At 36.1% G+C, this 72,089-nt stretch overlaps 1 protein-coding gene and 1 long non-coding RNA gene across 3 annotated transcripts; both read right to left on the reverse strand.

Moving 5' to 3' along the window:
- Nucleotides 1-658: 658 nt before the first annotated feature.
- DYNC1I2 (dynein cytoplasmic 1 intermediate chain 2) lies at nt 659-52,979 on the reverse strand (the record flags this gene model as incomplete). Of its 2 annotated transcripts, none has more annotated exons than XM_081241782.1 (15): nt 659-911; nt 2,459-2,584; nt 4,442-4,582; nt 15,488-15,632; nt 16,521-16,654; nt 16,973-17,086; nt 17,456-17,602; nt 18,495-18,620; nt 19,110-19,209; nt 19,324-19,486; nt 19,717-19,812; nt 30,810-30,925; nt 37,847-37,937; nt 50,362-50,479; nt 52,833-52,979. In XM_081241782.1, the coding sequence occupies 15 exons, from the start codon at nt 52,977-52,979 to the stop codon at nt 801-803; spliced, it is 1,875 nt and encodes a 624-aa protein (XP_081097908.1). In that variant the 3' UTR covers nt 659-800. The 2 variants fall into 2 exon arrangements, with proteins under 2 accessions (XP_081097908.1, XP_081097907.1); XM_081241781.1 differs by having other exon boundaries at nt 659-914.
- Nucleotides 52,980-53,442: 463 nt separating this feature from the next.
- On the reverse strand, nt 53,443-54,449 carry LOC308621357. Its single transcript, XR_014016447.1, has 3 exons — nt 54,274-54,449; nt 53,893-54,001; nt 53,443-53,673 (listed from the first exon to the last, which is right to left on the reverse strand). It is a non-coding gene; the product is annotated as an uncharacterized lncRNA (long non-coding RNA).
- Between the last annotated feature and the right edge of the window lie 17,640 nt (nt 54,450-72,089).

The following is a 72,089-nucleotide window of genomic DNA, read 5'->3' on the forward strand; positions in this document are numbered from 1 at the left end:
AATTAAATATATCTTAGATGGAAAGAAAAAAGGGATTAAAACAAAAATTAACCTAGGAAAAATTCTGTCACTGACATAGATTATCTAGACATCAGCTCATAATGCACTGGGAGATCTACAGTATACTATGGTATATTTAAGGCACAAAGCTTTATGAGGTTTGAGGTGGCTGCTTACAACAGGAGCTTAAAGAAAGAGATGAAAAAAAGATACTTCATAAAAGCAGAATTTAATAAAATTTTAATTGCAAGGAGTAAATCAAAATGAAAATTTGAAAAGTTAAAGCATATTTGTGTTTATTTATAGATTGTTATCACATGAATTATAAAGAAAAAAAGAATATCAGAATGGAACTGGATAGATGTATTCATGCTATGGCTAAGAATAAACAATGTTCCTACATATCATGGTTAGTGAGAACATTATCAGTATAACAGGGAATTGTGATTATTTAAAAATATGTAGAACTTACTTAATCTGTGCTTTAGAAATAACTGTATATAGTGTTATAAGCTGAAAAGACTTCAAAAGAATACCAAATATACACCTGTGTATAAGAATTCAGAAAAGGCTGCATTCTGTAAAGTCAATCAGCTGCATTAAAAATGACACAAATCCAAAACAAGATGCATGTTATATAAAAAAGGACTTTGTAAGATTTGCTTGCTGCATTAAATCCACAGTTTAATCCACGAAATTTCCTTTTAATTATCATTTAGACAGAAGCATGCAAATAGTTCTAGAATCTACTTAAGAGTCTTCCCCATATCCACTACGGCTACATATTCCCTTTTCAGGAGCTAAGCAGGTATTCGGGCAGCTGCTTCCTCCTCTGCATCCGCTCGGTTTGCGTTAATTTCTGCAAGTGTTCGGCCGAACCGTGCCCATTCATCATTTCGGGGGACAGCAATCTGCTGTTAAAAGAAATACAATGTTCTATGTACACTGAAATAAAAGATCATCTTACCTACTATTATTCAGTGTTTTCAAATACTTTTCCCATTAAGAAGTAATAATTGACCTGAATGGCCTTTCCATAATTACAGAGACTATACCAATGATTTATAACATTTCAAAACAAAAGATAGTGTTTGGGAAGTGTGTTGTGACAGCCTCAGAAACGATTTTGCTATTATCATCATCCGTGCAAGAGAGAATGACAACGATGCTCTGTAAATATAACTCCTATGCACTATCTCATGGATTTTGTTGGTGGGCAGGAATTCCTCAAAAATTTTTACTTCTTGCACCATTCCCAGTATGAAATAATTTGTGAAGCATGGTTCGTAAGATCTGGTTTCTTGTGTTTATTTTTGTTTGGAACCTAAGATAACCTTTCCTGATATCTTAATCCATCTTCATCAAAAGGTATGCTACTTCTTACCACTTTAGTGATGTACCAATAGCAAAAGGGGAAAGGAGGCTTGTGATGCTTTTGCCTCACTAAAGCAGTCCAATGACCAAAAATTTTTGACAGCTGTCATTATAATATTTGAGGAATCTGGCATGCCACATTAGGGCACAAAACATTGTGTGGCAAATGGATGTGCCTGCTTCTAAATCTACTGTATGACTTTAGACTATATTGGACAGTGATACCCAATATGGTAGCTACCAGACAAATGTGACTATTTATATTTAAATTACTTAAAATTAAATAAAATTAAAAATTCAGTTCTTCAGTTGTTCTAGCCACATTTTAAGTGTTCAATAGCCAAATGTGGCCAGTGGCTACCACGTTGGATAGTGCAGATACAGAGTAGTTCCATCTGTGCAGACAGTTCAACTGGCTGTTCTAAATGAGTCACTCTACCTCCCTCCAGATCTAATTGCCAGAGGCTGTGGGGTTTCCAGAGAGAATGGGGAATCATAAGGCATAGCAAAAGAAAGAGTGAATAAGGCGCTAGCCAGGGCTAAAACATGAGGAAATCACTCCTGAGCATTGTGTACAGTCAACCCAAACAGTAAAGATGAGAGAGCTGCAAGTCATCCTGTTGGGTTCAATAATAATGGCTTTGCAACAAGGCTCAAGGAGTCAAGATTGACATTTCACATAGTCATCAGATAACTCTTAAAAGATATTACTTTGATTTCCACTACCTGGCCCAAAGAAATCTATGAATACAGAAAAATAAAATTTTATCTCAATAACAATTCTGTAAAGCCCCAAAGTCCAACTATAACTCTGAATTTCTTCTGCCTGAAGAATTTCTAATTTCCAGCAATGCATGCTTGAAGGTACTTCCAACATACGATACTACCCTCAAAATCTGCTGCATGGGGACACAGGACATTCAGTTTAGAAAGAAAATTAACCTCAAGAGTTGCTTCTATAGTGAAAAGTAAGTTTTATCAATTCATGAACTCCAAAGACTAGTTTTAGCCACAAAGATACTGCCACTGCAATGCTGTGAAAGCTAAATAGATGTGTCAAAATTATAGGCAGTGAGCCTCATACCTCTCCCACATCATATATAACAATCTGTCCTTCAGAATCACCCACGGCAATCTCTCTTCCAGAATGGGTCCATCTTACACGATTAAGAGCAGGATTACCTTCCACAGAAATGCTGGCAGTTGGCACCTAAAGTCATTTAAAATATAGTGTAGTGTTAAAAGTTTCATCAGGATTTCTATAAACATGTAAAACTAATTCTTCTTTCTTCCAATCTGGCTACATTTTTTAAAACAAAGATGAAAATAGATAAAGAATTTTCCTGACTTTCTTCCTGTTCAGTGATACATTCTGAAGGACATTATAGTCAATCCTTGAAAATGGCTTGGGAAAATAACTTAAGCCCTTATATAAGAAATTTTCACATAACTGGATACATCATTTTGAAAGATCTTCTCTTTAATAAAGGATTCTTTGTTGTTTTAACTTCTTTAAGAAGTCAAGCCATTTGAAAACAGATGGCCAAAACCTCACTTAAAGAAACATCTCAAAAGCCTTCATAAACAGATTTATGGTTCAATTTTAGAGGACAGGAATTACTTTTGTAGTTTGCATCTCTGTTAGCTAAAACCTGTGATTTGATCCACAGTTGCTAGAAACAGTTCATACTAAAGATGCAGTATGGGTCTTTCCAAAGCCCCTGTTCCCATGAACTGTCTGGAGCAGGGCAGGATGATGTCACCAACACAATGGCACCATCCCCTGGAATCTGACTGTACCCTCTGCTGTGCTAGGGAAAAAGAAATTATTTGCCACGCATGGGACAAACCTTCAATGTTTGACTCAGAACACTATCACAGTGATTTTTAAATTTTTGAAATCTGATTAAAAATAATCCTACTATTTGACACGAGTCATCCTCAAATAATTAATTTAACCTTCTAGAGTGCCAAAATTGTTCTAAGAGAAAAATTATAACCTAGATATTTTCTCTGAGTTAGCAAATTATAGAAAAGATCCAAATTTTACTGTCACCACAAATGTCTAACACCAAAATCCAAATTAAGAAAAAAAATTGGTCTCATTCTAGGTAACTAGAAATGTATAATCAAGTCCAGTCATCTAGCCAGTCAATACCTTTCCATAGCAGTATCTGAATGTTCCTCTTCAAACTACTAAAGCACGAGTTAGCACAGTGTTAAAATTCTTACATTTCCAGTATATAATTTCCTTGTCCTGTATAACCAACTAACTTACTTCAAGGGATTTTGGACACTTGCCACTAGAAATATGAAGAGATGTGGGAAAGAGTGGGCTGTGGGAGAAGGCATCAAGAGACTTTCTCCTCAAAAACTTTTATTGGCAGAACTGCTAACATTACTTCTTACCACCACACAGCAATACAGAACTCTAAGAACACTTCAAGCCTCTCCACATTGGTAAAAATAAACCTGGTTAAACATAAATAATAGCTGCAGTTAAATTTCATTCCTAATAACTCATTTTAGTATAGCAGTTAGGAAATTTGATGATTTCTATATTAATTTTATAGTAACAGTAACACTCTGTTTTCAGTGTTTCATGGAACAAGTCATCAAAATACGTTTTGCTTCATTCAAATAAGTCAGCCTAAGACTAATATTTATGGATAATATACAATTCTATCAAGGCTAAGAGATAATTTAGAAATTCAGAATTAAGGCTAACATATGTCAACAATCTGAAACTATCTGCTTTCTAGCCTATGAATCAAAAATATCCCAGTTGCCTTATAAATGAGACTTTGTCAGGACATTAGAGACAGGATAGTGTTTTTTAGAAGTAAAAGGAAATGCCCCAGTCCTCTTGGCAACAATATTTCTCCCTTCAGTTCTGCACAGCATGGTGTTTATTATTTAGGGTACAAAGCTTATTTGGTTTCTTTGTGATGAAGCTACAATCACAGAGTCCTTTTACATGTCTTGGGATAAAAGGAATTTCACAAATTACTCAATAAATCTCCAATTTTCTATTTTTCAGTGCAATTTTTGTTATTTTCCTGCTCACCTCTGTGTCATTATTGAGATTCCACAAATCCAGCCTACCCATGCCATCCACACAGGCAAACAGGGCTGGGTGGGTGGGTGACCACATAACATCATAAACATAGTCTGAGTTATCTTCAAATGAGTACAAAGGCTTGTTATTCTGAAAGGAAAAAGTTGATTTTTAGCACAGTCAAAATATGACATATATTCAACAGGTATGATAACATTTTATGATACTTAACTCAGCCTAGAAAAAGTTCCTATAATTTGTTTCACTAAAGAATTACCTGGAGTTATGAACTAAGAATCAATGACTGGGGCTTCCCTGGTGGCGCAGTGGTTAAAAATCTGCCTGCCAATGCAGGTGACATGGGTTCGATCACTGGCCCGGGAAGATCTCACATGCCGCGAAGCAGCTAAGCCCGTGTGCCACAACTACTAAGCCTGCACTCTAGAGCCTGCGAGCCACAACTACTGAAGCCCATGCGCCTAGAGCCCATGCTCCGTAACAAGAGAAGCCACCGCAATGAGAAGCCCGTGCACCGCAACGAAGTGGAGCCCCCATTCGCTGCAACTAGAGAAAGCCTGAGTGCAGTGACAAAGACCCAACATAGCCAAAAATAAATAAATAAAATTAATTAATTAATTAATTTAAACAAAATCAGTGACTGGATTGCATTTTCTGTTTAACCTGTAGACACCATACTGTTTAAAAAAAGGAATAGAATGTGCTTTAAAAACATTTCAATGAGAGGATTCTGGAAAGATGGGAGCAATGGCAGTATACTTTTTGAATCTCCTCTAAATCTCCCCATAAACCCAGACAAAGCAATGAGGATAGCAAAACCAAAGATTCACCGGCAACATCTACACTAAAATCAGGAGACAAAGCTCCAAATGTAAGCAGGTGGAAACAAACCTTGGACTACTATGAGATCTGCACAGTACATCTGTGTGGGAAGAAGTACGGGAAGGCACAAGGGCTTCTGACAGCTGGAGAATAGAACAGAAGAGCCTCACAGTCCACAGCGGGTGCTCACTGGACAGTGTGGGGGTCAGTCTGGGAGCAGGAGCAGAGACTGGGAGGGAGTTCAACAGAATTCAATTTATAAATAATTGTAGGCAGACTCCAGTGTGATATAAGTAAGGTCTAATGATGCAGTCTGAGCCCGATAAACTTGCAAAATTAACAAATCAAAGCTCCCTTTTCAAGACAGTCTCACCAAAAAGAAACTGCCAGGAATGGAATCCAAGTTATGGAATACAGCACAATAGGGACAAAGCAAAGAGAAGGTTCAGATAAAGGTGGTGGAGAGGAACAGAAAAAGGTACATTTCAGAAAGTACAAGATAGAGGGATAAATACCCACTTTGCAAAAAACCCAGAAGAGCTTTAACCTAGACTATGAAACCAGAAAAGCTAACCTTGCCATTCCCTTCCTCTTAAATGTAGAGAAAAACTCATTTCACTAATAGACAATAACCAACAAAAAAAGGATCTCACTCAAATCTTACACAAAGTTATTGTGGCAGATCTTTAATAAGTGTGTCATGACAACTAATGGGAAAAGAACAGCCTTTCAACAAATGATGCTGGGACAACTGGATATGCACATGCAAAAAAATGAAGTTGGACCCCTCCTTCCTCACATCATATACAGAAATTAACTCAAATATATCTTAGATCTAAATATAAGAGGTTGGGCTTCCCTGGTGGCACAGTGGTTGAGAGTCTGCCTGCTGATGCAGGGGACACGGGTTCGTGCCCCGGTCCGGGAGGATCCCACATGACGCGGAGCGGCTGGGCCCGTGAGCCATGGCCGCTGAGCCTGCGCGTCCAGACCCTGTGCTCCGCAACGGGAGAGGCCACAGCAGTGAGAGGTCCGCGTGCCGCAAAAACAAACAAACAAACAAACAAATAAATAATAAAACTATAAAACTTAGGAGAAAGCATAGGAGTAAATCATTGTGACTTTGGACTTGACAATGATTTCTTAGATAACAAAGGCACAAATAACAAAAAAAAACAAGGATAAATTTGGCTAAATCAAAATTAAATACCATTATGCTTCAAATAATACCCTCAAGAAAGTGAAAAGACAACCTATACAATAGGCAAAAATATTTGGAAATAATATACCTGATAAGTGCGACTTGTATCTAGAACTCTTACAACATTTTAATAAAAAGGCAAATAACCCAATTAAAACTTGGGCAAAGTTTTAACAGACATCCCTCCAAAGAAGATCTACAAATACAAATAAGCACTTGAAAAGATGCCCAACATCATTCTCCATCAGGGGAATGCAAATCAAAACCACAATGGTGGGCTTCCCTGGTGGTGCAGTGGTCGAGAGTCCGCCTGCTGATGCAGGGGACACGGGTTCGTGCCCCGGTCCGGGAAGATCCCACATGCCGTGGAGCGGCTAGGCCTGTGAGCCATGGCCGCTGGGCCTGCGCGTCCGGAGCCTGCGCTCCGTGACAGGAGAGGCCACAACAGTGAGAGGCCCGCGTAACGCAAAAAAAAAACCAAAAAAAACCCCACAATGGGATATCATTTCATAGCACCAGGATGGCTCTAATAAAACCCAAAAACCACTGAATTGCACACTATAAAATGGTGAATCTTATGGTATATGAACTGTATCTCAATAACAGTTATTTTAAAAAAGAAAGAAGAGATAAAGTGAATTTTTAAAAAAACTGATAGACAAAGATTAACAAAGATATACCTATAATGGCAGGCCCTAAAAAAACCCAAAGCAATACTATAGAATACAAAAGTCTTAATTTAAGAGAACTCTCCTAAAAGAAAAGACAGCTTGAAACTTCATATTAAAGAAAATCCTGTGTATGTAGGACATTCAACCCTTTAAAAAAAAAAAAAAGATTTGATCATCCAGATTTTTTTTTTTTTTTTTTTTTTTTTTTTTTGCGGTATGTGGGCCTCTCACTGTTGTGGCCTCTCCCGTTGCGGAGCACAGGCTCCGGACGCGCAGGCTCAGCGGCCACGGCTCATGGGCCCAGCCGCTCCGCGTCATGTGGGATCTTCCCAGACAGGGGCACGAACTCGTGTCCCCTGCATCGGCAGGCGGACTCTCCACCACTGCGCCACAAGGGAAGCCCAATCATCCAGATTTTTAAAGACTAAGTCTTGAGTAAAGAAAAAAAAAAAATCAGATTGTCATCAGACTTTTTTTGTGTGTGTGGTACATCGGCCTCTCACTGTTGTGGCCTCTCCCGTTGTGGAGCACAGGCTCCGGATATGCAGGCTCAGCGGCCATGGCTCACGGGCCCAGCCGCTCCACGGCACGTGGGATCTTCCCGGACCAGGGCACGACCCCGTGTCCCCTGCATCGGCAGGCGTACTCTCAACCACTGCGCTACCAGGGAAGCCCCATCATACTTTTTGACAATGCTTTTTGCCAGAAAACAATAGAGTAACATATTTAAGGTAATCAAAAAGAAATGTAAACTGTGGATTTTACATACAGCCAAACTGACCTTCATAAACAGATAGACTCTTCAGAATATGGGAATAATGCACCCACGAGCACCTCCTGAGGAATCTACTGCAGAATAAGCTTCAAATGACCAAAAAGAATGAAGAGATGTCAACATAAGGACTGGGGGACACCAAGTGATTCACGAGGGTAAGCTTCTCTTTACAGAATTATAAACATCTACAACTATACACGACAATATGAACAGTACCACAAGAATGCAAAACCCAGATTGTGAGAAACTAATAGGACAACCAACTTGGTTTCTTCAACAACAGCAGTAGCAAGAAAACAAGACAGGGAAGGAAACCCTATTTTAAGAGAGTGGCTCAAAAGATATGTCAATCGCAAATAAATGAACCTCATTTGGATCCTGCTTCAAACAAGTAAATAGTAAAAAAAAATTTTTAATGGAACGCTGGCTATTTGATGAAATTAAGGAATCACTATTCATTTTTGGGGGGTGTGACAATGATATGGTAGTATTACAGTTTTTTTTAATGACTATTTTTTAGAGATACATACTATATATTTATAGATTAAATGATATGTCTGCATTTAAAATAATCCAGGACTGGGGAGGGAATATAAACGGGAATAGATCAAACAAGATTGGTCACGTGTTGATAATTTTAGAAGCTAGGTAATGAGTACAATGGTTTCATTATACTCCTCTTTCTGCTTTTGAATCTACTGGGAATTTTCCATAATAAAAAGTTTAAAATTATAAATTTAAAATTTTCAGATATCATAGTAAATGTCAACTGCATGATTATCTTAATAGCCAAAAATGTCTGTTTGTAATTAAGAAAACAAAAATTTTAACAAAACTTATAAGTAAGCTAAAAACAGAAACTAAGAGGGTTTTTTTCCTTCTTAAGGTCATTATTTTCCTATAACTCTCCTTGGCAACAATGCCAAGTGAAGTCTCCCTCTGAGGTAGTTTTCAACTTGGGATGAGTATCACAGTCATCTGCAGAGTTTTTAAAAAATCCAGATGCAGGGCCCCACCCTCAATGTACTTCATCAGTCTTTTTGGTGTTGCTCCACTAGAGATTCTGATGCACAACAACGATTAAGAAACACCGTGCTAAGACCCGTAAATCCTGAGGCAATTGTATACTTCTTCAAGAAAATCCCAATTTTAGGCAATTTTATGGTCTCTCATCAAAGACTTAAAAGAGAAGTTGTTCACAGTCATGTGCACATGCTCGACTCTATAAGAATCTGTACTGGTCTACAAGATTTTTTTAATTAATGTTTAATTTTTATTTTTAAAGAAGGGGTTATCAGAAAAATGGGCAGACTTAAACAGGCACTTCACGAAATGGCCAATAAACACATGGAAAGGAGCTTAAGATAACCTCTTTAGTCTCAAGGTAATACAATGAAAACCAAACTGCAATACAACTATACCCATCAGAGTAATTAAAATGAAAAAAAAGGCAGAAAATACCAAGTGTCAGCAAGGTTGTAGAGCAAGGAAAACTTTCATATGCCACTGGTGAATTATAAACTGGTAAAACTATTTTAGAAATTTGCTTGGCAGTATCAACTAAAGCAGAATGCATGCGTACCTTATGGCCAAGTATTTCCCTCCTAAGTATATGCCCAACAGAAATGAGCACTTGTGTCCATCAAAAGACACCTACAACTATGCTCATAGTAGCATTATCCATAACAACCCCAAACTACAATCAACCCAAATACCATCAGCAGCAGAATGGATAAATTATGGTATATTTACATAAGGGAATAGTATATATCTGAGAGAATAAACAACCTACGACTACCTTCAACAATATGGAATAACTCTCACAAACATAATGTTGAACAAAAGAAGTCAGATACAAGTAAGTACATATCATATGATTCCATTTTTTATAAAATATGAAAAATGTTATATAAAAATTAGATTAAAACTTACATAAAAATTACATCTCAAGTGAAAAAGAAGATTGCTGAATATCTCAGGAAATTATTAAATAAAATATTTCATCTATTCAGTGGACTATGATACAGCCAGAGGCAAAAAGTAGGATGTATTATAACTGGGTAAAAGATTATATTAAAAATAAAAATACACTAAATGGAAACATGTTCCCAAATTTTAAATGTAATTAGAAACCTTTGTAATTTTTTCAAGTTTAAAAAACACAGTCATCCAAGGATTAACAATTCTTCCCCCTCAAAGAGAAAGAAAGCATACATACAACACCAAAATTGTTTCAAAATATATTAATTTTATATATGATACTGCAAATTAAAATCCCAAATGGATCATTTGAAGTACTTTTTAATAGTAATACTTTTTCTTAACTTGAAGAGAACTTCTGCCTAAGTGGAAGAGGGGCAGCAGGAGAGAGCTGAAGAGGGGCGCCGGATATAAACTCTCATCTCAGGGCTACCGATAACTAGTTTTAAGGCTTTGGAGAAGTCACTTCTTCATTCCAGGCCCCTATTTCCTTATTTACAAAACAAAAGTTCTGTATCAGTGGTTCTGAACCTTGACTATACGTTGTAATCCCGCTAACCCTGGAGGGATTTTCAAAATTATGCTGTTGCCTGAGTCCCTTTAGATATTATGATTTAATCAGTCTGGGGTGCCAGGTGAGCACTAGAATTTAAAAAAATTGCCAAGGTGATTCTAATGTGACCAAAACTGAGAATTACTGAACTACATGATGTCTAAAGGTCACTGCAGCTCTAAAATTCTTATAAACAAAAGGTTTGCAAACATTTTTTTCAAAAGAATGAATCAAAAGAATGTATCATTCTTTGAACAATAGATAGCATTTGAATAATCAAAGGTAACTCATTCTAGTACAGTGGTGAATAAATAAATAAATAAACACTGTAGGGTCAAGGGACAAACCATATTTTTTTCTGAGCTCTTTACAGTAATGGGTTAAATAGTGTCCCCCCACTCCCAGCCCCCTGCCAAATTCAAGTCTATGTGGAACCTGTAAATGTGTCGATATTGGAAAAAGGGTCTTTGCAGATGTAATTAAGCTGAGGTTATACTACTTAGAGTAGGCCCTAAATCTAGAGCACGACTGTTGTCTTAAAAGAAGAGAGAAATTTGGACAGAGACAAGTAGGAAAAGCTCCATGCGATGACAGAGGCAGAAACTGGAGTGATGCAGCTGGAAGCCAAAAAGCACAAGATTGCTGGCAACCACCAAAAACTAGAAAAGAGGCATGGAAAGAGGAACAGATTCTTCCTTAGAGCCTCCAAAAGTAACCAACCTTGCTAACACCTTGATTTCAAACTTCTAGCCTCCTGTGAGAGAATAAATTTCTGTTATTTTAAGTTACCCAGTTTGTGGCAATTTGTTACAGCAGCCCCAGGAAACTAATACAGTAATTCTGTATTTTTCTGGAGGTAACTGAGGAGTTCTAGACTAATAACCAAAAGAGTCCCTATAGTAAATCCATGAACATAACAGTGAGGTGCTCTCCAGAGAAATGGGAAGTATGTCCTCACTTGGATCGGGACAGAAATAAACAGATTCTCATTAAAAAGAAACAATTCCAAGGGCAGAAATACCGTCCTATATAACCTGATGGAAGATACTAACTTTTTCAGAAGGAATGTGTCTATTAAAAGCAATGGGGGCTTCCCTGGTGGCGCAGTGGTTGAGAGTCTGCCTGCCAATGCAGGGGACACAGGTTCAAGCCCTGGTCTGGGAAGATCCCACATGCCGCAGAGCAACTGGGCCCGTGAGCCACAATTACTGAGCCTGCGCGTCTGGAGCCTGTGCTCCGCAACAAGAGAGGCCGCGATAGTGAGAGGCCCACGCACCGCGATGAAGAGTGGCCCCCGCTCGCCACAACTAGAGAAAGCCCTCGCACAGAAACGAAGACCCAACACAACCAAATATAAATAAATAAATAAAGCAAAACTGTAAAAAAAAAAAAAAAAAAAAAAAGCAATGGAAATATACAGAAGCAGTCTTACAAGAAAAATGAAGACAGTGCCCAGTTCAAGCACTGTTCAGGAGACAGCATCTCAGTCAATGGATCCTGAGGATTACCACCCACGGCAAGGTTATCTCTATGTGATGATGAATGAATCACGCTGTCTTTGCTTGATGCCACTAAACATTCAAATCAGAAAACTCCTTTTGTTCCAATTCCTTGCTAACCAAGCAACCTTCGGATTATAATTTGGCTTCCCGTGTGGGTTGTCTACAGGGAAACAATGAGCTGGTCAGGCGAGCGTGAGTATTTAGGCCTTCTGGCAGTTGTTTCTCATTGTAAATTAATAAATTGACCTTCTCCAACGCATCAGTGTCTTAGAAGCCTGTGAGTTCTAGTCAGCACTCCGTAGCTAATCGAACCTAGCAGACTGACAAAATTGAGTTTCTGACTATGCAAAGGATAGGCTGGACACTGGCCAACAAGTTACTATGGTATTTTCTAATAGTTAAAAAGGTTAAAGCTTTTCAAATAAGTGTTGAGCCTGGAATATACTGTGCATACATTAAAACATTTTGCCCTCCAAACAAATAATTCCTATATTTTGAGAGTAATCTGTAACAAGTATGGTTAAATGTGGTCGGCATATTAAGCTCATTTATCAGGTTGACCCCTAATCAAGTGCTTATGGAATCCTCAGGTTACCTTCAAGAAGCTTCTACTCCTCACATACTCTTGCTACCATTTTTCAGGACTGCCAAAGTGTTTCTGCTGTGAATTTTCAAATTTGGTATTTTAAAAAGTTAACAGTATCTTTCAAATATATTAGAAGCAATGTCCTGGCCGGTTTAAATTAACCTTCACCAAAATGTGGAAAACGATCTATCTTCATCTTCTTTACTAAAAATAACTGAGTTTCAAAAAAGTAAACAATTTGATGATCCAGAACTCTGTCACTACATTAAAATTCCTGACTCTGCAAAAATCAGAAGCAGACGACAGAAGTAGATTACTTGAAACTAAATTTGAGGCGGTAACAAATTGAGATTTCTAGGGACTTTTTAGAGGACTTATAGAAAGGGAGAAAAAGAAAGAATCTTGTTTTGCTATTGGGGCAGAGACAGATCTTAAAGGATACAAAGACACAGCAATATCTAACGATTCGTTCTCCCAGTTTATGGGGGCTCAATTCTTAGAGTTAGAAAACACTTAAAAAGTAAAGGCAAAGAAAAACATTTCAAGTCTGTTAAATTCATGAAGGTAAAGATACTGGTGTAAAAAGCTTAAAATGGAACTGGAACAATGTCTTTAAGAAGAGATTATTTTAAAACCTTGCCCATTATTCATTATCATTGTGTTGGAGAGCACAGAGGCTCTACCAAGTTTTCAGGGAAAAAATGAATACCAGCAACACAATTAACTATGAAGTATAAATCCAAGATCAAAACAATGACCTTGGGAGCCATAATATGGCCAAATAAAAAAAATGCTCAGCAGACTGTTGCTGCTCCACCCTTCACAGAGTAGAACTATTTGTGTGAAGATAAGTCAGAATAAAAGGTAATTCTTCTGATAAAGTTCTAGAGGGTACTTGCTATTCTACAAAAACACCCTGTTCTGTGTTGTCCTATCCTTTGGCCACTAACATTGGAGAGGTATGGTATGCATGGCGGGGGTGGGAAGTGGAGAGCCATGTATCACAGTTGAATGAATAAATGAGTTTTCTATATGAAGCTCACATAAGGAAGCAATGCCTAGCTCAGTTAGCAAAGAAAGAGATATGCCTGGCTGTCATTCTTATTCAGTAGGCAGTTCTATGTTGAAATATAGCAAAATACAGGAACAAAAAATATCAACCACCAATCAACCAGCTGTGTAGTACCACAAAAGCAAGCATCAATCAGTCTGCTATCATAAATATAAGTTTTGTTCTTGCTTAGGCAAGATGAAGTCTTCATTTTCCAGTCCTATTTGGTAATATATATAAGAATGGAAGCCTCAGATTTAAAGATAAAAGAAGGATGGCAAACTGAAACCGAGATATTAAAAATAATAAATCTACAAATAGATAAAAGATTCTTTTCAATTACTGAAAAAGGAAGCTGGCCAACAATCTAAGAAAGATGTAACACTTCCTGTGTCTCTATAAAGGACTACTAAGGTGAAAGCGTAACCAGAAATCTAGCCACTTACGTGGCTGCCTACAGCTGAGAGAGAGAGAGTTGGCTTCATCTTTCCAATTCTGCATCTTGCTTTGGTTTTACTAGCTGGATTATGCGTTTCTTTGCTGGTGGTTGTGAGAATCTTCTACATCTACCTTTTGCCACTGTATAAATCTCATTCAAAAAAAAAAATTCAAGAACAATCCAGGAAAGAAAACAGATGATTGACACTATATGCATTCAGACAGAGCGTCTGATCTCCATGAAGAGGAAAAGGAGGAACCGAATGAATATTAAGTGCCTATCATGCTAGACACTGGGTTAAGCACTATTTAATATGTTTTCCTTCATTAGACTTAAATGCTATTTTTATGCCTGCTAATTAATCCCAAACCTGAAAATGTTCAATTTTAAGAGAAAGTTTTCTAACTCACTAAGAAAGCATCAAGAAAGGACAAGAGTGAATAGTGAGTTCATCCCTGATTTCTGAGGCCAGCATTTGATAAATAAATGAGTTCCACTGTCATAGTGAAGAATACCTCTTAAGACCACTAGGTTTTCTCAAAGAAATTGAAGAATCAAATAAAGTTAGGATAAGGCAGACGGAAACATGAAAAAACACAGCTTAAAATTTAACTTAAATAGAATCTGATATTTCAAGTATGCAGCTTTGCCAGCAGCAATGTAATACTGCAGAAAAGCCAGACAGAAAAGTCAAGGCACTTTAATTTTTAAATGGGGTCAAATGAAACTACAAGGCCTATCACAGGAAGAAATGTTCCCTACCTGGATTTGCCGTGAGACTTTCAATGAGGCAGGGCAATGTCACATCTACCTGGAATTGCTGTGGGATCAGGAAGCACTTTATAACATAAATGGTTTTTCAAAGCTGATTAAAACCCAGACAAACTATTTAAATTATGTATTGCAGAAAACAAAAATGTATATGCATCCATATATATGTACATAGAAGTCTTTACACAATACTTTCTTAATGATTCCAGTTTATGATGTATAGTCTCACTGTATAAGACTTACTGTACCTCAGGTTTTATCTATCTTTTCTCCGGTTTCCATCAGCTCTGTGAGCCAATGCAGTTCTGAATAGCTTCTAAAAGCTCTTCAAAGAGCAAATGCACAGCTTTTGTGTTGGGCTATAGGGCAGCTACGTGAGTGCCATGTGAGATCCTCAGCGGCTTTTCCTCCAACTCAGTTCAGGGTAAGCAGTTTTGTGCTTGAAAAGCCTGAAGTGGTGGGAAGATTGGTCTTGGTCATGTGTGGGATTACCACACTTGTCAGCCTACTTTTAAGAAAACTTCAACATCTAGTTGTTCATTCATGTTCTGTGTAACTTATTAGGTTTGATCTATCAGTAAATCATTCTAAGCTATTAGGAGGCTTTTTGTCTTTCCCATGTAGTAATAGAGCACCACCTTGTGTCAGAAACCTGAGTACTTGACTAGACATCTGTTTTTAGATACCTTAGTTGTCCAAAGTTTTACTGTCCAGTCAAATGATGAAGTGACAAAAAGATGTGAGAAGTCCACTGCTCCAACAGCTGCATGACAATGAATACCAGTAATTGGTCCTTGATGCCCTTCGAACATCTCACTGATTCCAGCTTTGCTGTTTCATAAGAGTGAAAATAGGGAAATCTCTTGTAAGTAGACCACTTATAAATATAAGTTATCATGGGTTTATTTATTACACTTTGACATAATTTCAACAAACTTAACTCTGTGCTCCTAACACATAAGAATAATTATGTTGAGTGTTACCTATCCAGATTTGATAAGGCTACTTAAGTGGTTAAGTACATTTTGGAACCATAAACATCATGCTATTGATGACAGAAATCAAAAGTCCAATATCTGAGGTTCTGAGGTGGTGGAATAGAGACAAATGAATGCTACATGTAAGAGAGAGAATCTGGGCTACTTTTAAATCAAAAGCTTTGAAGTGAAGGTGATCTGTACTTGAGATGAAATCAGAACACTCAATTTTTTTTTAAAGGAAGCAATTGATAAGGTGCTAGACAATTTCAAAACAGGTTGAACAGCAGGAGAAATACTAGTCAATTTAAAACGTGTATGTGACATCATTACTGTGCGATTATCAGGAGGACTGAACTAAGGCTCAAAGTCCAAATAAATCAAGATGGAAAAACAGCTGAAAATCTTATTTACAACTTTAAAGGTCAGTATGTGGCATGTGCATTTTGTATCTGTAACTGCTGAATGCTACTTCCTACCACTAACTTTTGTGAGCACGTCCACACGTACAAAAATCACAACACACCACAACCCTCAAAATCCAGAACACATCATGATCCAAAATAACCTTTTATTTTAAAAAAGTATTTAAGTTTTAATTTTATATACCTGAATTTAAATAATTTGTCACAAATAACGAGTGGCTCTAGGACAGATTTCTACTTGAATAAGAGGCAATTTGTTTTAATACGATTATTCAAGAGAGAATTTTAAATAATTGTAAATTCCAGTTTAGATTTACCTGCCATGGCGGCATGCTGTGTACACAGAACCTTCTTCACTCCCAACAACGAAGTTGTTGACATCTCCAACAGGGAAGGACATAGATGTCACAGCGACTGCCTTTGACTGTTTATGAACCAATTCCATGCTATCCTACACAGAAAAAATTGAGTAAATTATTTTGTAAACTTATAATTTTTAATTTTTTAAAGAAAATTTTCTAGTCTTATTTAGTTTATAAACAATTATTTTACTATACTACTTATATAAATTTAGTTTGATTAAATGAAGCAGGTTTGAAAATGAAGTATATATACCTCAAATTACATTTATACATGTTTAGATTTATAAACTTTTACTATAATACTATTATAAAACATTTATGAAAAACATAAGCTAGGGTTTATATAGACTTTAAAAAAAATACCAGTATTTGCCTCAAAATTTCAGAGCTTTCCAAGTTTAACCTACCTGTGGATGGGAAAGCATGTCCAGACTCCATGAACAAATTTTTCCATCAGTAGAGATACTAATCAGATTGTGAGCGTTCTGTGTTCCAACAACATTTACACAATATACAGGATGCTAAAGAAAGCGATATTAAAGAAAGTTTTCTGGGATTATTTACCAAAAAAAAAAAAAGAAATAATTTTTACTGTATAATCACAGGTGTTCTGTTTCATATCCAGTCTCATATCTTGACAGCATTTTTAATGTGAAGTTCGATGCTATTCCGTAGATTAGCAAAACATTATCTCAGAAGAGAGATGAGTTTCTAATAAAATAGATTTCCAAAAATACAAAGAAAAAAAAAAAGCCTTCAGTTTTGGTTGCTAAATGATGAGAAATTCACACAGCAAAGGAAACACATTTTGAGACTACTCTGATGGACACTACTAAGTATTTAATGGTGAAAGAAGACAGAAATCTAATGGAAATAACCCCTTTGCTTACTGTGTGTGCTGCAGCTGACAGTGGAGTTCTTTGCACTGGAGTTCTTTTATTGCTACGGTTATCCCACAGCACAATCTGGCCTGAATATGTACCACCAACAACCAGATTTGGATGAAATTTTGCAAATGTAGCAGACATAACGGCTGACTGCAAATAAGCAAGATTTTTATATTTAAGGTTCAAATGGAAGAAGCGTGACAAGTTATAAAAATAAATCTATATCCAAAACATTTTCCCCTTTATTGTAAAGTATCAGAGATTATAAAACCAGTAAATAAATACACTTAAAAATTTCATTTTGCTTTAGAACATAAGATACAGCTTTAGAATAGTTTTGCTTAAAAGTCAAATGTAATGATTGTTTACAGAAATGTTTAAGCAATTTATCGAAGAAAGCAAAAATTATTTAATTTGATTACATCATTAAATCAGAAGATAACTGGCTCTACTTTAGCTTCTGACAGTAATCTGACAACAGAGTATAAGCTAGTTTTGATTCAGTTAAGTGTTTTTGCAGAATTATGATATTATTAAAAGATTATAACATGCAACCAGAAAGGCTTGCAAATTCTAACCTCCCACGAAATCCACTTTAAAAATCTGCATCTGTTTCCTACTTCAAACATATGTTTCTACTTAAAACTATCTAGTTCCAACTCCTCAGGCCATGTATAAGTAATTCAGTGGGCCAACCATCTAATTGTATATTCAGCAAATAAGTTCCTGAGAAACTCCCTGTAGAAAAGACATTTTATAAAAGATTCCTTTTATACAATCAGTCACAATAACAGAAAATCACAACTGCAAAGGACTTTAGGTGTGATTAAACATAAGAGATGTCAGAAAGGCTAGAAAACGCAGATCATGTTGAACTGAGAAGTCTTCAGTTTTTCATTAACATCTGTTTGCAAATATGGGGTGGTTTAGTAAATGCCAATCCAATGAAATCATTATGCTGACAAGAAAAGAAGAAAGGCACTTGTCTAAATTCATTAGTGAATTCTTAAACTTGGGAAGGACTGCTAAAAGACCATCTTACCTGGCAGTGAAACACATACTCTGGAGTAGTTTTTTTGTATTTCATATTCCATACAAGGGCCACACCATCAGGCTCGTGAGGAGCATCTTCGTTGTTATTATAGGAAGCCACAAGTAACTCTGGATACTGCTCGCAAGAATCAAGTGGGAAAAAAACGCTATGCATAATGAGAACTGTTTTACATTCCTAGTTACTCAACTGTTATTATTAAATTATTCGGAAAATACAAATTCCTAACACTTCACCAAGAAATATATCTCTAGAGTTATGCTTGCTGGAACATTAGTAAAACCTTAAATTAGTTTAGTTATTTTAAATGTTTTAATGTTAAAATATTTTATTAAAATATGTTTTGCAATTCTATCCAAAGAATTTGGTGAGCAATTAAAATCAGTAAAACTGGGTTGTGGCATAAATAAACTCTTGATTTTTAAATATAGTGTTTCCAATCCTTTCTTCCTAAGTACATAAGACAACCATAACCTTAGAACCATCATCCATTGTAATTTTCAATAATATACATTGACTTAATTACACAAAGTTTCCACAATTAAAACTACCTGCTTACTGGAATTCAAAAATGAGTTAATAGCAACCAGTTATGTTATAATTTACCTGAGATGACCAATCCAAACAACTAACAACCCGATGCTTTGACCAACGTTCATCAAAAAATTGTCGATTTAATGACAGTTTAGCACCTGCTTGAATCTCTCTACAGGAAAAGACGAAAAAAAAAAACAACCAACAACTGTGTTATAACTTCCCACTCTTAATCTTAAAGTAATTTAACACTGCTGAACCCATAATTTTAGCAATTAAACATTACCCTTCTTTGTCTTCCAAATCTCTTCCACTGTAGTCAAAGAAGATGTTAATCTGCTCAGAAAGAGCTCTTTCTACAATTCTTGTAGAATGGTCGAAGAAACTTAAAAATTCCTCAGAGTGCAAGATTTGCTGCTTTTCTTCTTCAGTCAGCTCGTGCGGGGGGGCTGTGAGGCAAACGTTTTTCTGAAGTCGGATTTATGCCACTCAGATCATGTCACCTCACTATCACAATTTGCGTCAATGAATGCCACTCATTTTTATCCAAGCAGATTCACCTCTTTGATTTAGAGCATTTTATTCTACTTTAATATATAAATAATAAAAGCAGTCTTAACAGGAATCAACAAAATTTTTTTAATTCTTTTTTTTTTTAAAGTTGAATTCTTTAAGATACCTTTACTATCACTTTCTTCATCTTTCTTTAAAGTTTTCTCTTCCTCAGGTTCAATAGGTGGTTTAGGAGTCACTACGTCATCTTCTTCCTCTTCATCTGAAAAAACAGAACAATAACACAAAAATTATTTTCATGAAAATAACTGATAACTCTTGAGGTAATTATTTCAGAAAGTATCACAACTCTTTAGATAAAAGCAAAAGTGAACTACTGATAAGACAGAACAAGTACAAATAATATAAATTTTATCAATACAATTTTTTAAAAAAGAATTAAGTGGAACTTCTTGGTTTTTATACATACCTATGTGGTAACTCAGCAATAGTCATATCAAATTCTGTAGCAACATAAACTGAAATAAGATATATAAGCAACTAGGATGAGTCCCTCATGGAAATCTCTAAAAGCTTGCAAGCATTTATCATTCCAGACAGAACAACATGCAACTCCTACATAGTTTTATGTAGCATGCTGACACATTAATGCTGTAAAATGAAGAAAATCAAATGTCTAAAATAGCCTACAGAGCTGGCTGCTTACTTGTGATCTGAAACCATCAGTGTCTAATGGGTCTTCATATGGCATAAAGACGGCTTACATTAACTCTCAGGTTGCTATTTGAGAGGCAGATTTTAAAGATAATAGCTATGAGACCACATTTTCTATTCTGTCATTTTAAATGCAAGTCTCATTATCTACCGTTACATGATGTGGCAATAAGCACTTAACATAATGTTTTCTTAACTTGAATAAAAATACATATTGAGATAATATACAATGTTTATAAGACTTTTAAAAATTATTAAATCTCCCCTTATACCCCCAAACCAGGAAATAACTTTAAATTACTTATTTTAAAATGTTCTAGAACATACAACTCTGCCTACCTTCTCTTTCACTACATACTGAGATGGATTTTTATTAAGCAAATGCTTATTTTTATTGCCTAAACAGATGTGTCATTTGTCTATGAGGGAATGGCAGCAGGCATCTGCGGCAAAGTGCATCTCAAGTAATGAGTCCATTCAGTAAGGGGATTTTACTTGTTAGTTATAGTCATTTCCCCGACCTATGTTCAAAATTATCTAAAACACACATACATACAACATACACAAAAGAATGGTCAAGGATGGGAACCAGCTGCCAAGTCATGGTCCCAGCAGCCAGGCCAGCTGACTAGATAGCAACAACCAGATGGCACTGCTGGGATTGTGTCTTTCTGCTACAAGGTGGCAATGGGATGGCATAACATTCTTCCGCTTGACTGCTTCCAATCCTGTCTCTCCCCAATGGCGAGCCTGTGCAATTACCCACACTCCAGGAGGCCTACAGATAAGCCTTTACCCTGCAAACAAAATGCAGCTTGTAGGCCACACCAGCTGCCAAACCACACACATAGTGTTAGGTGTGGAGAGCTATGAAAATCTTTCTAACTCTATAGTATAAGCAATAAAAATGTAACTGTACCTGTAGGAAAGAAAGCTTTAAATGACACTGTATACTGCACACAATGATACAACCTCCAACTTAATCAAAATGATAATGACGTGTGCCAATCCTACATTACTTGAAATTGAGCGATTTTTACGTTCTGACAAGTTTACAGAACTAGAATAAATGGCACGAATGATTTCAATATATGCTCATACTTTTGAACCAAATGGTGAAGGTTAAAATTTTTCCTTTCAAGGGCCTCAATCAGCCACAAAGGAAAACAGTAATCACTGTCTTTTCAGCCAGCCCAACCGCATTTGTCAGCCCTTTCTCCGTCAATGCAGCCAGAGCAATCAACCTGCCAAACATTCAGAATGGAAAAACAATCTGAAAATACAGGGTATAATGCACCTGCCAGTGAAAATGGCCATTTCAAGAAAAGCTAGTGATCTCAGTGACCCCGCTGAGGAGGCGGTGGTGCAAAGGGGAAAGAACACGTAAAAGAATTCTTAGTGATCGCCACTCTCTTGCACACTGACACTTCCTTACAAAGCATGCCAATGACAGCTTTTGTGCTACTTAAAAAAATGAAAGCTTTTTTTTGGGCAAAATAATCACACAGAAAAACAGAAAGACAGTACTCCTTTTTAGATGAATTCTCATATACAACGGATTATTAATCTGAAAACAGTGTAACTGGTAACAATTCTATACTGTACTGCTCCAACATTACAATGAAATTCTACCATAAAGTCACCTGCCAGTGTAATGTAATAAAATAATTTAATTGTACTTAAGTTGACTTTTAGAGTAACAGGATATTTACTTCAATTAAAAATTAAGTCTAGGGACTTCCCTGATGGTGCAGTGGTTAAGAATCCACCTGCCAAGGCAGGAGACACGGGTTCGAGCCCTGGTCCAGGAAGATCCCACATGCCCTGGAGCAACTAAGCCCGTGCACCACAACTACTGAGCCCGTGGGCCTAGAGCCCATACTCCGCAGCAAGAGAAGCCACCGCAATGAGAAGCCCATGCACCGCAACGAAGAGTAGCCCCGCTCACCGCAACCAGAGGAAGCCCGCACGCAGCAACGAAGACCCAACACAGCCAAAGTAAGTAAATAAATAAATTTATAAATTATCTATAAAAAAATTAAGTCTGAAAATATGTATTTTTCCATTTTCTGCTAATATTGTCAGTTATCTTAATCAATTTTGTCGACTAGTAGGGTTCACTGTATGTAAATCCTGAAATCAAAGATAGGGAATCTGAGTTACCCTGGACAAGTCATTCTTAAGCACTGTGAATTATAAATTACAGCCTCCTATCCACATCATATTTCCCTCCCTCAACTTTGTTGCATTATACGGTTTCTAAGTACCATTTCCAATGACAGGTGTCAAATTCCTGTCATAATGCATATATGGTCGGTACTTCAGTGCTAAGTGACCTCATAATCTATATACTTAACAGAAAAGATCGTGCTTATAGACACTCTTTTCCTTTTAAAATTTAAAATGTAGATGAAGTATGGTAAACAGTCATCTGTATCTGCCTACTTTATGGCATTTGCCATGCTAACTTGCCCATATAGATTACTTTAGTTGTGTCTGAATGATGAGTATAATCTATTTAAATACTTGTTTTCAGGATTTTATTTTAGAATGAATGTACATAGCTCTCTTTCTAGATGAATTAAAAATTGATTTAAAAATTATGATAGACACTTAAACCCAAGCTTCATAAAAATGACTAAGCTAAATAAAAATTCCAGGAACATTACAAAAATGATCTGTTCTTTAAAAGTACAAAGCAGTATTTTTGTTATAAAGCTGATTATCTATATATACCAAATATTTGGCAAAAAATGCCTAACATCAGTAACATCAGATTAGAGACTGTTCCTCTGAAACAAATACACTTCTCTTATTAAAAACTAATACAATTAGCTACTAAAAAACTATTAACATGACCAAAAATATAGTATTACAATTCTAAAGATTTTCTAGGCTAGTCCCTATTACATGATTATCTATAATATATTTAAAACTAAAAAAGACTGCAACAGAGCAGGAAGACTGAAAAATGGGACTGCCATGTCACATCAATTTATTGATGAATATTCATCGCAATATGCTAAGTGGTTAACTCCATGCTTTCTCTGACAGGGAATATAAGGTTATAAACTGAGCAGTAAAGAATGCATAAAAGTAGCAGTTACTTTTAAAATGACAAATCTCTTGTCAATGAATGCTAAGACTAGCTTTAATGAACCACTGAATTTTTACTGAGTTAACATCAAAATTGTGATGTATTTTGGTGAGATGGAAAGAAAAGCAGTTTTGTAAATTAAGCTGCACCTAGAAATAACACCAAAGAATGAAATTCCAGTTGTTGAAATAATCTGTTACAGTGGAGTACGTTAATCAAAGTTAAATCATCTGTGAAATGGGTGGCTTTTGTTAAGCTGAAGGAAGGAGTCTTCAGAGCAAGTTTTCTCATCTGTATGTCACGTGACATTTAAGAGATATCTAAGAATAAGCCACAAAGCACGCTTTGAATTATTTTAAAATATTACAACATATTTAACAGGTAATATGAAAGATCCTAGAAAATCCTCACTAAACACTGATACTCTTTATTCTATCACTTATCACAATTAATGCTCAGTATGAGGTCAAAAATAAATCTCATCATCAGGGCATTAATGTTGTTTAGGAAATACATTTGTTGTCTATAAATTTATTAACTAGTTTCATCATACTGGTGTACTGTATTTTAAGATAGTTTAATATCTTATGAAGAATTTCTAATTTACAAAGTAGTCTGATTTCTCATGATACAAAGGAAGTTGCCACTGAGTTCCAAAAATCAGGAAATGTGTTGCATATAAAAACATAATTTACAAAAATTCAACTTATAAATAACTTCATAAACAAAATGAGATTAGAGGGAAATGCTTCAATCATAAGTTGAAAAGTACATGTTAGATATGAATGATTTTCCTTTAATATTTTCAAAATAATCCTTTCTTTTCTGGATCAACATCCTTTTGAATCACTTCATTTCGATCCATTTGTCCATAATTTCATCTTCTTATACTTTACTCTTTAAAATCAATATTAAGAAAATCTTATATTAGGACAAAACTTCATGAATGTATCAATGGAATTCATTCCTTTTATTTTTTTAAACACCCAGAATCAGATGCAAGGTCACTTGGATTTCCTTAATAATTTAGATATTCAACAAGGGAAAATTTTAATTGGGAAATATTTTGAATATAGATCTAATGCTAATTTGGAAGATAAATAAAAAGGGAGTAATACTTTAATTATACATAACATTTACTTTAACACAGAATTTGTCTCTCTACATTGTCTCTTTTTATGTAAAATTCAGATTTTATTTAGGCAGTATTGGCATCATTAACACAGATCCTGTTATCTGTGATCTCATAAATATTACATTTTTCTGAGGCCACAATTTCAGATATGCTGATTAAAGTCTTTCAATCAAGGTTACGAATAAATGCTTCAATTTTCAATTATTTTTATATTCTCACAGATTCTCTGAGGGTTAAAACTAATTTATTACATGTGTTATTTATTCCAGGATTTTTTTTAAAAATCCGTTTTAGACAAGGGTACTATTAAACCAGAAGGCCCACAGATTTAGTCTACTTGGGAAGTATGGATTCCAGATGTTAAGATCATGCAATAAAAAATTAAGAGCTATTTTACATATAACATTTTTCTACACATTATAAATGCTGATCAACACGTACCTGAGGAAAAATATCTGACTACTAAATCAACACCAAAAATAATTACAAAACTCCACAAAGATAAGAAAGTGGAATGATATGAGAAACATAGCACTTCACTGGAAATCAAAAACCAGGTTCTGGTTGTAGTCTGATGTTCTCTTATATTGTGACCATAGGGTCATCAATGAACTTCCTGGGGTCTCAGTTTCCTCAGGTGTAAACAAGCTGATTAAACTTTGGAACTTCTTCCTCTTTAAAAATCTTTGTCTAAAAATTACAACAACAAAAAAATCCATACTGACGAGGTGAATAAGAAAAAAATAACGCCATTTTTAAAAGAGTTAAAAACTTTTAAAAGAGAAGAAAGTAACTTTTCCAGGAGTGTATCTGTGGGCACCACACTCCTGCCATGAGAAGTTCTTTTACCTGCCGAGAATAAAATTGACTGAGGTCACATGTTCCTTGTCAATTTCATTCACAGTAGGTGCTTTAAGACAGCAAAGCACCTCAGTTCAGAAATGGTACTACCACCTTACAGAGTAAACTTGAAAGCAAGAAGATGGCTGGAATGGGGAAAAAGGAAAAAAAGCAAAATAAAAATTGCTTTTTAAAAGAATAGATTCAGCCATTTTTAAAAAATGAAAAAAAGAGTTAAGCCTAAAACCAATTTTTATCTTCATTTGGTAACTCACGTTACTTCTGCACTAATTACACTGCCTACCCAAGTTCAATTTACTGTCTGTTACACTCAAACTGTGATTTCAGCAATTTTGTCTCATGGTGAGTTTTGGAATTTGTTACATAATTCTTAAATGCGAGCCAACCAGGCTAAGTTTGAGAGGCACTGTAGTAAACCAATGGATAAGCAGAAGTACAGTTATGCACAAAGTGTTTTCATTATAAAACCTTAAGTTCAGGTTTTTTTTTCTTTCCCTCTTTCTAGAACCTCTACAAATTAGGAGAAGAAACAATGTAAGAGCCCTTGACATGAAAATAATTGTAATGACATAGAGAGGAAATGGTTTCATTTTTATAAATAGTTCCAAAGGCTAAGGATGGCTCCATGGTATTGGGGTACATTTCACATTCTCCTTCACTTACATACCTCAACCTGAAACTAAAAAAAAACAAAAAAATAATCGAGTATATAGCATATACTCAATAAACTTGCAGAATCCGTGAATTCTTGTTAGGTTGCAAATGAATAAACGTGGACCTTTATAAAACTAACATCTAAGTCTAGTCCACAAAGGAAAATTTTAAAGATAGTGGTGCTAATACAGACATACCCATTAAGAAACTGGGCTCAGTTCACCCATCTTGCCACTTTCACCTTGTATCAGTGAAGATAAGAAAAATTCTATTTAACACCATAAAAGATCAAAGCTGTTTATTCATTAGTCTTAGCCAATCACTATAAAATATTATCCTGATGCAAATTTATCAATAAATAAGTTAACTAAGCCATGCTATCTTTTAATGAAGTAATTTTCAAACTACAGGTCTAAGCCAATAAATTTAGTGTATTATGGTCAACACTGAAAAAAATGAAATATAGCAAGAGCAGAAAAGGTGTTATTTCATAAAACTTTTGTATCAGTTACAAGTTGCCCCCACTATTCGAAAGTAGAGCAATCCTATGAAGCCTTTCTTTCTTAAGCTGAAGTGGTGTAAAGTGAAGAAGTAATTACCTTAGACACATCTCGTTAACGGATGCACAAAATAAATACAGCACAGATGCTCAGAAACACAGTTCAAAGCTATGGCAGCTTTCTGCCGAGATGCTGAGTGTAGTTCCCAGGGAAGGAGCTCTCTGCTCTGGTGGACACCACCTCCCAATGTGGTGTAAAGTGAACTTGTGAAATTCAAGGGGCAGCTGTACACATCTGTATCTATGTTTGTACTAGATTATAATATAAATTGAATTTCTTACCATAGGTGACTATCATAAAAGCATGAAAGTGCTGCTTCAGTGGCAGCATGAGAGAAAGCACACCTTGGAATCAGTCAGACTTGGTTTAGAATCTTAGCTACTAGCTCTGTGACCCCTGATAAGCTATCTCTTTCAGCTTCAGCTTCTTCATATGTAAACAGAACTGATATTTAACTCTCAAGGTTTTGGTAAGAGGATTAGAGATAACGTAAAGTGCCTTACACTATACCTGATATGTAGTAGACACTCTTTGCTGTTAAAATTTTCAGTCATCAATTTGAATGTGAGGTTTGAAGAACCGTTACAACAAGTAGCTAAGGTAATATATTTGAAACATGCTAAAAGGTCCAATTTTGTTCACAGCATTCAGAGGGATACATAAAACATAAAATAACAGCACATGTTTATATCTACATACTATGTCATCATGGAATTCAAGAAGGCTATAAAGGAGAATGTATGTTTCATATATGGATCTAAGAGCAAATAATGATTAGAACATGATATGTTCATATTAAAACCAAGAACTGAGACTAAGTGCCTTTTCACCAATTTCATCAATAATTATGTTGTAGCATTAACACTTGAAAATAACCTATTTTCCCAGCAGTTACTTCCAGAGTAAAGGCATGAAAAAAAAAATCCCAAGTAAGTAAATCACTCTACTGAGTAGGTAAAAGCAATTAATTCCTTCACCAAATATTTACTGAGTTTGTACTCACTACATGCCATACACTATTCAGACCAGGCATTACAGCAATGAAGAAGAAACAATCCCTATACTCATGCAAAATTTGGCAAAGAAGCTGAAGTACGATAATGCTAAAAGCCTTGCCCTAAATAATTTCAAAGTGAAAAAAATAGTTTATCTTGAACTTCCGGGTCATCAGCTTACTTTACAAATCACAATCTTTATATTTTCCAATTACTTGCAAAATAAAAATGGGAAAAAAAATTTTTTGAAAACTAACAGGCATATACTATGTAGCTATACATTCAAATTAGTTCAAAGACATTGTTACATATTCACACTTTAAAATTTATATGCATGTCAAAAATAAGCAATTAAAAATGCAAATTTCAAGTAGGATATAAAACCATATGTGTGTATATACGTATGTTTGTGTGTGTGTATGTATACATATATAATTTTTGAAAAAAATATATCATGGAAAACAGACTAGAAACAAACGGCTATTACATAGTGGTATAACAGACACTTCCTACCCTTTCTGTCTTCTCTAAATTCTCTATGATACACTGCTACAATTATTTAAAAAAAAAGAAAAAAAAAATTTTTAATGGAAGTCTTCACTTCAACTAATTATAGGTATATTATAATAGGCATTACCCAAAATAGCTTCAGAATGCTTTACATTTCAAACAATCCAAAAAGCATCTCAAAGTAAAGTTAAATCTCCAAATTATTATTAGAAGGAAAAAAAGCCTAATTTATTTTTTAAATGAGTCACTATACCCTCATTTTGGCTATTTTACTCACTTTCTTTTTTTTTTTTTTTTTTTTTTTTTTTTTGCGGTACGCGGGCCTCTCACTGCTGTGGCCTCTCCCGTTGTGGAGCACAGGCTCCGGACACGCAGGCTCAGCGGCCATGGCTCACGGGCCCAGCCGCTCCGCGGCATGTGGGATCTTCCCGGACCGGGGCACGAACCCGTGTCCCCTGCATCGGCAGGCGGACTCTCAACCAGTGCGCCACCAGGGAAGCCCCTATTTTACTCACTTTCTGAGTTAACATATCTAACAATGTAGCTCCCAAAAGACAGACACTATAACACTTGAATATATTAGTTAATAAAATAATATTTTCTGGAAATTATAGACTCCTACAGTACTAGTTTTTTCCATACTGGTAGTTCAACACTTTATCTTTCCTGTCTTCTTTTTTTAAAGTGGCTTATGTCTCAAACAAGTTTACCATCAGGGTTTTTTTTTTTTTTTCTGGTAAGAGGAGGAGTTTGCACCTGTGAAAGCTATCTTACCAAACAACAGAGCAGCAGGAATGAAAAAAATGTATCCATAGAGATGAACATTCACATGGTCAAGTAAAACAAAAAAACTCTTGGATAAAAATGTTATCCTGGGGCTTCCCTGGTGGCGCAGTGGTTGAGAATCTGCCTGCCAATGCAGAGGACACGGGTTCGAGATCTGGTCTGGGAAGACCCCACATGCCGCAGAGCAACTGGGCCCATGAGCCACAACTACTGAGCCTGCGTGTCTGGAGCCTGTGCTCCGCGACAAGAGAGGCCTCGACAGTGAGAGGCCTGCGCACAGCGATGAAGAGTGGCCCCCGCTCACCGCAACTAGAGAAAGCCCTCGCACAGCAATGAAGACCCAACACAGCCAAAAATAAATAAATAAATTAATTAATTAAAAAAAAAAAATGTTATCCTGATTTCCTCAAAATTTTCAAGTTTAATTGTATGTACGATAATGTCAACTCCTTTCGGGAATAAGATGAAAGTGAAAGGAAAAGTTTAAAAGATTTATTTCATGTCCATCCTTAGTGGGCAGGGAAAGGAGAGTTGTTAAAAATGCATGTGATGATTTACCATTAAGTTAAAAAAGGCTGTAAATAGTTATAATCCTAATTTTCTTTTGAGGTATACATAAATATGAAAATTTGAAGATTTTCAGTGCTAATAGCTAGGGATTTCAAGGATTTTTCCCCCTTTTGCTTACTTGTATTTTCTGGGCTTTCTGCAATGAATATTACTTTAGTTTCTCCTTAATGGAGAAAGGTCATAATTTAACTGAAATTTTAAAGATAAATTAATTTAAACATTTGATAAAGTGCTTAGGTTTAATATTCTATAATTAAACAGGAAAAAATCTTCCTGGCTAAGGAGAAAAAAATGTTCTTTATGCACAGACTGCTAAAAGGATTATTTATTATAGGCCCACAATTCCAAAATATCATCAACTCTAAAATCCATAACTCATTTGGTGGTAAACCCTGACATGACCAGAGGTAAAGCTATCTTTAATCATTATCTCACTCAGTTTGAATATTCATAGCTTTTCCTGCTGAAATATTAATGCCCAAGATGCTGCTGGAGTGTTTTTATATGGTACATATACTTTATGCAATGTGAAAAATTTTCTGAAATGTGAAAAATTCTGAATTCCTATATATATATATATACCTCCAAAGGTTTCAGATAAGAAACTGTGTATCTGTATTAAGGATATTAAGTAAACCTCTTTTATGTCTAACATAAATTTATTAGCTTCCCTTGGAAAAGCAAGAACTATCATATTAACTTTATGCTTAAATCATTAGCTATCTGATGAGAATTTAAAAATTAGTCCCCACTGTAAAAATGGTTAACTCCTTCTCGTTTAAGAATCAAAGGACTCCACATTCAATATAATGTCTATGTATACTCCCTCTGTTTCACAGAGATTAAAAACTGCTATATAATCAACACAGTAGAGCCCTTAGATCATAAAAGAGGAAGTTTATGAATTAGGTCTAGATTTGTTCATTAATATGGATTAACAATGACAGTATATCAGAATACAGTATACTCCACAGAAAATATTGAATAATTTACATGATTTCATTTACTATGGGATATATTGATACTCTCATTTTGGGAAGAATTATGTTCATGACACAGAAATAGAACATGCTTAAATTTTTCTGCTTCTAAAGCAGCACACAGCAATGACAATATGAAAATGGAAATACTTACATTTACGTCAACAAAATTTAAAACATACATACAGCTTATATTTCTATTAACTTTTAAAAGAAAAAGTTTTAAAACTCTAAAGAACAAATACATAAATGCAGAAATCCGAAGCATTACTTTTATAATATTCCCCTAAGGAAATATGCCAAAAAACAAAAAAGGAAGAAAAAAAAAAAAAAAGGAAAGAATCCACTTGTTTAATATGGCGGCTTAATGACAATCATATTAAGGACAGATACTCACCTTCTTTGGGTTGAGCCATAACTGGAGTCTGAGTTTCCTTCGTATATGTGACGATTTCACGAGGAGGAAAGTCAACTTGCGTAATTTTAGCCATTCCGAGTTTAATAGGTCCTCGTCTAAATAAAGTGAACACAAATGTTTTTAAATATTACAAATGATACATTTTAACTACATCAAATAATGTAATTTTAGAAAAGTAATAATTAAACACTGTATATCCAACAGTGTAATTTAATTCCCTGTTTTATTCAAGAAATTTTAAATGAACAATTGGCTTTATTTTAACAAAAGAATTAGAAGGTAGCAAAAACAAAAGATATTTCCGAATCATTCAAGGTGTTTATTTTTCACTTTAAAAAGGCAAATAATTTAGTTTCTTAGAAGAAATGTGTGGGTAATAACAGAGTAAGAGGAAAGGAATTTCAGAGCAGACTGCTGAATAAGGGTGGTTATGAGAACTGTTTTTAGCAGGGATATGATTCTAGACATTTTTTCAAGAGTCAAATATGTGGATCTCACTCAGACCACATTTAGTTCCCTTCACCATCAGAAGACTTCAGCTTTAAGAGTGAGAAAGAAGTTTCTGTTGCAAACCGTTTTTTCTACTTATATTCTGCAGAAATTGAGAATCATAAAGTCAATTTAGATTTTAAAATAAAATATTTAAACTTTAAATCTCTAATCTCTGCACGGTCAACATGGTCCTTGATTCACATATGGACAAACTATTGTGCAAACATTTTAGACCTAAACTAAAGCCACATATCTTCTGAATATCATGAAATTACTAAAGTCACTTCTGTTTTAAATAGGGGGGAATACATTCTTTTCTGACAAACAGAAGAAGAGACTTGTGGCTATTATAGTAGATGTCTAAATTCTAAACCAAATATAGCATGCTTCCAAACTCCCAGAGTTCTCAATGATGAATTGTCTTAAAAGAACATCTAGCAAAAACAGTGGTGGAACTTCCAGAATATAAAGGAGGATATCTGAAATATATATACACACACACACACGTATATATATATATATATATATATATATATCATTGGTAATATAACAACTTTTTTCTTATATAAACATCCTTTTCAAAATCCTGTACAAAAAAGTTTAATAAAATTAGTACATTTAAAGAATTAATTTTCTCTAAGGTCCCAAATGTGGGCCATAAGAAATTTTTAATGTGTTATCTACCTTGGGAATATCTAGCCTTAAAGAAAAAAAAAAGCATAATCAAAGAATTAAATGGGAAAATTTAAGTACATTTGAAGTAATCTAGTATTCTAAGAACAAAATCTGAAATAAGAAACTTTATATTCTGATATTTAAGATGTAAACCATATGAAAAGTAAGTCACTCACATATCTGATAAAAAACAGTCAAGCCAACATTAGGAACAAGTTACTAACTTGAGTACATATAGGGTTTAATAGGTAAAAATCACAATACTAGAACAAACAAACAAAATATTCTAAGATTTAGGGATAGATTTGGGGAGGTAATACCTCAGTTATCCAAAGCCACTTTTACTGAGAACAAGCAAGCAACTGGAGGGGTGGGGAAGCCTCAGGGCAGCCAAGAAAGAGGCCTACCAGCTAATGTACAGGAAGCTCATATACTTTCCTTATATGGCCTAATTCAAGGCTTATTAACTCTTAACTTTAGACATAATTCCTAAAGGTGTTGGTCATATGTTTTAGAAGCTGCAAAATATCAAGGGAAAAGAGCTATCTGAGTCAGGCACAATGGCAGCAGCAAACATTTATAGTTTGCATTGGAGACTAGAATAAATAAACGAATGAATAAGTGAATTAATGAATAAATCAATAGCAATCGGAGCCACGGTGTAGAAACCAACAGCTCTGTTCCTCTCAAAACCTTAGAAATCATCAGGGAATTTTAATATAGGAAAATAAATTAATATTCATGTTGAGTAACCTAGAAAAGGTTCAATTACATATAGCGTATTTATTAGAAAAAGTATGGGAAGTTTGTAATACATTGTAGAAAAACTTACATCAAAAATATACAAATAATAAAAGTAATTTGGACATTTAAATGGGTAGACTTAGGGTACCTCTAAAATCAGATACATAAAATATGTCTTTCACAAATGATAGAGGATAAATGAGGTGTCACAATAAAATATCACTCTTCAAACTATTACCTGAATATTAGAAATTTAAGCAAAATAAAATTAGGACAATTTCACAAAGAATCAAATTAATTATAAAAGAGGGAAGGTAATAAATCTATTCAATACCCCAAATCGGAATCTGAGTGAAGCTGAAGAACTGATGGATCTGTATCCCAATGCAGCGTCCTAAACGGTTGTAGGACAACCATGAAGCATTAGCAAAAAAGGCCATAAGTTAGTCAAGCAAATACATTCTACGAATAGCTAAAGTATGGTTCACAGTTAAAACCCACATGTTCTGGTTAGTACAAAAAAACACCAGGTATCACTCAGTGCTCTAGTGCATGCAATAAGCATAATATGGTTAAAGATGCAAACATACAACCTAGAATAGTTAAAAGACAGTATTTTCAGATTTTGGGAAACTAATATTGCATAGTAATGGCTAAGAACAGCCAAAACATCCAACATCCCAAATAACACATTATTTTTGGATGATAACAAGCTAAGCTATAAAAAAACAGTTGAAATTTTAAGTTTCCTAATGAAAAAAACATTAGTAAAAACATGTTAGTTAACATATTATAATCTTGCCCAAAGCATTAAATGTGTGCAGGAAATTGTCATATTGGTAAAGGAAATGAGTCAACACATAAGCCTTTCGGTAAGAAAACCGAAGACTATTCCACTGGGATACAAAATAGCTAAAGTTTCCAAAATGTGACCCTTATGTAATTTATGGGTTAAGCACTGCCTTGGGCTTACATGTCATCTGCTTTAGAAAACAGCTAAAGATTTCTGTCTCTAGGAAAAAGTAGATTATTTTCCCCCAGGAAAAATATTTTATGTTCAAAGGATTTACCTAAACTAACTAAACTTATGGGGAATATCAATCCTAAATAAATATTCGGTTATGTTTTAGCCTTGCCTATTGGGTAAACAACTTACATGGAATCTTTTCCAAAAGATTTAAGGAAAATTTAGTTATTACTAGAATAAAAGCTGCTTTATGACATTGGTACTCTTGTAAGGTTAGCGATAATAAGATAATTATGTACAGTACTGTAAGATGCTCATAGTCCCTATTAAAAAGTTAGGCACAATACATTCGGTGCTACCATCTTTGTCAAATATATTTGTTTCTCACATATATAACAAATGATAATATACAACTAAAACTGCTATAATATTTAAATACAAGAAATGATTTCTATACTTGCCTCTATAATTTATCAGTAAAAGCAATCAGATGAACTGAACTAGAGAAATCCTTCATTTAAAAAATATAAAGAAAGATCTTGGGATTTAAATGGTATTGTGTGTACACAAAGAAGGAAGAGGTCACGGTGAAGATTTACTTTATACTAAGCATTGAACAGAAACAAACCTAGGCTTTGTTAAACCAGAAGGGGTTTTATGAGATGCTCTCCAAGGAATGTTCTGTACATAGCCTTTACATTCTCTAAGAGCTCTAGCTGTTACCAATGACATAGAGCTCCTTGTTGAGGATGTCATTTTAGTCTAAAATCAAGTAAAACTCTACCTCAAAATAGAACCAGTACTGAAAACACATGGCACAACATATGGGATTATATTTATTAAAGGCATCTGCAGACATATAAAGTAAAATTTCAATATAATCCTGAGACATATAATCAAAAGCCTAAGAGATAAACTAATCAAGAATGGAAAAAAGGAACAAGAGGCATGGATTACTCAATTGAATAACTGTCATCTAAATTTTAGTGATAACGGAAGTGACTGAGAAAGTGAACTAAAATCTTAATGAAATGCAACTTCCCAATCTGCAAAGTTAGAGAAATATCATTTTTATGGCCTCATATATTTATTCATAAATTACCACCAGGCCCAACAGAAATTTTTGGCATTTAGAAAGAGTGATTCAGATGTTTTGATATCATACTTGGTAATGTCTAACATATTTTTTCCTACTCCCTAAGTGTAGTACTCTTAGACTGTCTTGGCCAGCTAATGTAAGTGTATAGGTTCATACATCTCACACATCTTCATGCATTTTCCTGTTTATTCTTTATCATCATGCCTGCCCAATGGAAGTACATTCTGTTCGTTCTCAGACTCCAGCATCCTTTTTAAAAGCCACATATTTTAAAATGCTATTGTTTCACTGCCAATAGCACCAATTAATCAACAATATTAATTATCTATTATGGAATCTGGAGATGATTTAATGGAATTCATAGTTTTCTACTGTGTGTGTATACATATATATTAAGAAGTGAACATACTCAGCCCTCTTGAAAATTAACAATTAAAAATGAGTCTGTGCTCTCTAAAAAGATATCAAGTCACCTCATTTAAAAAGAGAATTTATTTCCTCTCCTGTTAAACTTAAAAGAAACTAATTTTCTACTCATTCTCTAATAAAAACAAATACCCCTAAAGGTATTTAAATACCTGTTTTCTTGTTTTACATCTTATCATTACAAATCTACACTATAAACACAAGTTAGCACACTAGTCTTAGGATTTTTCAATACAGTGAATAGCATTTAAATTAATGATGTAAATTAATGAACACTAGAATGCAAGTTTCCCGAAGGCAAGGACCAGGAACATTATTTTCTGTGGTAACCTATAGCATTTAACATAAATTGGCAATTCAATTAATACGTATTCTAACACAGTAAGTATTTTTCTTAACAGTTATTTACTTCCTATACCAATTTACAATATTCCAGTGGGTCTCTCTAATAATCTCTAGGTTTTCCAATGAAACTCAGGAGGACATATTTTAATTCATACAGATGTTACACAGTATTTTTTAAAGCAAACTTGCTGATGTTGCATTAAAATAATCTTTCTACTCCTTTTCAAAATCAAGAACAATGAGTTCAGAATTAACACAGTAGAGTATCTGCATTAAAGTAATATATAATATCAAATAAAGAAATTTTTAAAATACTTTTTTTTTACCTTGGGAAATGTTTTTATTATGGTAATGTATAAGGGGAAAATAAAACCCTTCTCTTGAAAATGCCATCTGTTTACTAGCAAAGGAATACTAACATATTTGCATAAGAATACAGAAGAACGAAAGTATGAAACAAATTTAGCCTTTGAAAATGAATTTAGACTAAATAAATTTACTCTTTAATCTGTAATACATATTATTTTATGAGGTAATATTATTCTTAAACAGAAAGTTTTGACTTTTCTTAAATGATAGAGTTATGTCATTTATGTCCAACAACAGTATTGCTTAGATTTGCAATTTCAGTTCTATAAACAGAAGAGGTTTGGAAAGCACGTCTCAAATTCAGACGGGTGAGCCTTTTGTGCCTTCTAATTATTAATGACAACCTGATTATTCAGAAGCGGATTAAAGTATTGAGTTTATGGATTAGCTAGCCCCTTTGCTTCTTTTTTTCTTGCCTTGTCTTTTAGATGCTCATTACTTGTTTGTAACTTCAATCAGAGGTGCTTGGGCACAATGAAGATAAAACTTCCTAGTTTATTTCACATTAAAAGGTGTCCTGAAGTTTTCCTGAGGAGGACATTTAACTTCCTAGACCAAAATAAGGATTCTGAATAAAGATTCTAAACTAGCTATGTTTAATCTCGTTTCAGCTGCCGTAAGAAGTCAAAATGTAAGATGCTGTTAAACAAAGACTTGGTATTATTGTGTGTGTGACAAAGAGAAGTAAGTAATAATACTTTTCTCAGTATGATCTTTGGCAAGAAGCTGAAATCTTACTGAACTTTTGAAAATCAAGTCCCAACATGTGTGCAGCATCCTAAAACAAACATGAAATATTGTTTGATAAGGAAGACCCAAGTTCAGGAAAACTTGGCAGTAAACTTTTTTTTTAATTGAGGTATAACTGACGTATAACATTATATTAGTTTCAGGTATATAACATAATGATTTAATATTTTTATATATGGTGAAATGATCACCACAATAAGTCTGGTTAACGTCTGTCATACATAGTTACAAAATTTTTTTCTTGTGATTTTTTCTTTCTTTTTAAGACCTGCTCTCTCAGCAACTTTCAAATATACAATACAGTATTGTTAACTACGGTCTCCATGTTGTACATTATATCTCCATGACTTATTTACTTTATAACTGGAAGTTTGTACCTTTTGACCCCCTTCACCCATTTCACCCACCCCTCACCCCCTCCCCTCCACCTCTGGCAACCATCAAAAATTTTAGAAATGAAAATAAAAATGAACCCATCTATTCTCTGTATCTATGAGCTTATTTTGTTTTGTTTTTTAGATTTCACAAATAAGTGAGATCATATAGTATCTGTCTTTCCCTTTCTGATTTACTTCACTTAGCATAATGCCCTCAAGCCAGTAAACACTCCTTTTAAAAATTCTTTAAATTTGTTATTGAAGCCAGTAAACGCTCAATGTTTCCTTAGCAGTTATTCCTTATTCTTGATATTTTACGCATTATTATTTTCTACCTTAATTAGAAATAGTGACTTAATAGAACAGAATTAGGCTGTTTAACTGAATTGTTTAGATTTTCAATTCCTGAATGGAAATTAAGCATAATACAGTAGAGAGGTTTTACACTATTTGTACCCAAAACATTCACATAATAACCAATACAAAATTTGCTTAAACAGAAGAATAATTTTAATGAATTAACACTTCTATTTTTAATATAAAATAATCAGCATAAAATCAGTTAACTAGTCAGTACTCAGTTAATCAAGTGTGACAGTAAAATATTGTTTAAAAAAATTTCCCAATTTACAACAAACAATTTCTGTGCCATTTAGATTTCAAAATGTTAGGACTAACTCAACATAACTATTCAGAGTCCCTGTACAGCACTGACAGTATCTGGGCACTAAATGCATTCTATCATTAAAATACTGAAAGAAAATTACTGTACCTAGATCCCACTGCGCCATCTCCAGAGTCTTGGCTTCCAGCTTCGCTTGGAGTGCTCACAGATTTGGAGGATGGAGACATAGGAGGAGGGACTAAATAGTGAAATAGACAGGTATCCGCTGTTACTACACGGAGAGGTTGCTCAGCTTATGACGTTTCAAAAGTAATTTAACATGAAGTAATTAACAAAAAAGAAAAAATAATGGCAAACCAAAAAACAAAAGTACATGAATGAAAATGAACAGTAGAAAGAAGAGGAGAAAGACAAAGTTAACAATGCATGCTGACGACTCATGCAATTTCTCTGGCAAAATGCATTTGGGCTTTATATTAAAAAAAAAAAGCAAGATTATGGAAGGATGCATCTTCATCTCGGCCAACACCAAATGTGGGTACTAATTTTCAAAGGAGAGCATTCCTTCTCCCTTTTCTAATTCTTTGCTTTTAAGATCACCAGATCATTTCTAACGAGTGTCAAATCAAAACTCTGAATTTTGCTTCAGAAGTCATTTACTGTCTGGTTTTCTGAGATTTATTTTAAAATGTTCATTTTTGTCAATTTTTTCTTTCAAAAAGAAACTGATGTCTTAAATGATATTTTCCCCTCACCAAAAATAAAAAGGGCCAATTTAGAGAAATGACTATCACTAAAGGAATGGCTCCTTTAAAAGTCCATTAGTTTCCAGCAATTTGGGTGAAAAATGCAAACAGGCCATAAAACAGCATGCCTTCTAGACATGATGCATAACATAAAGTGATGCATGCAACTTAAACAAGGCAAGACTTAATGGTAACTTCCTTACCCCAGTATTCAGAAAAAACTGAAGTGTACAGACAAAGATACAGACACCCAAAATATTCTTAATCCCTTCTTATAGAAAAATACACATTTTTCATAGTATATAAAACAAACAGCAAATGCTTTCCCCTAACTTGTCACTTTTAACATTATATACCAACAGCCGAACGTGCGTATTTCATGCTATTACATTTGTAAAACTTTTTGATTACCATTGCAGGGAGTATAGGAAGATCATCACTGCCATCTTCTGGTTAAATTTTACCATAAATGACCCCAATACCAAGTATCTTTTTAAAATAATTTTTCAATGTACAATATTAAGTGACCAATATATTTTATGTTGTGCTGCAAGCCCTTCTTTTAATAGTTTACTGAAAAGAAAGTAAGTTCCTAGTTATATAGAAACCAATCTAAAGAAATATGTATTTAATTAAAAGTCTGTGTTTCTGGAATAGTCACATTCACTGAACCCTTAAAATTATGTTTAAATGTTTATACATGCTTCAGTAAAAACAGTGGGTTTGCTCATCTAACAAAGTGTACAAGTATAGTATAATGAATTACATCTTAAACATAGGTACAAAACTGATCATCCTTATTTTTCAATGCCAAATTCTATTGGAAACCAATAAAAAGATTAGAAGAAAAATCATAGCTAGAATGTTTGTTTCCTGAGATACAGTGGTTAATTCTTGCTCAAATTTCAAAAGACCATAAAAACATAATAAAAGGTTTCTAATTTTGTGATTAAATCTCTCAGAAACAATGCTAAAACCAGATTGCCTTCATATAATTCACATCATGATACCACTGTGCTAGGGGCTGCATGTGTAACTCATAGCTAAACAAGACTTGTATCTGAAGTAAAAGAATATTAATGTCCCCTAATTTCTCTTAGGTTACATTTTTCCTCATCTTTTTGTCCACCACTCACTGTGAGGCTTCCCCTAGGCGTCTAAGTTCCAACTGATACAGGACAGTGGTTTGTCTACTTCATTGTAAGCACAAATATGTTTATTAAATTATTTAGTATAAATTACTAAATATTTAGTAGTATAAATTTACTACTAAATATTTAGTAGTATAAATTTAATAAATTTATACTACTACAATGTTTTCATATTAAAGATTTCCAAAGAAGAAATTTTGAATTCTTTAAATTACAAACTTAACTTCAGGCTTAGGAAAATAATATTTCTAAGTATACATATAGGAAAGATTTGAGGAAAATAGTAATATTCCTATCAATCTAATTATTTGTGATAAATTATAAAATTCTTTTCCAGTTAATGTTTTTTCCCCTTTCTGGTGACTTCAAATATCTATGATTCCACTCAATACGTTCATCACCAGTATCTTAATTGGTTAAGACTACATTAAAAGAAAAATACGTTACCTCAAATCCTTTATGAAAACAGGTTAAGTAGTAATTATATATACATAAATACACTAAACTAGCCAATTCTCAAATAAAAGTTTCAGAAATAAAAAATAAATTACACGGGTGATGCAACCAAATTATCAGTTTCTCAGCCAGAAGCAAGATAAATCACCATAACTTCAAATTTGTAATTAGATAAAAATCTCCATCCCAGAACTATATTCTTTCAACCAAAGATAGTTTTCAAGCCAGCTGATAAGAGACTCATTAAGGACTCAATGTTATTATATGGCCCACCAAATTCATCTTTCAATAATAAATAATCTATACCACAGAAGGGACAAACCTAGAAAAAGAAAATTACTATCACTGAAAAAGGAGGAATGTTAATAGGAAAAAAGGGAAAGGTAGCATTATTTGGTGACTACCATATTTTAACCCAATTAGTCTAGAAAAATCAAAGAATACAGTAATTGCACAATAAGGCAATGTCACTATATTCCCAGACTCCAATAAACGACCCCCCAAAATGAATAAAAGCATTCATTCAGGGAGGTTAAAAAAAAACTAAATAACTCATAGTCTCTCAAATCTCAGAAAGGACTTAATTCTAGAGTTCATTTTTAAAGATGGTTTAAGAGTACAATCAGCTTTAGAAATAACTTTAACTATTATTACTTAGCTTTTGCCAAATATCTGAGATATGATTTGCATAGTAAGAACAGTGATTCAATCAGATTACCTTTTACTCCACAGTTCTGTATATAAAATAGCCTAAAACAAGGCTTTAAAAATGGTACAAAAGATTTAATATTAACATATATGAGTTAATCATGTGAATGTTTTTAAACTTCTTAGGAGTTTAGAGCAAAGATACCTATTTCTTTCTTAGAAAACCAAGGAAGAAATGTAAAGTAAACTGAAACACAGATCTACACCATGGCATTCACTGATCAAGCAAGTAATACTGAAAGGCTGTGACTCTGATTCTTTAGGACAAAAAGACAACCAAGAACCAAGAAGGCCTTTCCTGCTAGCTTAGATCTTGGCCTCGCAAGGATATAAAAATTAACATTACTGCCATTTGGTCTGTGAAGGAACAACTAGAAATTTTAAAACCACAATGGACCTGGGAATGCACCTAGATTTAGAAACCAGAATTAAGTCTGAGTCAACCACTCAGAACTATACCGAAGTCTCAGAGATGAACAAGGATGGTGCACAGCTCAATTACTTTTTTGTTTTTTTTTTTGCGGTACGTGGGCCTCTCACTGTTGTGGCCTCTCCCATTGCGGAGCACAGGCTCCGGACACACAGGCTCAGCGGCCATGGCTCACGGGCCCAGTCACTCCATGGCATGTGGGATCTTCCCGGACCGGGGCACGAACCCATGTCCCCTGCATCGGCAGGCGGACTCTCAACCACTGCGCCACCAGGGAAGCCCTCAATTACTTTTTAAGTAGAAAAAAATCTCTAGCAAGAAGGGGCTCTTGCCAGGAAGAAGAACCTAGAAAAGGTGGACAGCCAAAGAAAGTAAATGTAGGGAGTGGGAGTATTGGCAGAGCACAAATGGGAAGAGAGAGCTTCTGAGATAAAAGTTGTGAGGCCTCCTGTAACTCATCTATCTATGATACTCAGCACTCAAACACAGTCTGAGTTACACAGTAGTGCCCTCTTGTGGATACAAGTGCTCCTAGGCTGGAATATTAACATTTAAATATCTGTTTAACAAAAATAAACAAATGGGACCTAATGAAACTTCAAAGTTTTGCACAGCAAAGGAAACCATAAACAAGACCAAAAGACAACCCTCAGAATGGGAGAAAATATTTGCAAATGAAGCAACTGACAAAGGATTAATCTCCAAAATTTATAAGCAGCTCATGCAGCTCAATAGCAAAAAAACAAACAACCCAATCCAAAAATGGGCAGAAGACCTAAATAGACATTTCTCCAAAGAAGATATACAGACTGCCAACAAACACATGAAAGAATGCTCAACATCATTAATCATTAGAGAAATGCAAATCCAAACTACAATGAGATATCATCTCACACCAGTCAGAAAGGCCATCATCAAGAAATCTAGAAACAATAAATGCTGGAGAGGGTGTGGAGAAAAGGGAACACTCTTGCACTGCTGGTGGGAATGTGAATTGGTACAGCCACTATGGAGAACAGTATGGAGGTTCCTTAAAAAACTACAAATAGGGGGCTTCCCTGGTGGCGCAGTGGTTGAGAGTCCGCCTGCCGATGCAGGGGACACGGGTTCGTGCCCCGGTCTGGGAAGATCCCACATGCCGCAGAGCGGCTGGGCCCGTGAGCCATGGCTGCTGAGCCTGCGTGTCCGGAGCCTGTGCTCTGCAAGGGGAGAGGCCACAACAGTGAGGGGCCCGCCTACCGCAAAAAAAAAAAAAAAAAAAAAAAAAAAAAAAAAAAAAACTACAAATAGAACTACCATATGACCCAGCAATCCCACTACTGGGCATACACCCTGAGAAAACCATAATTCAAAAAGAGACATGTACCAAAATGTTCATTGCAGCTCTATTCACAATAGCCCGGAGATGGAAACAACCTAAGTGTCCATCATCGGATGAATGGATAAAGAAGATGTGGCACATATATACAATGGAATATTACTCAGCCATAAAAAGAAATGAAATTGAGCTATTTGTAATGAGGTGGGTAGACCTAGAGTCTGTCATACAGAGTGAAGTAAGTCAGAAAGAGAAAGACAAATACCGTATGCTAACACATATATATGGAATTTAAGAAAAAAAAAAGTGTCATGAAGAACCTGGGGTAAAACAGGAATAAAGACACAGACCTACTTGAGAATGGACTTGAGGATATGGGGAGGGGGAAGGGTAAGCTGTGACAAAGCGAGAGAGAGGCATGGACATATATACACTACCAAACGTAAGGTAGATAGCTAGTGGGAAACAGCCACATAGCACAGAGAGATCAGCTCGGTGCTTTGTGACCGCCTGGAGGGGTGGGATAGGGAGGGTGGGAGGGAGCGAGACGCAAGAGGGAAGGGATATGGGAACAGATGTATATGTATGACTGATTCACTTTGTTATAAAGCAGAAACTAATAAAAAAAAAGTCAAAAAAAATAAAATAAAATAAAAAATAAATAAATATCTGTTTAAGTTTTCATACTTACTCTTTTTGTCCTGAAAGACAAACCTTAATTCTCTGACACAGATGTAGAGAACAAACGTATGGACACCAGGGGGGAAAGTGGCGAGGGGGGCAGGTGGTAGTGGTGTGATGAATTGGGAGATTGGGATTGACATATATACACTAATATGTATAAAATCGATAACTAATAAGAACCTTCCGTATAAAAAAATAAATAAAATTCAATTCTCTTCAATGTAATTCAGAGCATCAGATAAATTTTTTAAAAGAAATTAATAAAAATAAAATTTTATAGCATTAAAATACTATAAGGAACTGTTCTTAAAATTAGGCTAAACTTGAAAAAATGACTTGATAACATGGAAATCATTCTATCTAAAAGTCAGACTTACTAGTTAGAGAAATAAGTGCTAGGGATGTGATGTACAATATGATGACTAGAGTTAACACTGTTGTATGATATATAGGAAACTTTAAGAGAGCAGATCCTAAGAGTTCTCATCACAAGGAGAAATTATTTTTCTTTTCTTTTTATTGTATCTATGAGATGATGGATGTTAACCAAACCTACTGTAGTAATCATTTCACTATATATATAAATTAAACCATCATGCTGTACACCTTAAACTTACACGGTGATGTATGTCAATTATTTCTCAATAAAACTGGAAAAATCAGATTTAAAATATTCAGAAGTTACAAGGGAGGGAAATAAATGAAGCAATACTTATTTTGACTACTGAACTTCTTTTGTTTATTCCTAATAAAAAAATTGATTATCACACTAATCGATGTACTGTGCCCTACTGATACAGACTCAGGCTACAGAGTAATTGACAGAACCTGTTTTCATCTCTTTACAAGATGGTTAAAACAGCAGTTACACATACAAAAAGAGATTCACTTTATTTATTTATTTTTTGACCATCAGTGTTTACTAACTCCACATTTGATAAAACATGTCTTGAAAGTTGTGCCTAAAATTAACTTTCTGAAGACTGGCCACTTAAATTTTGTTAAAAAAAAAATCAAGCCATACTTCTTTTGTGAAATATTCAAATTTCAATTTCCACTATGCATTTTCCTGAAATTTAAACAAGATTGTGTTGTTATTGCTTTTAAAGCAGATGGCTTTTATTTGGTCTTACCAGGTGGAAAGACACATGACCTAATAATAATTGAACAAACATTTAAGTGTCTAGCCTGTGCTGGACACCAGGGATAAAAATGTAATATACTGTCCCTGCTCGCAAGGATCTCTGACAAAAAACAATCAAATGATCAAATAAATAAGAATCTACCAGCAAAGAGAAGCTAAGAGAGGTTTTATTAGCTGTCTCTTTTTTAAAAAAATGAATTCTTTTCAGCAGAATTTTTTTTAAAAAGGGAAAAAGTCCATTTTAGGTAAAACCAGACTGATGCTTTTAATAAATCCTCTTGAATATTTTAGTGGTGTTTTTATACTTACTTCTACAATTTCAAAATATTTAATAAATACATTTGTAGTGAAAAGAAAAACAAGTATCCATCCTGGGTCATGATATAAAATGTATTTTTATTGTTACTGTCAAGAAAGTTTGATAGCCACTGCTTTCATCTGTATCCTGTATTCTCCAGGCCTAATTTTAAATAAATACTGGAAAGATCTTTAGACATCTGTGAGAAAACAGAAGGTGGAAAACTGCACAACTCATTTCATGAGGCTACTATAACCATTATAATAAAACCAGACAAAATACAGTAAAAGGAAAAAAACTATAGGTCTGACTCTCCTATGAGTATAGATGAAGAACTCCTAAATAAAATATTAGCAATATATAAGAAAAATATTCTCATAACTAAAATGGGTTTATTCCAGAATGTAAGCATGCTTTGAAAACCTACCAATATAAATTATCATATTAATACATCAAAAGGGAAAAAAAGCATATGATTATCTCAAAATATTAGGAGACCTATGAGTTTGTCATACATATTTTGGTGATTTTAAAGGATGTCAAAATTCTTTGTGAATGTGGGCTGGACTTAGTGACTCTCTTCCCATAGACAGAATGTGGCAGAAGCAATGTCCTCTGACTTCCAAGGGTAAGGATAAAAGGATAGCTTCCTTCCGGCTCTCTTTGTCTTTGGATTGCTCACATTGGGAGAAGCCAGCTGACATGCTGCAAGGATACTCAAGCAGTTAGTTCTATGGAATGGCCCATGTGGATAGGAATTCAGGCCTCCCACTACCAACCAACACCAACCTGCTGGCCATGTGACTGAGCAAATCACATGACCGGTAGAGCAAATCCTCAAGCCCCAATCAAGCCTTCAGACAACTACAGCTCTGACTGACATCTTGACTTCAACCCCATGAGAGACCCTGAGCCAGAACCACTGAACTAAGCTACTGCCAAATTCCTGACTGGCAGAAACAGTGAGAGATAATAAACGTTTATTATTGTTTAAAAAAAATATCAAACCGATACAAAAATAGAAAACTTAGAAAAACAAGTTTTTCTATAACCATTAGAAAAACTTGAAATGGTAACTCCTGCTCTCCACTATCCTCTGGGGAAAAAAAAGTATAATCTGAGGCAGTTTTACAGTTGAATTCCACCAAGTGTTTAAGGAACAGGTGATAGCTATCTTTTACAACTTTTCTACAAAATAGCAAAAGAGAAAGCTATCCAATTTATTTTAAAACCATAACCATGGTGGCCACTGAACATGAACAGCACAAGAAAATTATAGGCAAATTTCATTTATGAGCATATACACAAAAACCCTAAATAAAATATTATATAATCTATTATTTAAATACATGGAAAAATTCATCTGCCACACCTGGATATGACTATTAGTAACTAAAGTGAAAAAAATTAAGTATGTTTTTTGCTTTTCTAACAGGAAATGCATTCAGGGTAACCAAATAGCCCTAGTTACTGAGGGAAACCTCCCCTTTACAGAAGAATTTCAGTCAATAAATGTAGAAGGAATGATGGAATTATAAAAATAATTTTGCAACTCCTAATAACTGATTTAGAAAAGATTCATCAGTAAGTATTAAAACTACTTGGCAAAAAGTTGACAGAGAAATGAATATTTCCATGGTACCAAAGTATCACCTCCAGATATTACTTGCTAGTCCAAAGGGAAAAAAAGTAACTACAATGGAGAAGCCTGGCTGTCACAATTGTAACCCCGCAATCAATCTTTACATCACTGATAACAACCCAGACATATGTGCTACTGATGTGATACAATATGAAGTACACAGAATCACCTATGAGATCTTCTTGCCAAAGATGTTCAACCTGAAGCTAATCAAGTTTTTAAAATCTAATTTCCAGTTTAGAGGAAATACAAAGGATAGAGGAACAAAAGCTTAAATGTGAGAAAACCCTCAGAAAAACCCAAGAGGTGAGACACTCTAGAGACCAATTGGCCCACTCTCCTCAACCAGTCGATGACATGGGGCAAAAAGGAGTATGTGTGTGGAGGATCTTCTAGATTTAGAAAGACTAAAAACATACAACTAAATGCAACATATAGTGCAGGAAGGTTTTCAGGGGAAACTTAAGAAACTAATTTTTTTTGAGGGGAAGAAAAATTTTGTGAAGCTATGGCTATTTTGAAAAAGATGAAAAAAGAAGGGGCCATTTTCTATAAAAGAAATTAGAATATACTAATATAAAGCCACAGTAATTAAAACTGTGTGTTAATATTATAGAATCAGACAAATGGGTCAACAGTGAACATACAGAGCCCAGAAATGCCCATGAATATATGAGAACTGACTGAATGACAAAGTTGGCATCAGATTATCAGTGCGGGAAAGATGGACTATTTAACAAATGGTACTGAGAAAATTAGGTAACTATATGGAGAAAAATTAGGCTGGATCCCTACCTCATATTATATCCAAAAATATAACAGATATCTAAAGGTGAAGGCTAAAATAATAAAGAAAATGTAGGAGAATATATTTGTATCCTCAAAGTAGGAAAGGATTTCTTTTCAAAGAAAACAAAAACAAAAAACAAAAAAAAAAGTTATAAGTGGTAGATCTGACCATTATCAAAATAAAGGATGTGAACATATCAAAATGAAGGATTCTGTTCAATAGAAGAATCTATGATGGAAGCAACCTAAATGTCCATTGACAGAGGAATGGATAAAGAAGATGTGGTACATACATACAACGGAATATTACTTAGCCATAAAAAAGAACAAAATAATGTCATTTGCAGCAACATGGATGGACCTAGAGATTGTCATACTGAATGAAGTCAAAGACAAATATCATATGATATTGCTTATATGTAGAATCTAAAAAAAATGGTACAGATGAACTTATTTACAAAACAGAAATAGAGTCACAGATGTAGAAAACAAACTTATGGTTACTGGGGACGGGGGGCAGGGGGGAGAAAAGGGGAGGGATAAATTGGGAGATTGGGATTGACACATACACACTACTGTATATAAAATATATAACTAATATGGGCCTACTCTATAGCACAGGGAACTCTTCTCAATACTCTGTAATGACCTATATGGGAAAAGAATCTATAAAAGAGTGGATATATATATATATGTATAACTGATTCACTTTGCTGTACAGCAGAAACTAACACAACATTTTAAATCAACTATACTCTAACAAAAATTAACAAAAAAAATTACTATGAACAGTCAGTAGATGATAGACTAGGAGAAGGTATTTTTTAAAAGACTAAAACAGACAAAGAAGTCCTTCCTTAAGTATACAAGGAACTCCTACAACAAGGTAAAGAACCCTAATAGTAAATGGGCAAAGGATATAAACATGCAATTCGTAGAAGGGAAAATCTGAATGGTAAATAGATATATGAAGAAATGGCCAATCTCACTGTAAACAGAAAAATGTATATTATGACATTTTGACATACTACTTTACACTCATCAAGTAGACAAAAACTAAAAAGTTGGATAATACCAAGTTATGTCGATATAGTGAAACAGTTACTTTCTCATACACTGGTAGCAGGAGCATAAACTTACAGTCGTTCTTGAGAGTGGTATGTAGAACCTAATAAATGTAAGTCAGCCTACACACAATAACATAGCAAGTCAATTCCTCAGCATACATTCCAGAGAAACTCTTCCACAGTCCTTTCAAGGGAAAAGAATATATTCTTTGCAGTGTTGCTTGGGATAGCAAAGCAAAGAGACAGAAGCAATCTAAGTGCCTATCACTGGGGAACAGATAAGTAAAATATAGTATATAACAGAATATTGTTAGTCAGAAGTGAATAACTAGATCTATATGTAACAACGTGGGTAAATCTCAAATACAATGCTGCTTGAAAAAAGGAAAAAACAGAGTGAGACAAATAGTACAATGCCATTTATGTATATAAAACATACACACTTAGATATATGAAATCTTAAAAAATGTCAACACATGTTGGACAGATCAAAAGGACCCTGTATGTTAAAAATCCAAGAATGGGTACTTAATGCAAGACTGGAAAGGACAATGGAATTGGAGATGGGAAATGAGGGCAAAACACACACTTACACCACACACACACCACACACACACATACACACACACACACAGCTAAAGAACAGTCTTTCAAGAACAGGTGATGGAGGTGGGCCACAAACTGAGAAATCTGAGCAAGTGAATTTAGTGAAACTGAAGTCCTAAAAAGAATAGAAAGGGAAAAAAACAAATCCTACAGGAAAAAAACAAAGCTAAAGGCTCAGAAAAAAATCATCACTTAAAGACTATATAGCTGGGCTTCCCTGGTGGCACAGTGGTTAAGAATCTGCCTGCCAATGCAGGGGACACGGGTTTGAGCCCTGGCCCAGTAAGATCCCACATGCCATGGAGCAACTAAGCCCATGTGCCACAACTACTGAGCCTGTACTCTAGAGCCTGTGAGCCCCAACTACTGAGCCCACGTGCCACAACTACTGAAGCCCGCGCGCCTAGAGCCCGTGCTCTGCAACAAGAGAAGCCACCGCAGTGAGAAGCCCGTGCACCGCAACGAAGAGTAGTCCCCGCTTGCCACAACCAGAGAAAAGCCCACGCGCAGCAACGAAGACCCAACGCAGCCAAAAATAAAATAAATAAAATAAATTTATTTTTTAAAAAAAGGACTATATAGCTAACAAGCAACTTGGTTTAGTTACTAGCGTATTTTTTTAACAAGATAAAAGTGTTCTAATTCATTTACTTTTAAAATTGCAATATGCCACGGAAGCTTATTAAATAAAGACATAAAAATTAAAGTACTTCAGTCTTCAAATTTTACCAATAAGGAAAAGGCAAATAAGCTGAAAGAAATAACAATGAAGCCAACCATGAAAGTAACCAGCTTTTTCATCTTGAAACCTTCTAGAAATTGTAGCTCTAAGACAGTTATATTGCAGTTCACAATAGGCATACAGCAGATACTACTTCTGGTATTTGTCCCCTGGACTAGATGGGATTAGCCCACAAACTAACCCTGAAATTTTAGGTCCTTAAATGACAAAGGCCATGTCAAACTAAAATACTATGTAACAGCACCCAGCTCAGAATTATTTTAAGTAAGCATTTAATGCTTTCTTATATGTAACCAGATTGTCCTCAATACCTCTATTATTTCAGCTTTTTGGTCTAGTATTGCTTTAAAGTGAACAGCCCAGAAAAAGAACAAGAATAAGTGAAACTGCTGCCAAAATAAGCTACAAATATTATTTCCCTTATTAGCATTGAGAGCAGAAGGCTATAAGCTTCTCCTTCCACTCCTATACCTTTGAATATTGATATACTTTCAGAACTTTCGTTCACTATACCTCTCTTCAACCTATAGAAAGGATTATAGAGTTAAGATCAGTAATCACAGTCATTTTGGGGCTTAATATAGTATGGCACAGATAACTTGTTCAACAAATGTTTGTTGAAATAAATTACTATTTAACAAGAAAAGTCAATTGGTTTATGTTAATAAATATAGTCTTGCAGCTCTTCTGAACAAACCAAATAACCATATATTAGCACATCTGAAAAAAGTCAATTACAAATGAATTATAAGACTAATGATTTTTAAGAGGCACAAATAAGAAAAATATACAAAATACATTAAATCAACTCATCTCACGTATGTCTGGGCTGAATAAGATATATGCCTATCTCTTATAAATGGATATATTCTTATCCTTACCAATGGGGGATTCTGGAGTTAGCCCCATGCTTTGAAGCAATGCTTCAGCTTCTCTTCTTTTTTTTTCAAGATCTGATTCTTCTTGCACAGGAGCAGCTGCTTCCTTCTTCTGATCAGTCTAAATTTTTTAAGTTAAAAATTTAAGTTTACATATGGTATGAAACATTTCTGTTTCCAAAAAATATATATTTTAAAAATAACATGCTAATACTGTATACTTCTGGAGGTGGACTTAGTTTTGAATACACATTATAGTCATTAAATGAAAATCATTCTCAATAGAGTTTTAGTAAGAACCTCCAAATGATATGTATTAAACTGATCCTTAAAAAAATTTTTTTTAATTTATTTTATTTATTTATTTTTGGCTGCACTGGGTCTTTGTTGCAGTGCGTGGGCTTCTCATTGCAGTGGCTTGTCTTGTTGCAGAGTACGGGCTCTAGGCATGCCAGCTTCAGTAGTTGTGGCATGTGGGCTCAGTAGTTGTGGCTCGCAGGCTCTAGAGCGCAGGCTCAGTAGTTGTGGCGCAGGGGCTTAGTTGCTCCGCGGCATGTGGGATCTTCCCAGACCAGGGCTCGAACCCGTGTCCCCTGCATTGGCAGGCAGATTCTTAACCACTGCACCACCAGGGAAGCCCTAAATTGATCCATTTTTATATGTAATCAAGGAGTTCTCACAAAAATTTTCTGAACAGATAAATTCAAAAAGTACAGTCAATTTCTATTTATTTACAATATGAAATTGCTATCCATGGTCAGGAATTGTGGAAATCTCACAAATACATAAATACCACAACACTATGAAGAAAAAAAAAAAAAAGACCGAATCATTTAAGAGATAATGAATTTTAAGTAAATGAACAATCTGATTCGTTGAAAAAGTACAAGTACCTCAAACTTCTTTATGAAGTCTTCAGTGTATTTATTCAACTTTATGTAAAGGATGTTTGTCAAAAATTCATCTGGAGACAGGTTTTGTTTCTATTTTATAAACTACAGGTCTTATTTTTATGACGATAAACACACGGTTTGGTTTGGTAAAATTAAAATTTACTCTTGCATAGCACAAAACGTTTTTTGTTACTGAAATTTTTGCCAACGTTTATTTCAGCCATTTATAGTTTTAGCAAAATCTTCCAGTTAAACTAGATAAGCCTCAATACTTTCAGATCATCCAAAACATCTTAAGTGAAATTTAAGCCTTCAAGGAAAAAGTTTTATATATACACCTCAAAAGTCTATTTCAGCTAGACAACTATTACTCATACAATCGTCTGCAGTAAATTCTGTTAGTCATAATATTCTGATACCATTTTAACTTAAAGAAGTCATCAGAAAATTTCATCAAAATAGCCAAACAGACTATATTAACAGGTAGGCACTTTACCTGTATATAACAATATATTAGTAGACTCACTGTTTAATAGTATTATAATGGTAATGTCTCTGGTAATGTTTGATAACCTTTAAATCAGATATAAAGCATGTAATAGATATCCCTTAGGGCCACCTATGGCCATCTTTAGAAAACAAAAACCAAATTTGCCCTCAGCCCTGAAGGGTTTAAGGCTACATACTAGTTTGGAATGGCTCTGCCAGTCTGACTCATGCTTCTATCAGTTGGCTTTTAATCAAATAGAGAACTTAAAGGTCCAACCCTCTTATAATAATGGATCACAAAAAGGTTCAGAATAAACTAGAAAATTCTTCAAGTACAGGCCTTTACAGTATCATAGCAATGCTGCACATAAATTGTACCTTCGGTTTTTCTTTTTCCCTCAGAGATTCCTAGAAGTCTTGGCTATTGTTTAGGCTATCACACAGAAAAACTTGGTACTGTCATACTGAGAACAAACTATCTTAACACTGACCATTTAAAACATCTATGATAAAAGTATACAAATCTGCCTAAACAGTTTCCATAGAGATAAATGTACATTTCAATACAGGAGAAAGTAAAATATCTCCAGCTCAGGGTCAATGTATATTTGCCATACATGATGAAATGGTGATGCCAAGAATCAGAAGATGTAAGTACCTAGTCCAAACCCACTACGATAGTATCAAACCCACTACTTGGTAAAGATATTTCAATGACTAAATCATGAGAAAGGAAATACGATCAGTTAAATAATCCCCTAATCAATTAATAATCTATTCTATATTTCTCTTTGCCATTATTTATTCCAACAACTAGAGGTCCGACGAGTAAAATATTCAGATAAGTTCAAAGTCCAAACTAAGTTATGATGTATATGCCATGTTTTATGAGCTATTACAAGGCAGATGCCCCTTACTTTATATAATAAACATATCCCTAGAAGACTAAATATGTATATTGAACTTTTCACCTAAAGTGCTATATTTGCAGTCACAACTGCTGGAATTTTAACTATTCTGAAAGTATTACATAAAGGTATGAGTACTTAAAATCCAATTATTTTATATTATCTTTAAAAAAATCAAACATACTTCTTTTTTTTTCCTTTCTTCTTCTTTCCTCTTCTTTTCCTCTCTTATTTGAGCCAACCGCTGCTTCTTACGTTCCAACTCTGCCTTTAATTCACTTTTGTCAGACATGTTTGCGACCTTAAGAAGCATATAATCATTTACAATCATTATTACATTGGTAAAAGCAGCACTCTTTAAAAAAAATTAGTCTTTCAAGAAGAGAACTGTCACGAGAGGCCATGTAGTTCAATGCTATCTAAAGAGAACATATAAACTCTACTTTAAAAATAACGGAAGCACATGTATTACTAAGACCTGAAAAAAATTATCAATATGAACAAATGTATATAAAAAATAAATACCCAGAATTGAGCATAGTAACTAGCACCAGTAAGCTCTTTAATGTTCACATGCTCAAATTCAACACAATATCTCTGGCTCTTACAACAGAGGACACGGGTTGGCATTAAAAGCTAAGCTATATAATACAGATCAAATCTGCTATCAGAGTTTTGCATTCATTCCTAGAAATTTGATAAAACAGGCGGTCACACAGAAAATTTCTATAAATTCTAAAACTACCATGTAATAGTAATATTAAGAAGAAGCAAAACACAAATATTACCATCAATAACTATTAAATATACTTAAAGTAAGTACGTTTTTAGTCAAAGCCCAGCAACAAAGTCTGACCGGATAACTACATACAGCTGACAGGTTCGCTCAACCTCCTAAAGGCCGGAGCCTCCATGACTGACGCGTTCACTTTCTTAAAACTCCAAGGAAGAGAAAGTCTCAGGAATTCTGTGCTACATCCTCCGTGTTCGGGTATTTTCCAACACACACCAAGTAAAGGAAAACGCTGTCAACGCAAGTAATAGCGACTTTTATTTATTTATAAAATGGAGTAAGGCGAAAAGGAGTCACTTCTCCCCTGGGGTCACGGCCAAGAGGGAGCGGTGCAGGATAGGTCCGGGGGAGGAGGCCTCGAACTAGCCACGAGGCTCCTCGGGGCACCTCCCGAGGGTCCAGAAGGGAAGGGAGTGGACTCGTCTCCCCTGGCCTCCCTGAGTCACCGCACCTGGCTCTCGCCGCCTCTCCTTCCCGGAGCCCGGCCCGGGCGGCGCTGTCAGCAGGAACTGCCAAGCCGCCCTTAGAGTCCCGACGTGAGACACAGCAGACAGAAGGGCCTAGAGGGAAGGACAGTCAACCCACCTGTCAGGTGGTGGGTTGGGGAAGAGTCCGCCTGCCAGCAACTTCCCAGTAATGTCCCTCTCCTTTGCCCCCGAAGGCAACAGTCGCGGCCACTAGCTCCGCAGCTTTCCACAAGCACACAAAGAGGGATGGGCGGCGGCTGCTACGGCGAGAGCTGAGGGACAAATGGCTTCACCACAACGAGGTCGCTCCCAGAAAGAAAGGGAGGGGCCCTGCTGCGGGGAACTGTAGCCCCTCTGTGACTTACCTGTAAAGCAGAAGCCGAGAGATGAGACAAAGAATCCGCCCAGGGTCCCGAAGTGTTTCCGCTTTTCCAAAACCTGTAAGACTAAACCTAATAGCCTGGGGCTGGGTAGGCAAACACCCCCCTCGCCTTAAGGATTGACTCGACCATGGAGAACTACAAGCCCCAGCTACAAGAAAAACCTGCGTACGGCGAGCAATGCACTCTGGGAGTTGTGGTCAACGGTAGTCGCAAAGTTTGCTGGGACATGTAGTGTTCCCTAGTCTTTCGATTTCCCACTTTGAGGCCTTCCTTCAAGATTCCAAAGAGAAGCTTCCAGCAGTTCTCCTTAATGTAGTCTTGTCCGCTGGTCATTGCTCACAATGTTGTATGTGTTATATCTTAAGATCTTTGACTCAACATTGGCCGAATGTTTAAGAAGTGTTATTTTCAAGTGGTGAACCTATGTATTACACTGAACATTTGGTGAACACTTTCTAGGATATTTATACCAGTATTAGAAAAAAAACGCCTTATAGAGGTTTAAGCAAAATCTAGAATACAAAATCTAAATTTTGAAAATGTAGTGTAACCTCATCTGTCAAAAAATGTGAGAAATTGTCTTTAATTAGAAAGAGATTTGTAAATCTTTACTCAGTTTTCACTAGTGTTCGTGGTTGTAAACTGGTTTCGTTGGGGTGTTACAGTTATGAAAATTAGCAAGAAAACCTCTGATTCCTGTATTTCCTCCCAAATTTCTTTAAGTTTCTTTAAATATTCCATGTACACATGGAATATTTATTTGAGCCTGCAAATAAAATGATAACTGTTGCAATCAATGAATCAATAAGAATATGTTAATCAGCATAGCAAATAATTCCTCAGTGTTTTGTTGCAGTGTGGTAGGTAGCATTTGGGTTTTATCTCAAAGAATTTTTTAAAAGAAAGCATTCTATACTATTGGAATCTAAGCCAAGCAAGAAGGTTTCCACAGTTTTAGATTTTTTTAATATACAAAGAAAGCAAAAGTTATTAGAATATGAATTTACCAGAAATGTGTGGATTGATACACATTTTTTAAATTTTTATTTAAAGAATTTAAAGCATTATTTAGCAAGAATTAAAGCTGACACCAAAGCAATGTCTTTCTTATATTCTAGAAGGACATTGCCCAAGTCTAGGAGTAATCCTAGGATTCAAAATCTAAGTCCTTGGGCCTGTGTCTAGTCTTTTCCTTGTCTTGCTCTGCCTATATACAAGATAAGTATCTCAGAAATAAATTTGAGAAAGGAAATCCTTCAATTCCAAGACTTTCCCCCATAACCTAAAATTTCAAAGAGGTTTATAACTATACTCCCTTTTTGTTTTCCTTCTTTTTTCCTAATATTTAGTTTTCATTTATTAATTTGAAGAATTGTTATTGATTACCTACTGTGTACCAGGAACGGTAAGAGCTAAAATGCATATCTCTGTTCTCAAGGGGGAAGGACAGTCGGGACACTCAGTTCAACTAAGTATTAGGATGGGATTAAGTAAGAAAGTGATGGAAAAACTCTGAAAAATAAAATTTTCAGGAGGAGGTTATTCCAGAGCTGAGTCTTTGATTCTGGAAGGTTAAGTAGAAGTTTGCCAAGCAAAGTAGATGCATAACGTTGCCTTAGGAAGAGGAAAGAATATGGCCAATGTACAGAGGAGGTATGAGATCAGGGACTACTGGAGAATCTGGAAATAATTCAGAATGGCTGTAGGCTAAGACAAAAACTGGGGAAATGAAGCCATAGGCAGGGGTGAAGTCACATATTCCAGTTTAGATTTAGTCCTGAAGATGATGTGAATCCACTGATAGATTTTAACTAGGAGAATGGTATGATAAGTTTAGCATATTAGACAACTGACCTTTTGAAGTGTCTGAGGAAAGGCTGGTGTGATGATATTTTCTATTTGGCCCTTGGACTCATTTCCTGCCCTTCTCTGCCAAGCTCACGCCTCTGCGGGTTGACCTCATCTTCTTTGAGGTTGGGTTTAATGAAAGTGAGGCTTAGGTAAGGTTATCAGAAGACAGATGGAAAGTGAAATTGGCACCTCTTCCCCACTCCTTCTCTCCTCTGATGTTATATCTCTAGCAGTAGCTTCATCCCTCCATGACTACAACTCCTGACAGGTGGCCCCTCCTCTATGGCTCTGCCTTTCACTGGCTCTGGAAACTTTATCTTCTCTCATTGTCTCTTTATCTTCTCCTCTGTCTCTAAGTGTTTCATCAACTCTTATTTGCTCCCTTACCTCTGCTAGCCGCTCTGCAACTGATCCTTTCATTAAAAGACCTTCATTTGAACTATTTGAGTGAACTGTTTCTTCCTGAGACCCTTATTGATCCTTCTTGGTTGGAAGGATGGGATATGGAGAGAACAGGCAGAGTAGATACTAGAAGCAGGGAATAAGTTGGAAGGCTTTTGGATGGAACCAGAAATTACATGTGTATGAGCCAATGCATTAGCAGTAGGGATTAAGCAAAATAGATTAAAGAAATATTAACATTGTGTAATAAAGCAGATTAGTACCCCAGCAATAAAGCAGATTAGTACCCCAGCCGACCTTCCCACTGAAAACAACTAAAAATGAGGATAAAACACCTTCCTTCTTGCTTCAAGAAGCTGGCAAGACAGTAAAGAATACTTAGGATAAAAGAAGGTAGGAACCTTGAGGGCATTTACCTAACCTTGTGAATTTTCACAGCCCTGTAGGAGTCAGGTCACAAAAGACAAAGCCCAAGGCCTACTCTAGACTGGGATTTTAAAAAGAAACCTCCAAACACATCCTTGATATAAGAAATCCACTCCTACTCCTGAAGGACTGCCCGACAAGTTTGCCACTGAGGGGGGTGGGATAAAGAGGCAATTCTCTGAGAATGTACAATCACAAATGGGCCTTCATGTGGATTTTCAGCCTGAAATGCCATTACTTGGATGGTTTGTAAAAACACAGATGGAAAATTTTGTTTACAGTTGTCCCAGACTTGTCATGAACTCAGGTGCCTAGGAGAAGCAAACATGAATCTTTTTTATAGAAATCCATCCTTATTCCAGGCTTTGGAGAATTCTACACAGACAAATTTTAAGAAATTTGAGCTCAAAAATCACAAAACACATGAAGAAAGAAGGCACCAAAAGCAAGAGCCAACCAACTAAAACAACAGATAGCAGAATAAGACCCACAAGGACTTCAGATATTGGAATTATCAGACACAGAATATAAAATAAGTAAGGTTAACATGTTTAAAAAAATTAAAGAAGGAACTTAAAATATGAGTAAAACAGAAGATTGTTAAAAGAACCAACTGGAACTTCTAGAAATCAATAATGTAATAACTGAAATTAAAAACTCAATAGATGAGTTAAACATAGCTAAAGAGAGCAGTATTGCCCTTACACAGCACTGGACACTATACTTAGGAGAATGTGCAGGCCTTCATCCAGCCACAAAAAATCTGCATGGCTAAGGATATGGTAAGTCACACAGACTCTATATGCCCCCTTCTGGATCATACTTCTGCCACCAGGGGCCCTGAAATTCCCAGTTCAGATGGCCCCAAGCCTGCTTCCAATTCCTCATGCAGACCTCTTCCTTAGGTCTCTCCCCCTGAGAGCAGACTGTGCCCTCAGGGGGCGGGGCAGGAAATGGCTCTCATGGGACTATGGGTGGAATTAGGATTTGTAAATTGGGTGTCTAAATGTGTACATTTGATGTCCCTTGCAGTGTGGAATGGAGCTGAGGAGAGAAGACAGGGGTTTGGGGTTACCAGTTTGGAGTTAGCTCTCCCTATGCCACTATATTATAGGGCAGAGCTCTAGGTATCCAAGAATTTTAAATTCAGACTTGGTCTTTGTCAAGATCAGAGGATGGAATCTATTTTATTTCATACTTTATTAGCTTGATTGCTAACTTTTAAATATATTTATATAATATGTTGCCTTCCATTTGTACTCTTTCCCAGGGTCCTAGAAATATTACGAACAGGTCAAGAAGAGAAAATTTGTGTATTGGAAGATAGTACTAAAGAAACCATCCAGAATGCAATATGGAGAGAAAAAAAGATAGTATGTTAGAAAGATTTAGAATCATGGCGGATAGGAGAAGTAGGTCTAATAAGCATGTCATGAAGTTCTAGAAAGGAAGGGGAGAGAGAGTAGCGCAGAGGCAATTTCAGATGTAAAGACAATTTTCCACAACTGGTGAAAATCACCATTCCACAGATTCAAGAATTCCAATTAGTTGCAAACAGGATAAATGAAAAGAAATCCAGAACTTGACACAGCTGAATATAACTGTAAAAAACAAAACAAGACAATAAAAAAATCAATCCTGAAAATAACCCAAATATCCACCAACTGGTGAATGGATAAAACTGTAATATATTCATACTGTGGAATACTACTCAGCAACAGAGAGGAATGAACTACTCATATACACAACAGCATGAGTGAATCTTGAAAACATCATGCTAAGTAAAAGAAGTCAGACATAAATGACTATGTACTGATCACATTTCTATGAAATTCTAAACAAGGCAGAATTCTAGACAATGACAAAAAGCAAATCAGGGGTTGCCTAGGCTGGGATGGAGAGAGTAACTAACTGCCAAGGAGGCAAAAGGAAACTTTTGGAGTCATGGAAGTGTTCCTGTGGCTTTGTAGTATGTTTTGAAATCAGGAAGTGTGAGACCTCCCACTTTGTTCTTTTTTGAGATTGTTTTGGCTGTTTGGAGTCCCTTGAAATTCCATATGAATTTTAGGATGGATATTTTTATTCCCACAAAAAAAGGACATTGGGGTTTTGATAGGGATTGTATTGAATCTGTATATCGCTCTGGGGAGTATTGCCATTTTTTTTTTAACTTTTAAACCTTTAGCCAGACTCATCAAGAAAAAGAGGGAGAGGGCTCACATCAATAAAATTAGAAATGAAAAAGGAGAAGTTACAATGGACACCACAGAAATGCAAAGAATCACAAGAGACTACTACAAGCAGCTATATGCCAATAAAATGGACAACCTGGAAAAAATGGACAAATTCTCAGAAAGGTACAATCTCCCAAGACTGAACCAGAAAGAAATAGAAAATATGAACAGACCAACCACAAGTACTGAAATGGAAACTGTGATTAAAATACTTCCAAAAGGGCTTCCCTGGTGGCACAGTGGTTGAAAGTCCACCTGCCAATGCAGGGGACGTGGGCTCGAGCCCCGGTCTGGGAGGATCCCACATGCTGCGGAGGGGTTGGGCCCGTGAGCCATGGCCGCTGAGCCTGCGCGTCCGGAGCCTGTGCTCCGCAACGGGAGAGGCCACAACAGTGAGAGGCCGCAAAAAAAAAAAAAAAAAAAAAAAAAAAAACTTCCAACAAACAAAAGTCCAGGACCAGACGGCTTCACAGGAGAATTCTCTCAAATATTTAGAGAAGAGTTAACACCTATCCTTCTGAAACTACTCTTCCAAAAATACCACAGAGGAAGGCACACTCACTCATTCTATGAAGCCACCATCACCCTGATACCAAAATCAGACAAAGATACCACAAAAAAAGAAAATTACGGGCCAATATCATTGATGAACATAGATGCAAAAATCCTCAACAGAATACTAGCAAACCAAATCCAACAACACATTAAAAGGATCATACACCATGATCAAGTGGGATTTATCCCAGGGATGCAAGGATTCTTCAATATACGCAAATCAATCAGTGTGATACACCATATTAACAAATTGAAGAATAAAAACCATATGATCATCTCAATAGATGCAGAAAAAGATTTTGACAAAATTCAACACCCATTTATGATAAAAACTCTCCAGAGAGTACTGCCATCTTAATACCAAGTCTTCCCATCTGTAACCACAGAGTATCTTTCCATTGATTTAGTCCTTCTTTAATCTCTTTGAGTAATTTATTTTTCTTGGTTTTCAGTGTACAGGTCTTGCCCTCCTTGGTCAAATTTTACCTAAGTATTTAATTCTTTTTACGTTATTGTAAATGTATTGGTTTTTTAATTTCCTTTTTGGATTGTTCATTGCTAGTGTATAAAAATACAACTGAGTTTTGTGTGTTCATCTTGTATCCTAAAACTTTGCTGGATTCGTTTATTTGCTCTAACAGCTTTTTTGTAGATGCTTTAGGATTTTCTATATATACTATAAGATAATGGGCCTCCCTGGTGGCGCAGTGGTTAAGAATCTGCCTGCCAATGTAGGGGACACAGGTTCGAACCCTGGTCCAGGAAGATCCCACATGCCATGGAGGAACTAAGCCCGTGCACCACAACTACTGAGCCTGCGCTCTAGAGCCTGCGAGCCACAACTACTGAGCCCACGTGCCACAACTACTGAAGCCCGCACGCCTAGAGCCCGTGCTCCACAACAAGAGAAGCCACTGCAATGAGAAGCCCGTACTTCTCCACAACAAGAGAAGCCACCGCAACAAAGAGTAGACCCCGCTCGCCACAACTAGAGAAAGCCCACGCACAGCAACCAAGACCCAATGCAGCCAAAAATAAATAAATAAAATAAATAAATTTATTTTTAAAAAAAAGATTATGTCATCTGTGAATAGAGATAGTTTTACTTCTTCTTTTCCAGTTTAGATATAGTTTATTTCTTTTTCTTGCCTAATTTCTCTGGCTAGAACTTCCGGTAAAATGTTGAATAAAAGGGATGAAAGAGAGCACCCTTGCCTTGTTCCCTAAGGGGAAAAACTTTCAGTCTTGAAACTACTGCTTTTTTACAAAGTCAGAATATCTCCTCCTTTCATTGGAAGAGTAGCCAAGATTATTCTGTGGAGTCTGGTCTCTCTAAGACCATGGGAAACCTACTCACCCAGGGAAATATGTCAGCTCTAGGCTGGAGGAACTGAAGACTACTGCTTGCAGGCAGGGAGCTGAAAGAGGTGTGGGAAATACCTAGATATTGTTTGGAATTTCCATCCACTTAATAGGGAATAAAAAAATATGTGAAACCCTTTAACTGGTTTCTATATCTTAGTGTCCTGAAATTTCTCTCTCATTGTAGTTAAAGAATCACTGGCCAAACAGGGATGCATATCTGTTTCTCAAATTCTAAACTCTGATTAAGTAAATAAAGGTATAGCCATAGAATGCAGTACCATGAAACCTTTCAAATTAGCATGGTAGTTCTCTACATGCTGATGGCAAATGACCTCCATTATAATTTATAATTGAAAAAAGTAAGGTAGAGAATAATTTGCATAGAATTATTCCATTTCTGTAAAAAAGAAGAAACATATCTGTGTGTACATACCTGTGCAAGGATACACAAGAAGTGAGTAATAATGAATGTCTCTAGAGAAGAGGCTTAGAGGTCTTGGGATCTAGGATAAAATGAAGACTTTGTCCTGTGGTCCATTTGAATTAAAAAAAAAAAGTAAATGTGTAATAACAAAAAAAAACCCATACAAGTTTTTATTTCATTTCATTTTTAACACTTTTTAAAAACTCATTACCAGCATTGATTAGAAAGACTGTAATGGCTGAGAAAAGGTCAGTTCTCCAGATATTATTTAGTTCAAACCACCATGCCATTCCTACTTCTTAAATTGGCAGGGCTGAGAAGGAATCATAGTAAACATTAGTACTGAAGGGGCTTTTTGTTTTGGGGAGAGAGAGAGGGAGCTTGCATTTTAAAACTTCTCAGATGGGACTTCCCTAGTGGTCCAGTGGTTAAGACTTTGCCTTCCAATGCAGGGGGTGCAGGTTCGATCCCTGGTCGGGGAGCTAAGATCCCACACATCTCATGGCCAAAAAACCAAAACATAAAACAGAAGCAATATTGTAACAAATTCAATAAAGACTTTGAAAATGGTCCATATCAAAATAAATAAATAAAACTTCTCAGAATAGTTTGTAAGAGAAAGTAAAATAGATAAAAACTGCATTTGCTGAACACACTCATATCTAGAATTACACTTGAACTCAACATGCCAACATTCAGAAAATTTTATATAAGTAACATATAGAACACACTGGAGGATTTCATTTATATGAAAGTTTAAAGCAGGAAAAACTAATCGCATGATATAAGTCAGAATAGTAGCTATGAGGTATGGGGGTATTGATTTGAAGGAGAAATGGGGAGGTCTGTGGTGTGCTGGTCATGTTCCATATCATGGTCTGGGTGGGGGGTTACACAAATTTATATAATCTATAAAAAATTCACTGTACAGCTGTACATTGTATAAATTTTATGGATTTATATAATCTGTAAAAAATTCTACCTTAAGTCGGGTCTTGTTTACTGTTTATAGGTTATATTCAATAGAGAAGGTAAGAAAAAAGTAGCATATTAAACTGTGGCACTTAAACTCACAAACCGTCAGAAAGATGCAACACACAAATCAGAAGAGGAAGGAATTTGCAAGGGTTAGAAATGTGTCACCCAGTGATCCAGGCATCACAAACTATTCAAGGAACTCCTGTAAGTCTTTCCCAGGTAGTCGAATAGCATTTAAAACTGTTGACAACTGTTGTGATATATACCCTCATTGTACAAAATTTATGAACTTATGTTGTAAAAAAGAAACTTATAGCTGCATTAGTGATACACACAAAGCTTTCTGGTAATTATACTTTTAGTATTTTTCTGTAAATGTCCCTTGTTTGGTTATAAACTCCACTAAAATGAAATGTACTAAAATTTAATATACACATTCCTGTGACCTTTTTGTCAGGCAAAGAGCATATTTCCTGGGATCTTTTCATAAATATTGCATCTCTCCTATTTTTTTGACATGTTAATCAAAGGTCCTATAAGATTTCACTTTGGTTTTGTTCCTGATGTATCCACCACCCTGCCTTTGTGCCTTGAGACTGCTCATCTTTTGCAAGTTAACAATTATTTCCACGTCACTGGCGTTTTTATACTTTCTAAATATTTCCACTTCACCTTCAGGAAATGTATTTGACCTTGTCTTTTTGAAACATTGGCACAACTATTTTATTCCAACTTTGGAAACTATCTTAACTTTCCCATTTCCTCTCATGCCTAAGGGAAGCTATTTAAGAAACTATCTTCACTCAGGGAAGTGTTCAGGAGCTGACCAGCAAATCTCTCCTCATAATTTAACAGCATTACTTTTCTATTATCCTTATTATTGTTCTAGTCTGTATTTTTCCCTTTGGAGTGTTTGCTGCATTGTTAACTTAATATAGTTGTGGGTTTTTTTTTCTCATTATTTCCTCTGCTTGTCTTGATGCACATATTTTCTCTCTTAGTGTCAAAATAAGGTGATGGTGAATTATGAGTCCCTTCTGAGCTGAGGATACTTTTGTAATCTGGTAACCTTTGGCAGGAAGTACATATCCTAGGGAATGATGGAGCACTTAAGAGTGATTCACCACCAAGCATTACAGAAAATAGGCTGAGGGTTCAAAAATTCAAGGCACGTTTCCTCTCCTCAGCGTGGTGTATATACTGTGCTCTCGCTTTTCTACCCCCTATGATATGGTTAAGAGAGAGGAGATAATGACGGCTTCTTAAAGTTACCTATAATGCACTCAAAACTCTGTTAGGTGTAATGGTTTTAAAAGGTAGAATGAAAACACCGCTAGGAGATCAACACAAAAGGAATCATTTTCTGATAGAGACAGCAAGGCTTGTGTGCTTCTCAATATACACACGCAACTCCCATTAACTGTAATGGGAATTAAGAGTGCCCCATTAAAGGAATACATACCCCCCACCCTGAGTGTGGTAGGGAGATACCTTTCTCCCCCAGAATTTCTTGTATTGATTTACTTTCTTGTGGTAGAATCAAATCTTGTATCATTTTTAAAAAGTTACTCCTGCATATTCAATATGCTATCTAATGGAAAGGGTGGAAAGGGTGGAAAACAACAATTACTAATTGGCAGGTGTAATATAGCTAAACAACCACAAACCCTATGTAAAGCCCAAACCAGACCCAGATTGATTGATTTTCAGGTTAGAAGCATCGATCTGTAACATTCCCCTTTGAATAAATATTTATTCAACATTTGATCTTACTGACTTTAGGCAAATTTCAGGGTGGTTAAGACTTTCTACATTAACGTGGAAATGAGCTTCCAATTATACAGAACTGTTGATTAACAACACGTACAGACTTGCATCACGGGAAAAGAACTTTGGTTTGCTCAGTGATCTTTTCAGCTATATATGAATATAGAAATCTTGGTCACTGACAGATGCTGAGCTTTATATATCTTTCTCACTATCCCCCGAGCTCCCAAGCCATACATCCAACTCTCCACTGGATGTATCCTGGAGATCCACAGGCACCTCAAATTCAATGTGTCTAAAACTGACCTGTCATCTTTCCCAGCAAGCCTGCTCCTCCCCTGTTCCCCATGTCACTGAATGAAACCACAACTCCTTCAGTCAGTCCAGCCACAGTCCTGCAAAATCATCCTTTTCACGTTTCATATTTCCCACATCTATCACTGTTGATTCCATCCCCTAAATATTTTCTGGAGGAAACAGAAAGACATCTGTGGTGCTAAGCGGGCAGGTTGCAGCAAGTGTGACTCTAGCTAGCATCAGATCCAGGCAGATGGCCTTCGTCAGGGAAGTGTGGTAGCAGGAAGTGAGAATCCAACCACAAGGACTAAAGGGGTTAAGGTTCAACCAAGACAGCCCTGGGCACAGAGAACTAACAGATTAGGGGGAAAATTAGGTAGTGGTAAGGGAAACCAGGGGTGGAGACACAAGATAGGGGTTCCCAGAGTTGGGATGGCAGGCAGGGACTTGGTCACACGTGGCCTGAAAAAATTAGTCAGTTGCTAGAAGATACAAAGTGAGAACTTGATCAGCATTAAGGGTGACTTGAGGCAGGGTCACAGAGCAGTAGATCCCGTAGTCCTTATGTTTCCCTGGCCTTGGAGCCAATTAACCTCAGAGGCTGGAATAGGAATGAAGGAACAGGTGGAGTTAGATCCCAGCTTTTGGCTTCTAGGACTTTAGGGCCAGTCGTCATCACATCAGCTGTCGCTGGGTGCTGTCTATAACTCTCTCACTAACAGCCCCCTCATTGTTTTAACTTGCTGCCTAAGAAGCTTTTCTCTGAATGATTGCACAGTTTCAAAAGAACAGTATTCTGCCATTGATTTGACTGTTTCAGGTGTATTCTAGACTATCAAGGTACCAAAGTAAAGACAGTAAATTGCAGGGGCTAGGGCTCCCCTCTTGCTTGGCGTCATGGCCTCCCTGGCCCCAAGAATAGTGTGTAGCCCATGGTGAACATTCAAGAAATAGTCATTGAACTTCGAATGAATTATTGTGTAATTATAGTGGTACTTATTACTTTGGACCTTACACATTTACAATTCTAATAGTTCAAGACTCACAAACCATAATCTCGCCTTCACATTGTAATACAACAAACAAGGAAACTTAGAAGTGATGGCCAATAGATTGTTTCCAAGCAGCTCTGCAGCAAACGATTTGTATTAAAAGCAATGAATGTACTACTTATAAATTATTTTTGACATTCAGGGAACTCACAGAAATCATAGAAAAATTACTAGAAGACTAGGAAGTAAATAGGCAAAGAAAAAGACAGTTTATAACAAAATAACAACAAATGGCTAATAGGTGTGAAAATGTCCAATTCCTAGTAGTGATGATATGCAAATTAAACAAGGAAATATAATTTTGTAACTCAAGTTAGAATTTAAAACTTCTAGGCCTCAATAGGTAGACAGACACTCTTAGATGCTTTCAGTAAATGTGCACATTGTTGCTGTCTTTAGGAAAATAATTTTCAGTGCTTGAAAAATATTTGCATCATTCAACAGTTGGTTCAATACCTGAGAGTGCATCCTAAAAAATAATTTAAAAAAATATTTACAGAGCTTTTTGTGACTTTTAAAGTAACTGTGAACAATTAGAAGCAATCTAGATGTCTACAGAGGATAACTAGCATCAATTATGGTACAGGCAATATGGAAACATTTACCACTGCTAAAAATGATGCTTCTGAGTGTGATGATATGAGAAAATCCTTTGTTATAATGGCAAGTGAAAAAAGAAGAATATAAGTTTGTATATAGAGTATGGTTCCAATCACTTGTAAACAATTATGTGGGGAGAAAAAACGAGAGGGAAATTCACCAAAATGTCTCACTGCCTCTAGGTAATGAGACAAGGACCCAGAACAGGAGTTGGCAAAGGAGAGTCGAATAGTCCTAGAAGAAAAAGTTTTCTTCAACTGGGTGAGGATATAAAACCCCTCAGGGAGAACCAAACCTTCTCAGAAAGCATGGTATCATCTATACAAAGGACACAGGGAGTGTGACATCAGAGAACGTCATTACCGTTAGCAGCTTTTAGACAGTTTTAGACAGTTAAGGCTGAGAAAGGCCTGCCTTGTGGGAAGAACTCGATGCTGAAACAGTTTTTGTCAAACTGTGTCTCATAGAACCCAGAATTCTATACATAATAGTGTTTTAGGAAGTCCATAAGCCTCCAATGGAAATCTCTTCAATGTTTACATTAATAAGATAGCAGCTATCATCCATTAACCCCATTTTCAAATGCATGTGTTTATCCAAAGTGTGCTCTTTGATTAACTTTATAAGTAAATGTTAAATGTTATAAAGCTGACTGCATAAAATAAATCTATGCTGATAAAATGCTGGTCTTATCTATCTTCTATATTAGGGGGTTAATTTTATTTCTAATAAAATTAAAATAAAAAAGAGATGACACACTCAAATTAGGATAATTCAACGAGGGTTTATTTACCAAAGGGACCATAACTTTCCCAGGTACGAGGGGTTATGAAAGAACCACGAGTGATACTGCAGGATCCAGCGTGCAGCTCATAGCTACAGAGCTGTCACCAGCCCTGAGGCTTGAAAGACGAGAGGAAGGAGAATAACAGAATCCCGAGAGGAGAGAAGATCCTAGGGTGTGAGCTGCTTTGAGAGGAGCAGTGACCTTCTACCCAGGAACCCAGGCACCTAAGTGTATCTTACAGGTAAGCAAGTAGGGGAATAAGCATCCTGATGTTACTCTCACTCTGATCTCCTGGGGCTGCCCGTTAGGCAAACCCACTTGGAAGCCAGAGAGCACAGCAAGTGATCCATGCAGGTCAGCCTCTTGAGGCAAAACGCAGGAAGGAGAAGGATAAAGCACGGTGGAGGGGCAAAGTATCAGAGGGAGAGTATCACATGGCATATTATTTCGTTCAATTAATAGAATAAAGCGCTTGTTTCTGATAGATAAGCTTGCATTATTAAGTTGTGGATTTCAGCTAACTGTAACTATTGGCTTCATCTCAGGGTAGATATAATACATGTCACAAAACACTTAATAGAGATTAGATCAATGCCTGCAAGGAGTGTATGTGTATGTTTCTTTTCTACTAGCCAAGGCAATATTTTCCAGGAATGAGAACCATGTATATTTTGTCACTTATAGAAGAAATTGAATGTGGAAATCTGAGTTAATTGGCACTACATTTCTAATTAATTCTAATTAATTAATTAGAAATTGGGCAACGTCTCAACCCTGCCCTTTATTTGGAACTGATTGGATATAGAGTGGAGGAAGTGAAGGACTCTAGAATTCTTTAAAGGCATTGTATTTGGTGGGGGTAGATTCAGAGCACTCCTTTTTCTCCACTCAAATGTGGAACCATTTAAGAGAGAGGGGGAGAAAGAGACAGAGAGTCAGAGAGACCGAGACGAAGTCAGGCAGATGGAGATAAAAACATCACCTTATTATTGGTAAAGCTGTTGGATAATGTGGCATGCTAATATTCACCTCTGAACTAGGCAGCCTTACCCAGTCAGCCATTGGCAGCCCTGAACAGCACCTGGTCTCCTTGGGGAGGGGGGACCACTTCTATAAAACTCACAGCAGAGAACAGAGTGTACTTTCCTTAAGTACACAGATACCAAAGGAAAGAAAAAAGAACCAAGGAAGGAGGAAGCTGAATATACTCAATTTTTTTCCCCCAAACTCTCCAAGTATATAATTCTCTCTTCCTCCTCCAGGGAGGAATGAGGGAAGGGATGGAAACAGGCCAGGGGTTGTACTCTGGAAGAGATCCTGCCACAAGGAAACATAAGGTGAGGAGAAAGGAATCTCTTCTCCAATAGAAGCCGATATCTTGGCTAACTGGATGCTATCAGGGAATATAGGAGAAGAGGAAAAATTGTGACTTATTTTGGGAAATGTTTGACTTGAGAAGCCAGTGGGCATCAAGATGGGGATGGACAGCAGGCAGTTCCATATATGGATCTGGAGTTCAAGAGAGATGTTGGGCTGGAAATGTAGATTTGAGAGTCACATACATATAGATAAATGAAGATGGATATGGATATGGAAGATGGACATACATAACAATGCCTTGAATTTAATGTACATAAAAAGAGAAGAGAGCTCTATATGGAACCCTGGAGAACACCAGCATTCAAGGAACAGGCGGAACAAAGTGATTATAAAATGGTAATAGAGAAAGGTAGGTAGGAGAAAAGCCAAGAGAAGGTGATTATGTAAGCTACAGACCCAATGACTCAATGGGAATGAGAGAGAACACAGGTGAAGGCATTCAGAAGAAGAGTTTCTGAGTTCAATTCAAATCAGTGGATTTTCATTATGCACATTTATAAGGTGCAGTGATTGAAGGTGTAGCGGTGTAGGGAATGCAGAAATTAGGAAGACGTGGGAATTGGCCCAAAGTTGGGGAAGATTCCTTGATTTAAATTTTCTAGTCTCTCCTCAGGCTCTGGAACCTCTGACAGTATCTGAGTTAGGGCAGTGACAGTGGGGAGTCATTCAAGAGTGTGTCTTGGTCAGCTTTGGTAACAGTGAGATAGGGCCCCAAACTTAGGAAAGACCAAAAAGTCAATGTCTCTATACCTTATTCATAGAGATTTTTTAATTTAGGCAGGTTTAAAGCATTAATTGGCAAACCATGAGTTAATTGAGAAAGTAAATCATTATATTCAATTTCTCAACCAGATCAGTTTATTAAAATGTATTGTGTCAAATCATAAATTTTGACAGTGTTGGATTCTATGTAAAGAAAAATCAAAGGAAATACATATATAAAGAGTAAATGGATCATCACACAAATTCTTGAAGCTAAGAACTAAAAGAATAACAAGGTCCATGCCAAAATACATCTGTGTGTGTGTATTTTTTTTTTTTTTTTTTTTTTTATTTTGCTGTACGCGGGCCTCTCACTACTGTGGCCTCTCCCGTTGCGGAGCACAGGCTCCGGACACACAGGCTCCGCGGCCATGGCTCGCGGGCCCAGCCGCTGCGCGGCACGTGGGATCTTCCGGGACAGGGGCACGAACCCGTGTCCCCTGCATCGGCAGGCGGACTCTCAACCACTGCGCCACCAGGGAAGCCCTGTGTGTGTGTATTTTTTAAGATCATTCTTCAATTGACCTATCTCTCTTATAGGGTTTTAGGGTAAAATAAGAAAAAAGAAGAAATACATGAAAAGTATTTAGAAAAATGACTATCACACAGTAAGTGTCCATGAACGTTTATTATTACTATTATTATCATTACTGTTACCACTACTTCTCCTCTTTTAGGAATACAGGGAGAGAGGAAGTGTGCATGTAGGTAGAATTTTTCTCCACCTATACTTCCGACAGACAATTTGAGATTTAGAAGCCTCTGGAGCAGTAGTTCTTAAACTTTTCTAACCCAGAGAGGCTGGTGAAAATTACAACCTCTCCTTGAATAAATTCACCTACACACAAAATATTGTACACAATTTTTCGAGTGGGATAAGGACCCTTAGAAGGGATAAGCCCTTTTAGCATAAACTCTAGACTTCCCAGGGTGGTGGGACAAGGAGCCAGTTGCAGTTACTGTAGACAGTGTTTACAAGCACTACATTAAGTGTGGAGATAGAACACAGACACATTTAAAAGAGACTTTAAAATAGCCACGAACCTCATGTAGCCAACATTCAACGGAGTAATAATTAATATGTGTCCAGTCCTCTGTTGAACATTCTGGAAAATGCAAAGATCTATAAGACTCTAGATGTCAGGGTCTCAGATTCTTGTGGTGGAGAAGTACTAGACCAGAGTCATGTTCAAAGTCCAGAGGCACAGGGCCAGGAGTCAGCTTGCTGGAAGTGGCGACCGAGTGGCTACACTCATTACTGTAAAGCTAATGATGAATTAAAAACATATGTACTGAGCTGATGCAGTCAATAAAAGCCCCTATTAAGGCACCATTAAGGGACTTAACAGCCTAGTGGTGGGGAAGACATTCCTAAAAAGGTTTAATGAGCTCAGATCCTGACACAGCCGGGAAGTCATTAGTCATTAATGCCACGTCTGGATCTCGATTATGAAGTTCTCTATAAGAAAACACTTGGCATATAATAGCACAGAAGATTATACCTGATTTGTTATGGAGAGCAAGATACACCTTTTCAAATGTATTTTTAAATCTCTATGTTTTCAGGTAAGAAAAGTGGCCAATTATGAGCAGAAACTGCCGAGTGAAAATCCATAGCATGATCGCATGCTAATTAGATAAGCATTACCATTCAAGTAAAAAATAATAATAATGGAAATACAAAATGGAACATGGTATTGTACTGATTAATAAGACTGTGACTGTGCCTATAAAGTAATTTGATTAATTCCTAGTGTAATGTGTGGAAACTCCTTCAACGTAAAGCTACATTGAATCTAGAGAAAATTAAGCAGATAGAGTCTCTGCCTTCTTAAGTATTCATGCACTTACTCGTTCATTCAACGGCTATTCACTAAGAGCATCTGTGTAAGGCTTGGTCGGGGGCACTAGGAAACAGGTGAACAAAGCAGTCAAGGTACTCATGAACGGTACAGTCCAAATAAATGATGATCGACTGTGATAAGTACAGTGAAGGAACAAATATGGTGCAGACTGAAGATCTTATAAGATAAGGTGGTCAAGGGAAGGCCTCTGAGGAGCTGGTTCAACAAAAGACCTGAACTGTAAAGAGGCCAGTCTTGCAAAGGCAAGCAGGGGAAGAAATGACGGGTGGAACTTTTTGGCAATTTAGCATCTGAATTCCTTTCCTGAATTCCTTCCCATGGTGTGAGTCTCGGTAAGGGGCACGCTTCTCCAAAGCCCACCTACTCACTTTCCTAGCCTTCCTTGCAGTTAGAATTTGGGAACGTGACCCAGACTTGGTCAGAGTCATCTGTCTAAGGCAGTGAATCAGGAACTAGTGATACCAAAAAGCAGAGCTGAGAATTTCTTTTGGTGGCAATGAGTGTGGTAGCAACATTCAGTTTCTGGAGCAGTGATTCCAGGATATCCTTGTCTAAGGGAGCGTTGCATTCAGAGGCAAAGGCAACAGAGCCCTCTTCAGGCTGGTTCTGGGTGTGATTTTGCCTGAAATTCTGTTTGTCCAGCTTTGCTTTGTCCCTTTCTAATCTCCAAACCTCGTATTGCAGCTTTCCTGGAAATTCTGTGAGCCACCCAATACACTCCATTTCTCTTAGGCTTAAATCAGCCAGAGTCGGTTTCTGATGATTCCATCTAAAAATCCTGATAGATTGGAGTACGTTGCAGGTAGATGCATGTGCAACAGCCCTAAGGTGGGAGGAGAGGGAGAGAGAGCTTGGAGGAACCGAGAAAAACCCCGAGTGGCAGCATTAGTGAAAAAGGTAGCAAGTGAATAAGATAGGAGCAGCCGGCAAGCCAGGCAAGAGCCAGAGCAAGCAGGTGTGCGTAGCAGAAGCCGGAAATGTGCTGGGCCTATAGCCTTTTCTTAGGGACACTCAACTAGCTCCCGTGTCCTGATGGGATGTCTCCCGTGTCTC

Source organism: Mesoplodon bidens, assembly GCF_964165515.1.
Source record: "Mesoplodon bidens genome assembly, chromosome: 8".
Classification (NCBI taxonomy): Eukaryota; Metazoa; Chordata; class Mammalia; order Artiodactyla; family Ziphiidae; genus Mesoplodon; species Mesoplodon bidens.